Source organism: Henckelia pumila, chromosome 2, assembly GCF_033568475.1.
Source record: "Henckelia pumila isolate YLH828 chromosome 2, ASM3356847v2, whole genome shotgun sequence".
Taxonomy (NCBI): Eukaryota; Viridiplantae; Streptophyta; class Magnoliopsida; order Lamiales; family Gesneriaceae; genus Henckelia; species Henckelia pumila.
Genome location: NC_133121.1, coordinates 155,420,313 through 155,492,401, shown reverse-complemented (window position 1 = coordinate 155,492,401; position 72,089 = coordinate 155,420,313). Strand labels below are relative to the sequence as shown.

General features: G+C 35.0%; 2 protein-coding genes across 3 annotated transcripts; both read right to left on the bottom strand.

The window, feature by feature from the left end:
• Nucleotides 1-28,965: 28,965 nt before the first annotated feature.
• LOC140878750 (uncharacterized) lies at nucleotides 28,966-31,082 on the bottom strand. Its single transcript, XM_073282368.1, has 5 exons — nucleotides 30,933-31,082; nucleotides 30,627-30,696; nucleotides 30,402-30,539; nucleotides 29,364-29,909; nucleotides 28,966-29,201 (listed from the first exon to the last, which is right to left on the bottom strand). The coding sequence occupies exons 1-5, from the start codon at nucleotides 31,080-31,082 to the stop codon at nucleotides 28,966-28,968; spliced, it is 1,140 nt and encodes a 379-aa protein (XP_073138469.1).
• An 864-nt stretch (nucleotides 31,083-31,946) lies between these two features.
• Nucleotides 31,947-33,159, bottom strand: LOC140877067 (uncharacterized). Of its 2 annotated transcripts, XM_073280557.1 has the most exons (4): nucleotides 32,870-33,159; nucleotides 32,669-32,791; nucleotides 32,223-32,484; nucleotides 31,947-32,073 (listed from the first exon to the last, which is right to left on the bottom strand). In XM_073280557.1, exons 1-4 carry the CDS (start codon nucleotides 33,134-33,136, stop codon nucleotides 32,057-32,059), a joined length of 669 nt encoding a protein of 222 aa, XP_073136658.1. In that variant the 5' UTR covers nucleotides 33,137-33,159; the 3' UTR covers nucleotides 31,947-32,056. The 2 variants fall into 2 exon arrangements, with proteins under 2 accessions (XP_073136658.1, XP_073136657.1); XM_073280556.1 differs by having other exon boundaries at nucleotides 32,669-33,159.
• Nucleotides 33,160-72,089: the final 38,930 nt, after the last annotated feature.

Here is a 72,089-nt window from a genome sequence, read left to right as displayed (position 1 = left end):
CGATCACAATGTCATGAAATTGACCTAGGACTAGCCCAAGACATGACCAGACCAGGGTTACTACCTCCCCTTCCCCAGAATAGTAACCCCCTGCTCAATGAAAACAACACCCAACTTACTTCTAACTCAATGTTTCAACCCCATAACCCTTTTTCCTTAACTCTACTCCATAACAATCCACAAAACACATTTATTAACATCACTTAGGACTTATCCCAGGCACTTAGGCAGCCCTCAACCGCACTCCCACTCCACAATTAAAAAATGTCAAAATCATGCACCAAATGTGTCTTGATTCTTGACCAATCATTGAAACCAATTGCAAAACAACACAATGCACTAATCAACCTCAAAAACAGCCCAATAATCATGTACAATTCGAATTTTAAGCATGCAACTACTGAATTTTTGACATTACTCATTTGCATTCAAAACACTTCACGCCCTCAATCATAAATTATCATGCAACTTCTTTAAAAGCTATGGCAACTAAATTTCAAAATTTCCCCAAGAACCCTACTGAAATTTTGTTAAAAATTCGACCCTTCAAGCATATAATAACAAGCATTTCGAAAAATCACAAGAGAATAAGAGCAAGAACATAAATAGCTTGAATGAAAGCCCAAAAATTGCATATACTTGCCTATCCTTTGCAATTGCTCAAAAACGAAATTAAAGGGGAAAGAGGGCTGGAGCCTTGGACCAAACACAAGCTACACTTCCCTGGGAGGTGCTCCGGCAGCGGCGGCTGGAGCTGCAACAAGGAGGCGCGGCCAAAAGGGGAAGATGAGAGGAAAGGGGGAGAGGGGTCGGCTATCTTGGAATGAGAGGGCTAGGGTTTGGCTAAATGTTTTATTTGTATTTAAAAGGTGTGTGTGTGTGTGAGGTGTACAAGTGTGTATATGTATAGGTGTAAGCATGAAAAAAGTAGGTGTGTGTGTGCTTTTAAAAGTACATCTCTATAGTACAACTCTTACATACTAACTTACACTAATAAAATTCCTAAGTTTAAAAACCCCTAATCAAAAAATATTAAATTGGGTTTTACTAATTTGGGTTTATGAAAATTCTAACTTTTGAAAAAGTTAAAGAATAAGCCCAATATTGCAATACTTAAAAAAAAAATTCTGATACCCGGAAATTCCTAACTTTTGAACTCTCATCTAATTTTCCTGCTACCTCCCTCCTAAACTTTTAAAATAGCAATCTTGGAATTTACCGCCAAAAATCCGCCATTGCCAAGCGCCGGTACCGGAAGTCACTATCTCAGAAATTTCATTAATAAAGAACTTAAAATATTTGAGCACTTAAACTTTAAAGGAAACTTAAACAATTAATTCCAAGCAATTAAAATCATAATTATTGAAAATGAATTTAGGCACTATCTTAGGAAATAAAAATCAACACTTTAAATATTTTGATGTCACTGCAATAAATGGAATATTTAAATAACAGCAGAGCGATTAAAATAATTTAAACAAATAGACGAACATTTAAAATTAATTTAAATAAATACTCAAGCAGTATAAAAACCTTTAACATGATTTGTACAGATAAAAGAATTTAACTAAATAAGCTAGACATTTAAGATCATTTAAATAAGCAAGCTTATACCTTTAAAATATTTAAAATAAATAAGTTGCACAATAAAATCATTTGAATAAATAAATGATATTCTATTAACACATAATTCAAATAAAGAATTTAAATCAATTAAATTTAAAAAAATAATAATCATAATATTATATTTAATTTAATATATGCGAATTAGTAGATTGAATTTTAGGTACTACAATTCCTTCCCCCCTTAAATGGAATTTCGTCCTCGAAATTCAGGATTTACTAACTAGGTCCAGATACATTAGACCCAGTTGGCACTAACTTTTCTTACCGAGCACCCACATGAGTTGACGCTAAATAGCTTACGATGTACACTCTGATACTTATTAGTGTCTATATCATAAAGAATCGGACTAATTCTTACTGCAATACATATTCTTAATTCTTATTTGTTCCCAAATGATTGCTTCCTAAGAGAGATTTCAAATCACTGCTCTCATGTGTCTTTAAAAGTTTTAATTCGTCACCTAAAGTCCTAAAATATCTTATACCTGCCTTGGTTCGATAACCTTAAATCCTGGATCGCAAATTCTAAGCATTAAAGTTCTGTACACCCAATAAAAATTTTATGTCGATCTTTACCATAAATTAGAAGCTTTATAACCACGAAACTATGCTTAATGTCTATTCACCAGTTAAACTTAACTCATATAATCCAGAACTTGAACTCTTGAGAGATCCGCAAGTTCCCAGAATACTTAGAAACTAAACACTAAACTTTTCTAAATAGGATAACTAAGGGACTATACAATTCTACCTCATTATACCTCGAAATAAGATATGAATCTGACCCATATTTCCCCAACATCGATACAGGAAACCCATCATGTATCACTAACAACTCTGTGCCAGCTCGAATGATAAAACAAATTACCTATCTCCTCAACAATTGCATAAGGACCGACAAATTGAGTTAATTTTCTTATATACCCAAGTCAATAGTACAGTCGAACAATGATACCTTTAAAAACAACCTAACAACTATTTTAAAATTCTAAAGGTCTATGCCACTTATTAACAATGATTTGCTTAATGCTCTTGGACTATGCTCAATCCCTTATTAGTTACTACATCCCACAACGCCTCTATGGATGATTAAAATTCTCTTAAGCAATGAGTCTAGTTCAGCTAACCTTTAAGTGGAACAAATGACTCTCCTCAACTTAGGATTGATTGATCCATTTCTCTAAATAAATCTAAATTAATCCTTGATAAGAAAATATAATCATATAATCCATTGTCGCTCAGCTCCAAGATGTTATCCAATAATATAAAGAATCCAAATAGGCAACTACACAGATCCCAATTATCAATTCACCAATTTATACTTTCGTCTCTTAGGCATTCTTGATTCTACTGAAAGTTTAATTCTTAGTTAAAATCTTCCAAAGGATTAATCCACATTTTTTATCCCATACGCAACGACTAGGAGATCCATATTTACACCTCAAGTCAAATTATACCACGAGTTATTATCCACTTATTGGATTAGATAGCCTCTAAGTACCAAACAATTCTTACATATCGCCTGAAGACATTTCTCAAATCCCTAGTTCAATTCGACAGCAAGTTCAAAAATCCAAAATTCCCAAATTATTATATCTACAAGATGAATTTATATTTCAAGAACTTAGTACCCAATTAGGCACCTTGAAGAGTTTGTAACCCGATCGTATATGCTTCCTCAGTATTTCCCTAGTACCTTATTATTTCACCGGTAATTAAATCTATAGCTTATCCGGTAAACCGCTTGAATATTCTATTCGTCATTTTGTTCCCATAGTTGGTGCCATAGTCCTACCGGTTGACATTCACAAAACCTTAGAATGCTAATATAAAGTACCCAAAAGTCTCTAGGGACAACTCTATTTCCTATCTTGCAACTGTTCACCCATTCAACTTACCAAAAATAATTTGTTTACTCTTAACGATCATATTTAAAATTAAAACAACCCATTCAAATAATTTACTACCTAGCAACCTACTCACTAGAACTAGATACAATTGATAGTCGCCACTCCTAGGATCACAACAGAAAACTTAGGATTTTATCTAGTATGAATACTAAATTCCAACAGTCTAAACGCTTACTAAGCGGCTACGAGCCAATTCGCTACACAAGAATTTATAATAATAATTGAAATTATGATCCACCCAAATCCTCATCATGATGGATCATGAAAGGAAACAGACATACAAGTAATGTTGCTTAATGTGAAATGAAATGATGCCAACATTACAAACAGAACGAGCTGAAAATGAAAATCTAGATAAGTGGAAACAACCAAATCATAATTAAATTCTAGGGATGGGTGAATAATAATGGAGACTCCAAGAATAATGAATATGAGCCAACAAGATATAAATCTCGTGATCATTCATCCATGAGCAATGAAATCATGCTCAAACAATCAAAGCATGATTAAGAGCAATCGATGTGACTTCAGTCGAGAGAAGTCCACACAAGTCAACAATCAGGGGAAACAACGGTCCCAAGACATATTCGAATGTCAACCACAAAATAAGTAGATCACTGAAAATAAGGACAAAATGAATCTCACTCACATCAACAGGTGACTCTAGAACCGAAGAAAAAATTTCAAGAAGTGTGAGATAAGAATAAATTCTTATTAAAAGTTCAACCTATGTCAAAGTAGCAAAATATAACATTGACTGATGGCATACAAATCCATAAATGAACAAAGGATGTGCAAAGAAATTTCGAATACTCAAAAGTATTCGTTTCAATGGATATGAACACAAAAGATGAAAAAGGAATTAATGATCGGAATAATAGTTCATATAGTTGAAAGGCTCATAGTAACCGACTCACTATTTCCAAAATCATATTTGTCCATATAACAAAAGAAAAACTCAAACTATCCATAATAATATAAACAAAGTATATACCTCAAGTCTTCACACCAGTTCGATTCACAACTTAACTGACAAAACATACATCTATAAATTTCTAAGCAAACTATACACTTAGTTTATCCGACTAAATTCCATCCATAAGAGAATAAATTACTACAAGGACACATCAATTAATATTTCCTAATGCGCAAGTTTAATGTTTTCAACCAACTCCTGCAATCTCATCAAGAATTGTTAACACTACCTAATAACTCAAACAATTCTCTTGTACTGTCCAAAACAGGAAGGAATATTGGTACACCAACTCCGTTTAAATTGAAGTCGCATGCTAAAAAAAATAAACATTTGAATGCCACACTTTAAAACTACTAAAAGAATTTTTTTTAAACAAAATTAAACACTGAAATTACACATTTAAAGGATTTAAACATCTATTTTGAAAATATTCTTAAAAATATGACATCAAAACATTTAAAACAATAAATCAATTACGACTACCATATAAAATTCATTAAAACTTACAAACCTTGAGGCGAGATCCCTTGAGTTTCGGCAACAGTCAGTAGGCTCAGCCCAAACCAAGACCGTGCTCTGATACCAACTGAAACGACCCTAACCTCTATACTTAAATAAATAATAAAATAAATACGGATTTTTTAAAAAATTTTCCATGACTTGTTTGTAAGTAGGTAAAACTTCCCTGTCACAGCCAGCAATCCAAACAAATGAAATAATTGCGGAAAAAAGATAACCACTACGATAATCATAACTTCGAAAGTAAAAGCAACCCCACACGGTTGCGAAAAAGAGCGATAACAATTTCAGGACTTAAAAATTTAAGCATAGGGAAAACACATCCTGGCTATTACCAAAAGTACATAAGTTTAAACTCTTTATTACAATCATAAACTAGTGCGGAAACATGAAATAGCAACTGTCGTAGGGTCTCGCTCCATTGGAGACCTCCCCTCAAGGACCCTACCCCTCGGTCCCTACGAAATCTTCCTCACCTGACAAACAAACAAGCATAGTGATTCTAATGACCCAGCAAGTATAAACAGTGATATAACAAGGGTTTTAAAATACTCCAAGCAATACTCAAACTACTATACATAATACACTTTGAAACTTAAACTGTAAACATGCGTGAAATAAGGGAAATGAGACAACATGCAAGTATGAACTCACGCCAACTCACGCTATGAAACTTTTGAACTTTCTTGACTTAACTGGAACGCATGCATATCAACAACTGAATAAATTGAGACGAGTCGACTGATACTTGAAACTTTAACTTTTGTTTTTGCTTTAGAACTTAGATCCTCGAATTGTGACTCAAGTTTCGATCATGATCATGGTTGCAGTGTACCATGCCGGTAAGACACCGAGATTTCTCGATCCCGATGCGATTTTCCCCTTTACTTTCCTTTTTGGTAGGGGAGCCGAGATGAACCCGACCGCTTACTACACGTCTCCTTTGGTAGGGGAGCTGGGATGTCTCCCAACCACTTACTACACGTCTATGGCAAGTGGGTGAGGCATCCCTCAACCCACATTGCCCTGTCCAGTCACGATCAACTCACTTTGTTCAAAAATATTTTTTTTCCTTCCTTGACTCGACTCAAAATACTTAGCATGCAAAAACTTGTAACGACTTCCTTTGAAAATATTGTTTGGCTAAAAGACGAAACTCACGCACACGAATATGCAAGTTAAGAAATGGAACTCAACTCAAAAATATGGGTGCAAGGTGGGTGAGTGGCTGCCCCTAAGTTAAAAGCCCAACTATTCTTTACTTTCCTCAACCTTGCCTTAAACCGAGCAACCAAAACATAAAACCCTTAACCCTATCATCCCTTAGCCAAATTTGACACCGCTCGAACCGAAACTCTCCAAACACTACAAAATAACCATATGACCTGTTTTCAACCTCAATTGACAGCCTATACAACCTGAACAAAAACCCAATCTGGACAGCCCACTTTTGCCCTCAAAATTCTGCACCGACACCTTAACTTCAAAAATCCATAACTTGATGAAATCTTACCCGAAACAAGCCCATTTTATACCGACGCGACCACAACGTCATGAACTTGACCTAGGACTAGCTCAAGACACGACCAGACAAGGGTTACTACCTCCCCTTCCCTAGAATATTAACCCCCTGCTTAATGAAAACAACACCCAACTTACTTCTAACTCAATGTTTCAACCCCATAACCATTTTTCCTTAACTCTACTCCATACCAATCCACAAAACACATTTATTAACATCACTTAGGACTTATCCCAAGCACTTAGGCAGCCCTCAACCCCACTCCCACTCCACAATTAAAAAATGTCAAAATCATGCACCAAATGTGTCTTGATTCTTGACCAATCATTGAAACCAATTGCCAAACAACACAATGCACTAATCAACCCTCAAATACAGCCCAATAATCATGTACAATTCGAATTTTAAGCATGCAACTACTGAATTTTCGAAATTACTCATTTGCATTCAAAACACTTCATGCCCTCAATCATAAATCATCATGCAACTTCTTTAAAAGCTATGGCAACTAAATTTCGAAATTTCCCCAAGAACCCTACTGAAATTTTGTTAAAAATTCGACCCTTCAAGCATATAATAACAAGCATTTCGAAAAATCACAAGAGAATAAGAGCAAGAACATAAATAGCTTGAATGAAAGCCCAAAAATTGCATATACTTGCCTATCCTTTGCAATTGCTCAAAAACAAAATTAAAGGGGAAAGAGGGCTGGAGCCTTGGACCAAACACAAGCTACACTTCCTTGGGATGTGCTCCGGCAGCGGCGGCTGGAGCTGCAACATGGAGGGGCGGCCGAAAGGGGAAGATGAGAGGAAAGGGGGAGAGGGGTCGGCTATCTTGGAATGAGAGGGCTAGGGTTTGGCTAAATGTTTTATTTGTATTTAAAAGGTGTGTGTGTGTGAGGTGTACAAGTGTGTATATGTATAGGTGTAAGCATGAAAAAGTAGGTGTGTGTGTGCTTTTAAAAGTACAACTCTATAGTACATCTCTTACCTACTAACTTACACTAATAAAATTCCTAAGTTTAAAAACCCCTAATCAAAAAATATTAAATTGGGTTTTACTAATCCGGGTTTATGAAAATTCTAACTTTTAAAAAAGTTAAAGAATAAGCCCAATATTGCAATAATTAAAAAAAAAGATTTCTGATACCCGAAAATTCCTAACTTTTGAACTCTCATCTAATTTTCCTCCTACCTCCCTCCTAAACTTTTAAAATAGAAAATCTTGGAATTTATCGCCAAAAATCCGCCATTGCCAAGCGCCGGTACCGGAAGTCACTGTCTCAGAAATTTCATTAATAAAGAACTTAAAATATATGAGCATTTAAACTTTATAGGAAACTTAAACAATTAATTCCAAGAAATTAAAATCATAATTATTGAAAATGAATGTAGGCACTATCTTAGGAATTAAAAATCAACACTTTAAATATTTTGATGTCACTGCAATAAATGGAATATTTAAATAACAGCAGAGCGATTAAAATAATTTAAACAACTAGACAAACGTTTAAAATTAAATTAAATAAATACACAAGCAGTATAAAAACCTTTAAAATGATTTAGACAGATAAAAGAATTTAACTAAATAAGCTAGACATTTAAAATCATTTAAATTAGCAAGCTTATACCTTTAAAATATTTAAAATAAATAAGTTGCACAATAAAATCATTTGAATAAATAAATGTTATTCTATTAACACATAATTCAAATAAAAAATTTAAATCAATTAAACTTAAAAAAATAATAATCATAATATTATATTTAATTTAATATATGTGAATTAGTAGATTGGATTTTAGGTACTATAGGTGGGGCTCCGGCCACTGGTAGCCGGAGCTGGGCGGCCGATGGATGGGAAGAGGGGCTGCCGCGTGGGTAGTGTAGGAGAGCTAGGGTTTTGGATTCTTGGTCAGTTTGGGTAGGGGCTCGGGCAGGGGGTCCGGGTTGGGTCAGGAGATTATATGGGTCAAGTTAGGTGGGTCAGGGTCCGATTTATTTTATTTCGGGATCGGGTAATTTAATTATTTTATTAATTGCTTAATTTAAGGATTAATGGGCTTTGTTAGTTTTATTGCTTAATTGGTCTTAAATATATAATTTGAGTGAGCCCATTATTTTTTATGGGCCTAGTGATCCATGAGAATTATTGGGCCAAGTTACGTTGGGCTAAGTGATTACTGGGCCAGACTAGGTGTTAATGGGCTAGATTAAGTGATAATGGACTAGATTAAGTTGATGGGCCAACTTTAAGTTGATGGATCAGTCTAAGTTGTTATTGAACAAGTCTAGAAATTTATGGGTTTAAGTTAATGGGTCAGCAGCTGAAACAAGTCCTTGGAAAATAGATGGTCCGTAAATATATATTAAATTCATGCATGTATTTTTATATATATTAGTATGATTTTTATGAAAATTAATTAAATATATATTTACGGGAAAATTTTCATGAAAATGATGAAATAATGATGATTTTTAAGTTCATGCATCATTCAAGTATTTTAACGTAAAGTTTAAGGGCATGTAAATAAAATAATTTTTAAGGAAGTTGAAGTGAGTGGGGCAAGTGATGTGGTTGGAGGCTGGGATACCTGGGCCCGGTGAACTCCCTGTTAATGTTATAATGAGATTATGGATCCAGCGGTAAGGGCTGGTGAAGTGGCAGTAAAGAGGTGGAGCCCCCACGTACGTTGGTTATTATGATTGACCAATCGTTAATTTTAAGGCCTCCATCATGGATACAACCTATAATGTTTCAAGAATTTATGACATGTAATATTATGATATGTATTAAGAATGATGATTATGATGATGAATGATGATAATGTTCACGATTCAGCAGAATGTTAATGTTTTAAGATCATGCATGTATAAGATATATTCATGATATTTTATATGATATGTGCTTGCATGTGGTTTCATGTTGATATTACTGGATAGGATGTGTTGAGCCTCTGGGCTCACTAGATTTAAATAATGCAGGTGAGCATGAGTCCGTTGATGATGATGTGGTCCCTACTGGCAGTGAGAACGTATGAGTATCTAAGCAGCTAGTACACCTGTGGCCATCCCATGTCTAATTTTACTGTTTTTATGGAATTTTTAAACAGTATTTACTTTCCGCATATGCTTAGAAATTTTTATTGTTTTTATGATTTGAGGATTTTGATGTATTCATGGGTTTTGAATGATTTATTTACGTATGGAGTTTGCATGCAAACAATTTTTACTTAGTATTATATTAAGTATAGGTACATATATGTATGGGCATATATGTATTATCTATATTCTTAAGCAAAGTATTTTAATTTTTTTTCAGTAGTAAGTTAGGGTCGTTTCAAGTTTTCTTAGATCAGATGATTAAGTTTGGATTTTGCTAAGAAAGTTGTCAAGTGATGATATGTTTCATCAGTGCAAATAAAAGATTATATTAAGTACTGTGGACTGTGAGAACTATTAACTAGACGAAAAGGAAGCGCGACCCTTTACCAGCATTACTTTGGAAACCTTTCGTGTTTCAGGGGGAGAATGTGTTTGGGGGAGGCTACCTTAGTCTATTGATTTTGCAACAGTCACAGGAGGATTTTTGACAGTCGGATTATTTTGCAAAGAATGGGTTGATATCAGATTTAATATCAAAGGAATTAGTATCATTATCGTCTGACTTCGTCAGAGATACAGTTTGAGATTTTCTGTTGTCAGAATATTCTGAGAAATAATATTCCTCGACGAGTGATCATTCTGAACAGATAGGTTTTGTATTTGTTATTAGGATCTATTTGGATAAATAGATCTAATATGTGGACGGATTCTTACCAGTGATCATTTAGATTATCGTCTGACTTCTTCAAAGATATGGAATGAAGTATTCTTGTGTTTAATTGTCCAAGGTGATTTTTATTCTTTGATTAGAATTAATCCAAGATTCAGTATGCGGTTTAATGTTTATTCCTAATTGGTCAGAAACAACTTTAATAATAAATCCAGATTGGTGCGGAATTTGTGACAGTGACTACTATTGGTTGTCTTCTGACATCATCAAAGATAAGGTAAGTGAGCTCAGTGTGGGAATTATGTTGTTCCAAATGTTTTGGGTTCAGATAATTCTCGTTAAATAGAATCAAAGAGATCATAATTGTTGATCAACAGGGTGAGGTTCTAATGAGTTGAGAATTAGTAATTGATTAACTATATTGATTAATCATTTTGGGCTAAGTGTGAGCTACAATTGATCAAGTGTGATTGATGCGATCGTTCAATTTAATGAGTATTGATTTGAATTATTGTGACTAGAAAGTATTTGAGACAGTTCTGTAAGCTTGTATGCTTAAAGAACTTAGTATGTGAGATACATTTAGAATTCCTCAGTTGTTTGGGAATTTCTAGAAATGAGTTAGTTCAGCTTTTGAGTTTTCTTCTGTTAAGATAAATTGTTAAGAAGTAGAACTTGTGATTTTTGGCAACCAATCAAATCGTACTTCTGAAATTATTTGTGGAAGATACAGATGTGTAACCCAGTAATGGGGGATGTGGAATGTTCCTTTTGTATAAAGGACAACTGGCTTTGATGTGTTGCTTGATGATTAGAAATTGTTAATTCAGTTTTCAGAGAACTGAACTGAGCAGTTGTTTCAGATTGATCTTAGAATTTCAGTAGGGAAACTGATAAGGAGAATATTGTACTCAGGTATTTTCTACAATAGTCATGGAATTTTATTCATAAGATTTTGATCTAGCAGGATAGAATCAAGTGATTAGTTATGGGAAAAGGATTGTAGCTGAGACCTATAGTTTTCGGGTCTAGCAGGAATATTGTCACTGATTTTTCCCGGGATATCTTTTAGATGTGCTAGATTATTGTTGTGATTGGATAAATATAGTCGATTTGAGCAGGGTTATAAGACTTTGAAATTAACAAGTGACTCAATTTGTGCTTCTCAAGACCAGATAGTCAGGATTTGATAAAGTTTTATTTTTGACAGTGAGATGATAATCAAACATCATTTGATTAGACATTTTGGTAATGTTACTTCAAGTTGTACGCTGGGAGACATATGTAATTATTCAATCCAAATTAGTAGTACCATTAATGATATTAATCAACTTGAGTGTTTAGCAAGTTGAAAATTGGTCCTCAAGTATAAATCGGAGTGTTTCTGGAGGACAAGTATTGTGGAAAACGACGTTACAATACAGGAGAGTGGCAGAGACTTGGACATTCTTTCATTAGTGGTATCCCTTCGTATATAAGGATTTAACCTTTGACGATAAGATAAATTTTGATTTCTATCCTTTGGTAATTATGGAATTGGAGTTGTTGGCATGGCTTGCCAATATTTTTTAGACAACGTCAATCGTGATTTCTTCACTGGGATTACAGAGATAAATGTCAGTTAGGGGTGGTTTTTCGGTATAACATATAAAAAATATTGGTATGAAAAAAATTCATACCGATACCGATATCGAAATTCCAAAATTTTGGTATGTAAAAAATACATACTGATACCGTATAGATACCAAAAAAAATTCAATATACCAAAAAAATGTGTATATATCGAAAAATTTTCCGTACTATATCCCGAAAAGTTGATATTTTGGTTTGGTATCCCAGCCCTATGTCAGATTAGATAAGTGGTACGATGGAATTGTATCGAGTTTATCTACTTAATGGGATCAGTTGTTGGTAGAGCAACAATTTGCTCGAGGATATTCGTGCAAACTAGTGTTAATTTTCCCAAGTATGAGGGAATTGATAATGAGTAGTTTAAAGAACTACCAGCTTTATCTAAACATGTTTCTTAGAGTCAATGTCTTACCCTAGTTATGTGAGAATGAATTAGATAACAGAGGAATCTCGAATAGAATGATAACAACTATTGTGATAACCGACAGTGATTTGAGATCTCTTAAGATTTTAGAAAAAATCACTTAGTGATTTTTTAGTGATATTTTGAGAGATTATTGTGGATTTTCAGATTTTGCTGGTTAGTTCGACGTAAATTTCTGTATGATTTATGGGAATTCAGGAATGAATCAAGTCTTGAGTATCTGCTAAATAATGGAATTAGTAGATTGTCATTTGAATTTAACAAAAGGAGTAGAAGATTCAATGATTGAATTTTGTGGCCTAGCCGTCAATGTTTGTAATTCTTAGGAAAAATGATAGATCTGGTAACAATTTTTGGAATACAGTTGGGTAATGATAGATAGATTGTATTCGGTTCTGATAACATATTAAGGTGGAATATATTATTAAAAAAGAGATCATTCTTTTAAATCTAGTTTGGTGGTAACACCGAGGCAATAAGGAGATTATTTGGAAGTCAAAGAGCTATAAGAAGCAGAGCATTTGAATTTTTTTTGAATTTTTCTTTCGGAATGACAAAATTGTATCTTGTAAAATGTTCAGATTTGATAAAAGGATGTTGTTTTTTGGGTTTGCATACTTAAGATTTATTTCGAGGACAAAATCTCTTAAGTGAAGGTGATAGTTGTGTTTGTGTTGCATATGTTAATGTCATTTTTTTGTTGTTTTGCATTCAATTACGTGTTTTAATTATGTATTTTGTCATATTGCATATTCTGTGTTTGCATGATGTGTTTCCCGATTTTGTGGTTAGGTTGTGTTTTTTGGCGGATACATGGACGGAACTTTGGAGCAATGGAAATGCTGGAATAATTCTGAAGAAAAGTGCTCGATCGATCTGCGATATTTAACCGATCGAGCGGAGTATGTCAATGTGAAGACAGTAGGCTATGGAAATCTTGACTGATCGATCTGCAAGATCCTGCCGATCGAGCGACTGCCGTATTTTGAAAACATTAGGATGCCATATTTTTACTCGCTCGATCGGCAGACTTTAACCGATCGAGCGAGTGTCGCTATTCGGGAAAAGAATTGTTAATTTTGAAAACTCTTTTATTTTGGACTTTAGCTTTTATTAGGTTTTTTATTCCGTTTTTCAGGGAGATTTATCAGACTTTTGCATCTCTCTTTGGCGGCTAGGTTTTGTATTCCAACTTTCATCAAAATTTCTTCTTTTTCTTTTGAATTTTTCTTGAGTTTTTCATGAATCGTTGTAGCTAAACTTTAATACTTGGTTGAGGAAGACAAACCCTTGATTTTGTTTATTCATGAGATTTGATTTTCATGCTTTAATCCTTATTGAGTATCAATAGTTGATCAGTTTTATTTCATGCATGTATGTGAATTTTTTGTATTGGCCAACTTAGGATTTCGTTATACTAACTATAACTAAATTAGAATTCAAATCCGTAAGTGTTTGAACCATCTAATTTGCGAAGCAACTACGTTTAATATTTTCTGCTGCTGAATTTGTTAAATCTTAGGAACAACTCTTGACTAGGCTAAATACAATCGCTGGTATTTGTGTTGTCTAGGTTCATCAGTTTTATTCGTTTAAATGCTACCTTAGATTTAAATCTAGATCGCTGGTATTTGAGTTGATTTATTGGTAAGGGTTAATCTAGAACGTTGATGTCTAATTAACTAAGATTAAGGTAAAACATGAATTTGATTTTCAATGATGAATATTTGATAGGATTAATTATTCTTAGGAATCGATGATTGAATGAATAAATATCAAGGGTGTAGTCGACCGATACCAGGCTTGTTTCTTATTGATTTCTTCAGTTAAATTGCAATCTTGCATGATAGTGATAATATTTCTTTTTAATTGATTAAATTTTCAGTAGTTAATTCCAAAACTAAAAAAAAAAAACCCCTTTATTTTATTTAGAACACATTAAATTTTCCTTTTCTCGTGGGAACGATCCCTACTCACACTACTATATATTTTTTGATATCTGATTGAGTTGGGTAATTTGGGCGTGACGCGACTTAGTGCTACCAAATTTTGGCGTCGTTGTAGTGGAACAGTGTTATTTTATTGTGTTCTTTTTTGTTTTGTTTTTTTTTTTAATTTTCTCACTCTGGTTTTCTTTTCTTTGTTTCTAGTTCTCTCTGTTGTTCATGCTTTCAGGTGACTCTTCTGACGAAGAATTCCCCTACGACCCAGAGATCGAAAGGACTTTGCACAGGCGAATGAGAGAATTCCGTAGGCAACAGGAAGAGGACTGAACTCAAACAGAAATTCCGGAAGAAGAAATGGCTTCTAATGCTAATGTGAGTCGTAGAAAATTGGGCACTCCTGATCCCAATGAACAACCTTTATTCATTACTTTTCCTACTTTAGAAAATAATGCAACTTTTGAGCTTAAATCTGGTTTGATTCACTTATTACCTTCTTTTCATGGTCTTGCAGGTGAGGACCCTAATAAACACTTGATGGAATTCCATGTGGTTTGCACAAGTATGAAACCCCATGGACTGACAGAGGAGCAAATTCAACTGAGGGCCTTTCCTTTCTCTTTGAAGAGTGCTGCTAAGGATTGGCTATACTATTTACCCTCTGGTTCTATCACGACTTGGAAGGAGATGAAAAGAATTTTTCTGGAAAAATAATTCTCAGCCTCTAGAGCCGCGAACATTCGGAAAAAAATCTATGGAATCAAGCAATACTTAGGGGAATCACTGCATGAATAATGGGCGGTTCAAAAAGATGTGTGCTAGCTGTCCGCAACATCAGATAAGTGAAAATAAATTGATTCAATTTTTCTATGAAGGTTTGTTACATCATGACAGGAGTATGCTAGACGCAGCCAGTGGAGGAGTTTTTGTGGATAAAACTCCGGTACAAGCAAGGAATCTGATAGAGAATATGGCTGTCAATTCTAAAAAATTTGGCACCATCAGGAATGATCATGTACCAAAGAAGAACAGTGAGGTAAATGTCTCTTCCCTTGAGCAAAAATTAATTGAATTGACGTCTCTTGTGCGTCAGATAGCTGTAGGGAATGGACAGACTGCAAAGGCACGTGGTATCTACGCTACAATGGGACACGCCACTGATATGTGTTCTACACTTCAAGAGGAATGAGTCGAACATGTTAATGATACTGGCGGATATCCTTGACCACCACAGCGGAAATATGATACATATTCCAACACATACAATCCTGGTTGGAAGGATCATCCAAATCTGAGATACGGGAACCCTCAGGAAAATCATCCTGGACCGCAAGCACCACCACACAATCAAGAGTATAGGCCACCATATCCTCCACAACAGCAGCGTCCACAGATTCCAGCGTCAGGTGAGTTTCTTGAAAACATAGTTAAGGATCTTGCAACTAATACTTTGTCTTTCCAACAGGAAACCCGATCAAGCATCCAGAACTTGATCACCCAAATGGGGCAGCTCTCCACTGCAATCAACAAGTTAGAAGCACAACATTCCAATGTTTTACCATCACAAACAATTCCGAACCCAAGAGAAAACGCCAGTGCAATTACTCTAAGGAATGGGAAGGAGTTGAAGATCAAGGAGAAAGAAGTTGATGCTCCACCCAAGGAGAAGATACAAGAAGAACCGAAGGCGAATGATGGAGAAGCATCCAAGGAAGAAGCGCCAAGAGGTAAGTTTCCATCCCTTTCTGAATATAAGCTTGTTGCCCTTTTTCCATTAGCACTTAAGAAGTCTAGAAAAGATGAAGGGATAAAGGAACTTTATGAGACTTTTCGTAGATGTGAGGTGAATATTCCGTTGCTAGATGCTATTAAGCAGGTACCTCGATACGCAAAGTTTTTGAAAGAACTGTGCACAGCAAAGAGGAAACACACACTGAAGGGTTGCCAGAAAGTGGAGCTAGGTGAGAATTTATCAGTTGTGATCCAACAAAAATTGCCCGCAAAATGCAAGGATCCAGGTATGTTTTCTATCCCATGCACTATAGGGAATGTTAGACTTGAAAAGGCCATGTTAGATCTAGGAGCATTAATCAATTTTATGCCATATTCTATTTATGTGTCCTTGAAACTTGGTCCATTGAATAAAACTGGAATTGTTATTCAGTTAGCTGATAGGTCTAATGCATACCCTAGTGTAATAATGGAAGATGTGTTAGTGCAAGTAAATAACTTGGCATTTCCTGCAGATTTTTATGTGCTCGACATGGAAACGGTGATCACAATAGTCATATTCTGTTAGGCAGACCATTCTTGAAAACTTCCATGACTACAGTTGATGTTCACAGTGGCACACTCACAATGGAATTCGATGGAGAAATTGTGAAGTTTAATATTTATGATGCCATGAGATTTCCTAACAGTGATGATTGTGTATATTCTGTTGATATTGTGCATTACTTGGCACAATATTATTATGAGCATGCAGTAAAAGATGAGCTAGAGGTGGCTATTGTTGCACCCATTCAACAGGATGTTGGAGTTGGTTTCAGTGAAGAAGTGAAAGAGATTGACAAAATTCTGAACAGTTCTCCTGAGCTACCTCAGTCAGGTAATGTCTCTTATTTATCTTTACCAATCTCTAATACTTGGCACCTTTCATCTGTTTTGCAGGCACCAGTGGTCAAACTGAAGATGCTTCCCAAACATCTTAAGTATGTTTTACTTGGAGAAGAATAAACATTACCAGTCATCATCTCCAATAGTTTGGAAGCCGAACAAGAGAAATAATTAATAAAAATTCTAAAGGAGCACAAGACTGCTATTGGGTGGACCATAGAAGACATCAAGGGAATTAGCCCTTCTACATGCATGCACATGATTTTGATGGAGGAAGGAGCGAATCCCTCATATCAGCTGCAAAGAAAGTTAAACCCACCTATAATGGAGGTGGTGAAGACTGAAATTCTGAAACTTATTGATGTTGGAGTCATCTACCCGATTTTTGAGAGTCAATGGGTCAACCCAGTCCAAGTGGTACCCAAGAAAACCGGGATAACTGTGGTGAAGAACAAGGATGACGAATTGGTTCCCACCCAAACTCAAAATGGGTGGAGGGTTTGTATAGATTATAGAAAATTAAATGCCGGAACCCGAAAGAACCACTTCCCTTTACCCTTTATTGATCAAATGATTGAACGTTTAGCATGTCATCCTTATTATTATTTTCTTGATGGCTATTCTGGTTATTTTCATATTTCTATTGCGCCAGAAGATCAAGAGAAGACGTCGTTTACTTGCCCGTTTGGCACCTTTGCATATCGACGGATGTCCTTTGGACTTTGCAATGCACTGGCCACATTCCAACGGTGTATGGTTAGTATTTTTTCTGATTTCATTGAGCATATCTTAGAAGTTTTTATGGATGATTTCACTTATATGGTGATTCATTCGAAAACTATCTGTCTAACCTTACTATTGTCCTTAAGAGGTGTGTCGAAACCAACCTAGTCCTAAATTCTGAAAAGTGTCATTTTATGGTTGAGCAAGGTGTTGTGTTGGGTCATGTCTTCTCATCTAAGGGAATTGAGGAAGACAAAGCTAAAATTGATATTATTCAGTCTCTCCCTTATCCCACATGTGTGCGGGAAGTGCATTATTTTCTTGGCCATGCAGGTTTCTACAGGAGATACATTCAGTATTTTGCCAAGATCGCATCCCCCATGTGCAAACTGTTGGAAAAAGATGTCCCGTTTGAGTTTGATGAACCGTGCAGAAAGTCTTTTGACAAACTCAAGGACTCATTGACATCTGCACCAATAATCCAATCTCCGGACTGGAGCAAACCATTTGAGATCATGTGTGATGCCAGCGACTATGCTGTAGGCGCGGTTTTGGGCCAAAAATTTGGGAAAGCATCGCATGCTATCTACTATGCTTCGCGTATCCTGAACGATGCCCAACAGGATTATTCTACCACTGAAAAGGAGCTATTGGATGTTGTTTTTGCATTAGAAAAATTTCGCTCTTATTTACTTGGTGCTAAAGTTATTGTTTTTTTTGACCATGTAGCTCTTCGCTTTCTGATGGTGAAGAAGGAGGCAAAACCAAGACTAATAAGATGGATACTACTCTTGAGCGAATTCGATGTGGAAATCAAGGACAAAAGAGGAACCGAGAATTGAGTCGCAGACCACTTGAGCCGTCTAGTTCATATCGATGAGGAGCTGAGCTTGCGAGAAGAATTTCCTTATGAGAAATTATTTTCAGCAAGCACAGAATTACCCTGGTACGCAAATATTGTCAATTATTTAGTTACTAAAGGGTTTCCTTTAGAATTTTTAAAGGCGCAAAAGGACAAAGTGAGAAGTGATGCTAAGTATTTTGTGTGGGATGATCCATACTTGTGGAAATACTGCGCTGATCAAGTCATACGACGATGTGTACCTGCAAGCGAGGTAATCCCTATTCTCACATTTTGTCATTCTTATGCGTGTGGTGGCCATTTTGGAGCAAAAAGGACAACAAGAAAGGTGTTGGATTGCGGATTTTTCTGGCCATCCTTATTTCGAGACGCTTAAGTTTTTTGTAAGTCGTGCGCTCAATGTCAGAAGAAAGGTAATATATCCAAACGTAAGGAGATGCCCCAACAACCAATTTTAGTTTGTGAAATCTTTGATGTTTGGGGCATCGACTTCATGGGACCTTTTCCAAGTTCATATGGATATATATATATATTACTTGCTGTTGACTATGTCTCAAAATGGGTGGAAGAAAAGGCCACCCGTACTGATGATTCTAAAGTTGTTGCAGAGTTTAACAAGCACAATATTTTCTCTAGGTTTGGGATTCCACGAGCCATCATCAGTGATAGATGAACGTACTTCTGCCACCGAACTGTGGCTAGTTTGCTTAAAAGTACCATGTGACGCACAGGTTCTCCACTGCATATCATCCACAATCCAATGGTCAAGCTGAGGTTTGGAATAGAGAGATCAAGTCCATCCTAGAAAATACCGTGAATCCTACAAGAAAAGACTGGAGCTTGTGCTTCGATGAAGCTTTGTGGGCTTACAGAACCGCGTTCAAGATGCCAATTGGAATGTCCCCATATCGGCTGATATTTGGAAAACCATGCCATCTGCTCTTAGAATTGGAGCATAGAGCCTATTGGACTATCAAAAACTTTAACATGCAGATGGATGAGAGTGGAGAGCATCGGAAGTTGCAGTTACAAGAATTAGAGGAGATACGCAATGATGCATATGCCAGTTCAAATATTTACAAAGACAAGACAAAGGCCTTCCACGACAAGATGATTTCTAGACGAGAATTCGAAGTCGGTCAGAAAGTTTTTCTCTATCACTCACGACTTCGGTTATTTCCAAGTAAGTTGCGCTCACATTGAATGGTCCGTTTGTTGTCACTAATGTCTTTCCCCATGGTGTAGTCGAAATTCAGAGCTTGGACACATCCAAAATATTCAAGGTGAATGGTCACCGACTTAAACACTACTATGAAGGATTCCAAGCGAATGTAGGAGGAGACGAGCATGATATCACTCTAGATGCTCCACCAAATGTCGAGTGAATTGTAGCATGCAGTCGAGCTATAGACTGGCTGTAAATTTAGCGCTGACTGGGAGGCAACCCAGTGTTTTTCGTTTTTTTTTCCTTATCCTTCTTTTTATTTTACTAGATTTTATTTTTCGTTAAATTAGAAAAAAACAAAAATATTTTGAATTTTTTTTAGGCCCGCTCGATCGGTCAATCTTTACCGATCGAGCGGGATATTTTTTTGCATAGGCAGTAAGTTCGTTTTTTGCTCGCTCGATCGGTCAATCTTTACCGATCGAGCGAGACGCTCTTTTGGCAAAACAGTTAGTATGGGATTTTTGTCTCGCTCGATCGGTCACATCTTACCGATCGAGCGAGAGCACTTATATTGCGGACAGTAAGTTGGGTTTTTTGTTGTCGCTCGATCGGTCACATCTTACCGATCAAGTGACACCCCTTTTACGCGATTTAAATCGTGATTCCCCTTCTCCCTTCTCTCATTCTCTCTTCTATTCTCTCAAATCCCTAAATCCCCAAATACCCTTCCTCTATATTTCTCTCATCTTCTTCATCTTAATCCGAAGGGAATCAATCGGGGGCAACACCACTACGCTCCGCTCATCTCTTCCGGGAATCTTCTCTACCATCCGGTCTTCTCCTTCTCTGGAAATTGCTCACGCCGTCACATCACGCTTTTGCCGCCTCAATCACTATCTGTCACCGCCCGGTAAACACAAGCGCCTCGACACCTCCATATCATCCATGCACCTCTACCGGACCTCATCTTCTTTGATCGGCCGCCACAGTTCTAGGAATCCACCGTAATTTTGGTTGCACGCCAAGTGTTCGAAGAATTTCCTCTAATATTATTTGTGACATATTTGTGCTTATACATGGGGCCTAAACGAGTTAGAGTCACCGGCGAGTCATCTTCTCAATGCGCGGCCACGACTCGTTCTTCCGCCAACCTCGCCGGGCACTTTGTCAATCAAGCGGCTCATGATCGCTACGATCACTCTAAGGTAAACCTCTCTCCCATTCCCGAGCATGGATTCATACTCGAATTTGGTGATAGTGAAGTCTTTTGATTTATTCAAGAACGTGGTTAGGATAAATTTTGCACGCAACATCCTCCCGCTGTCGTACCCATTGTCCGTGAATTTTATGCTAATGCAGCGGAGAGGACGGATAATAAGTTGTTTGTCCGGGGGAAATTGGTTTATTTTCTGCCCCAGGAGTTGAATTCTTTGTATGAGACGCCGGATGTCGATGATTCTCTTTATCAAAGCCTAAAACTCAACCCGGATTTGGAGTAATTGCTTGGCCAATTGGCCTATCCTGGAGCTGCATGGGTTGACCCTGTGTCTTCATTGAATTTTAAGGAGCGCTATTTGCATGTGGTTCCTGCCACATGGTATGATTTTTTGACTCGACGTCTGATGCCGATATTACATTCTAGCAAAGTCAGTCTTGAGCATGCTCTCGTCCTTTACGCTCTTGATATGGGGTGGCTAGTTAACGTGGGATTCGTAGTCCATAGCGAGATTCGCCAGTCGATTACTTCTACCGCTGTGGGTCTCTACTTTCCGATGGTCATCAATGCTTTGTGCATCCGTGCCAGGGTTTCAGTTCGTAATGACGAAGAATGGTTGCATCCTAAGCAACCAATAGACTCAGCCTCCTCGTCGCTCTCAAGCTGATGCTATCCGTGAGCTTACCGCCTTCGCCCATCATCAAGATGCATATAATACTATGGCGGCTCACAACTCGCAAGCTGTGGATGATTTTTTGAGGAATCTCACTTGGAATTTTGGCCTTGACCCGACTGCCGTTCCTGCTACTCTCCCATACCCGCCACCCTTCCCATTCCAGTATGCCGATCCTGTTCCTCCGCCCGAGATTGAAGAGGAGGATGCCGCCGACCACTAGACCGGGGGAGTTTTGTTTTTCTTTTTTGCATTTCATTGTGTTTAGTTCTTTGTTGTGCCTTGTGTTTTGAGTCATTGAGGGAAATGCTTCATTTAAGTGGGGGGGGGGGGGGGGGGTGTGGGTGCATTCATTCTGTTGCATTTGTTTTGATATGTTATTGCATTTAGTTTATGATTTGTTGTGTCATTGTTTGTGTGTCGTATACATGAGTTGAGGATGAGATTTTAGCCTATGATGAGTAATTGAGAAAAAATGAAATTTTTTTACAAATTTGTGCTTTTGATCAGATTGAGAAACCGTAGGTTGATTGTTGAATATTCTTAAGCACACATGTTTAACCGGTGAAGTGTAGTGATGTATTAGATATTGTGAATGTCTGTTGGACAATTGCACGACATTAGGTGTTTGTGGAACTTGAGAGTTCTTGAGTCTCGATGATTTAGTTGATATAGCATAAACACTCTTGGGGGCACCTTTTTGAATTTTATTTTATGCATTGTTGATATATTGACTACATCCGGGTTGCGAACAAGATGTTTGAAATCCTATTCGTCTTGTTTGTGGCTAAGTATGCGGATTAAATGAGGTTAAATCTTGAAACAAAAAATGATAATAAATAAATAATACCAATTTCATCCGGGCTTGGAATGTGAATGAAATTCTATTCACTATTTCATAGCTAAGTTTGCGGGTTTCATGGGATAGAAGTTCCATTTGGGCTATATACGAGGGGATTGAAATTCGAATCCTATCTAGTTATAGCTACATATGCAGTTAAATTTTGGAATTTTATTCAAGAGGGTTGTGTTGTGTTGATGGATTGTTGAGAAGAGAGTTCTTGATTGTGAGACTTACACTGAATTGTTTTAGGTCGGCGAACAGTCTTGACACTTTGTCTTTTGATGTTGGATGTAACTGGGATAACATTTCACACACACACGTTCGCATTCGATTGAAGGTGTATCATTGATGATCGAGAGAACATGTGCACTTGTTTTTATGGGAAGACTTTTCTGAGGCTATATTGTGCATGCTCGTCCTTGCTTTTGTGTTTTTGTTTGTTCTGTTTCATTCTGTTTTTGCATGACTTACTCGAGGGCGAGTAAAGAATAAGTGTGAGGGAATTTTATAGTTGTGTTTGTGTTGCATATGTTAATGTTATTTTGTTGTTGTTTTGCATTCGTTTACGTGTTTTAATTATGTATTTTGTTCGTATTGCATATTCTATGTTTGCATGATGTGTTTCCCGGTTTTGTGGTTAGGTTGTGTGTTTTGGCGGATACATGGACGGAACTTTGGAGCAATGGAAATGCTGAAATTATTCTGAAGAAAAGTGCTCGATCGATCTGCGATATTTAACCGATCGAGCGGGGTATGTCAATGTGAAGACAGTAGGCTATGGAAATCTTGACCGATCGATTTGCAAGATCCTGCCGATCGAGCGGTTGCCGTATTTTGAAAACAGTAAGATGCCATATTTTTGCTCGCTCGATCGGCAGACTTTAACCGATCGAGCGAGCGTCGCTGTTCGGGAAAAGAATTGTTAATTTTGGAAATTTTTTTGTTTTGGACTCTAGCTTTTATTAGGTTTTTTATTCTGTTTTTCAGGGAGATTTATCAGACTTTTGCATCTCTCTTTGGCGGCTAGGTTTTGTATTCCAACTTTCATCAAGATTTCTTCTTTTTCTTTTGAATTTTTCTTGAGTTTTTCATGAATCGTTGTAGCTAAACTTTAATACTTGGTTGAGGAAGACAAGCCCTTGATTTTGTTTATTCATGAGATTCGATTTTCATGCTTTAATTCTTATTGAGTATCAATAGTTGATTTGTTTTATTTCATGCTTGTATGTGAATTTTTCGGATTGACCATCTTAGGATTTTGTTATACATACTATAGCTAAATTAGAATTCAAATCCGTAATTGTTTGAACTATCTAATTTGCGACGCAACTACGTTTAATATTTTCTGCCGTTGAATTTGTTAAAGAAACAACTCTTGACTAGGCTAAATACAATCGCTGGTATTTGTATTATCTAGGTTCATCAGTTTTATTCGTTTAAATGCTACCTTAGATTTAAATTTAGATCACTGGTATTTTGGTTGATTTATTGGTAAGGGTTAATCTAGAACGCTGGTGTCTAATTAACTAAGATTAAGGTAAAACAGGAATTTGTTTTTCAATAATGAATATTTGATAGGATTAATTATTCTTAGGAATCGATGATTGAATGAATAAATATCAAGGGTGTAGTCGACCGATACCAAAGCTTGTTTCTTATTGATTTCTTCAGTTAAATTGCAATCTTGCATGATAGTGATAATATTTCTTTTTAATTGCTTAAATTTGCAGTATTTAATTCCAAAACTAAAAAAACCCCCTTTATTTTATTTAGAACACATTAAATTTCCCTTTCCTCATGGGAACGATCCCTACTCACACTATTATATATTTTTGGTTATCTGATTGAGTTGGGTAATTTGGGCGTGACGCGACTTAGCTCTACCAGAAGGAGAATGTAGTAGCCAGGTCTCATTTTATAAGATTAATTTGGTTTAAAATTTTTAGAATTAATAAAACATGATTAAGATATTTTAATTATATCAAATGGACCAATAAATCGGACCCATAATGTACAAAAATAGTTAATGGGTTTATTTGGGCTCGGGTGGTTCGGAAGGTTCGAACCCAATGCTTGTGGATTTTGGAGGGTCCGGAGTGATCGAAAGGGGCGAAGGAGTTCGGAATCTACGACGAGTTCGGAGCATCCAAACGTGATCGGAGCTTCCGATCATATTTAGGTCATGCGTTGTTTGACGTGTCATTGACGACTATTAAAACTTAGTTACTAAAATTCATGAAAATCCTAAGAAAAATTCAAAAGAAAAGATAAATCTGAGAAGAATAAGAAGGAAAACCTAGCCGCCAAGAGTATTCTTTACCTTCAGCCGTCTAAAACTGATTACAAGATCCCTAAAATTCGAGATAATATATTATAATTAAGGCTAGAGTCCCCCACAAACAAGTTTCCTTTTAAGATAAAATTTCCCAAACTTTGCGTCTCGCTCGATCGGTATAAATTTGCAGATCGTGTGAGAAGTCCTCTGATCCACATCTTCTTCTTTTCTCCTTGTGCCCGCTCGATCAGTGAAAAGTTGCAGATCGAGCGGGAAATTCTCTGTGTTGCATTCACTTCTCTCTCGCTGATTGGTGAAAAGCTGCAGATCAAGCGAGCACAGTTCTGATCAAGTTATTTTTCATAAAGCCATTTCCTACACAATAAACCCGGGAGCATGTTATGTAGATATGATGCATGGAATAAGAACGAAACTTAACTAAAACATGAACAGACACATGAATGTATGTAAAACAACAGTAAAATGACAATAAAATATGCAAATAAAACACAACTATCAAATTCCCCCATACTTAATCCTAGCTCGCCCTTGAGCAAGATATGTAAAAACAAAATTCAAACATAAAAAAAACATAAGCAAGAACGAATCATGAACATCATAGCATCAAAGAAGTTCCAATATACAAAAAAAACTTACGAGTACTCTTGATTTTCCACAATAAACCTTGATTTAAGTGCAAACATGCGTGTGTGTCATGTTATTTCAGCTACATGCAACTTCAAAAGACATTGTTTTAAGACTGTTCGTCGACCTATGACACCTCAGTGTAAGTATCAACATTAAGAGCCCCTTCCTCCCAACAATCCTTAAACAAAACACATCTCTCTTGAGATTTAATTACGCACCTCCGGATTTTGCACCCGATTTTCTTAAGCCCCAATAATTACCTGCCAACTTAGCTATAACTAATATAGGATTAAAATTTCAATCCCCTCGTCTATAGTCCGGATGGAGCTACAATCCCATTGAACCCCGCAAACTTAGTTATGGAACAATGAAGAGAATTTCAATCACTTTTCAAGCCCGGATGGAATTGTTATTTTAAAAAATTTCAAAATTTCACCCCATTTAATCCGCATACTTAGCTATGAACAAGGTGATTAGGATTTCAATCCCTTATTCATAGCCCGGATGGAGTTAATTTCAGTTTCACAAAAATTTTCACAAAAATATTTTAATAGGTGCGCTCAAGATCGTACATGTCACGTTATCAAAATCATTGGGATTCAAAAACACTATGAGGCTCCATAAACACCTATTGCCGTGCAATGGTCCAACAGACACAAACATTATCCAATACATCGCTACACTTTACTGGTCTAACATGTGTGCTTAAAATATTCACTACTCAACCTACGGTTTCTCATATCCAATCAAGAGCAAAAAAGTTTTTCACAAAAACTTCATTTTATTCAACTTCATATCATCATCGGCTATCAATTCCCATCGTACTTATGCTCACAAGACAAACACTAACAAACTAACAGACTACATGCAAACGAAATATATGCATATGACTCAACAATATGAATGCAAAACAAAATGACAAACAATGAATGTACCCCCCACACTTATCTAAAGCATTGCCCTCAATGCTCTAGCAAAAACAACACAAACACATAACACAAGGAACATAATGAAAATGCAAATGCAAATGAAAAACAAAACTCCCCTGGGTCAAGTGTCGGCGTTCTCATCCTCCTGAACTTCGGGCGGAATGACTAGAGAAGCATATTGAAACTGGAACGGCGGTGGATATTGGGGTGTGGCAGGGAAAGATGAGGCATCAAGACCAAGATGAGTGGTCATCCCTCTGATCACAGCATACATAGCTTGGAGGTGGGCGGTAGTGGCAGCCATGTACTCATTTTGATAAAGAGCAAATGCCGTGAGATAGTTCACAGAATCAACAGTGGAGCATCGAGACGTATGAGAAAGGCGAGTGGGAGCATGGCTAGATGAGGCTCGAACACCCTCCGAAAAATGATTTGCCCGGAATGCTTTTTTAGCATCAACAGTGGATTTATCCACATGACGCATTGGTTGTAGCCACTTCTCGTCTCCTCGGGTTCGCACACCCGCATGGATACACAACTCTTAAATAATCTTCGAAAAGAAAAGGCCCAACAATGCAGAATATATCGGCCGCCGGATCTCGCTGTGGATGACTCGGCCCACATTAATCTCCTAATCCATATCAAGAGCATATAGAAGCAAAGCACGGTTGATAGTAACATCACTGGTATGCAAGATAGGCATCAATATTTTTGTCAGAAAGAAATACCAAGTAGCTGGTTCCACTCGTAAGTAGCGCTCGGGAAAAAAATAAAAATTGACAGGGTCATGCCAAGACACACCATCATAGCACAGTTGGGCCAACCTCGTGAAAATCCAGGTCCTCTTTGAGACTCTGATACAAACTATCATCTCATTCATTTTCATTAAACGAAACCAATTTGCCTCTAACATAGGCTTTCCCATCCTCCCTTTCCGTGGCATTTTCATAAAATTCATGTACAAGGGGTACAATAGCCGCTTTAGGTTTTTTACAAATTGTATCCAAACCACGGTTTTCAAGATCAATAGCAACCCAGATCTCACGAAAAGAAGTTCAATGCCTCATTCCGGAATAGGAAAGCGATGTAATTTGGCGTGATCATACCTGTCGCATGCCGCTTGATTAACAAATTTACCGGCAAGACCCATAGAAGAAGTAGGTGCCGCGGAATGTTGGGAAGAAGATCCCCTAGTAAGACGAGCTCGTTTCGATTCCATAGTAGCAGAGGTAGATAGGCCGAGTGAAGTGCAAGAACAGAGGTGATTTCTGGCTCTCGGAGAAGCAGGAGCAGTGGAACTCTGTGGCGTGCGTGACTCGAACAGGGCAGGAACAGGACTGATAAGGACTGCGGAAATCAGTAAGAACTTGGTGAGAACAAAGAACAATGATCGGCGATGGTGGTTTGATGCTCAGGGAAGGCTGCCGAACGGAGAGCAGGAACAGGGCAAGATTACAGCGACGGGAATCCGGAGGAAATCGGCGGAGAAGATGGTGAAGAGATAGAGTTAAGTAGCATCAACGATTCCCTGCGATTGAAGAAAAAAATTTGTGATATGATGATTTTTGGGGGTTAGGGCTTTAGGGGTTCACGAGAAGAGGAAAGAAAGAAGTGGGGAGGGAAATTAAGAACGAAGCAAATATATCGGTCCCAGATAAATTCTCGCTCGATCGGTAAAGAAATACCGCTCGAGCGAGACAAAAATGTTGTTAAAATCAGAAAAGGTTTCGCTCGATCGGTAAAAATTTACCGCTCGAGCGAAAAAGAAAAACCAAAAAAAATTGAATGCAAGAAAAGTTTTCGATCGATCTGTACAGAAGTACCGCTCGAGCGAGACAAAATTTATATCCCAATCCCAAATCCAAATAGATTTCCACTCGATCGGTAAAAAAGTACCGCTCGAGCAAAAATTCTTATTTTATAAAAATTTTCGGAAATAAGAAAAATAACCTATAAAATTTTAAACTCAGAAAAACAAACGAAAATAAGAATTAATATCTAAAATAAAGGAAATAACACTGAGTTGCCTCCCAGTAAGCGCTAAATTAACAGTCTATAGCTCGACTGTATGCTTCGGTATACTCAAAGTCTTGTGGGTCTTTGAGTTCCAGTTCATGCACATCCTCCACTTCTTTTTCTTGGACTCTATCATAATAATGTTTCAGTCTGTGTCTATTCACCTTGAATATCTTTGAAGTTTCCACGCTCTGAATTTCAACTGCACCATGGGAAAAGACATTAGTAACAACAAACGGACCAATCCATCGTGAACGCAACTTACCTGGGAATAACCGAAGGCGTGAGTGATAAAGAAGAACTTTCTGACCAACTTCGAATTCCTGTCTAGAGATCATATTATCATGGAATGCCTTCATTTTCTCTTTGAAAATCTTTGAACTCGCATATGCTTCATTGAGTATTTCTTCTAATTCTTGCAACTGTAGCTTCCTATGCTCCCCACTCACATTCATCTGCATATTGAAGTTCTTGATTGCCCAATAGGCTCTGTGCTCCAATTCTACTGGAAGATGGTAAGGTTTCCCAAAAATAAATCGGTATGGTGACATGTCAATCGGTGTTTTGTATGCACTTTTGTGGGCCCATAATGCATCATCGAGTCTCTAACTCCAGTCTTTCCTCGTCGGATTCACTATCTTCTCCAAAATAGACTTGATTTCTCTATTTTACACTTCAGCTTGACCATTGGATTGCAGGTGATATGCATTAGAGACCTTGTGTTTGACATGATATTTATTCAATAAACTTGCCACAGTCCGGTTGCAAAAGTGAGTTCCTCTATCGCTTATGATTGCTCTTGGAATCCCGAATCTAGAGAAAATATGATGCTTGATAAAATTTGCAACCACTTTTGAATCGTCAGTACGGGTGGCTTTAGCTTTCACCCACTTCAAGACATAATCTACAGCAATTAATATGTAAATATATCCAAAAGAACTAGGAAAAGGTCCCATGAATTCGTTGCCCCATACATAAAAAAATTCGCAAACGAGAATGGGGTGTTGAGGCATCTTCTTACGTTGGGATATATTAAATGTCTTTTGACATTGAGCGCACGACTTACAGAAAAAGTAAGCATCTCGAAATAGGGATGACCAGAATAATCCACAGTCTAGTACTTTCCTTGTCGTTCTTTTGGCTCCAAAGTGACTGCCACAAGCGTAAGAATGACAAAACATGAGGATAGAAATCACCTCGCCTTCAGACACACATCTTCTTATAACTTGATCAGCGCAATGTTTCCACGGGTAAGGGTCATCCCACACATAGTACTTAGCATTACTTTTGACTTTATCTTTTTGTGCCTTAGAAAAATCAGAGGGAAACCCATGAATAACTAAATAATTGACAATATGTGCGTACAAGGGTAATACCGTGCTCCCAGAAAATAGTTTCTCATCAGGAAATTCATCTTTCAAGCACAGTTCATCATCAATGTGGACTAAAAGGCTCAAGTGATCTGCCACTTTATTCTCTATTCCTCTCTTATCCTTGATCTCCAAATCAAATTTTCTTAGGAGCAGTATCCATCGTATTAACCTTTGTTTAGCCTCTTTTTTCGCCATCAGAAAGCGAAGAGCTGCATGATCATAATAAACAACAACTTTATCTTTAAGTAAATAAGATCTAAACTTTTATAAAGCAAAAACCACAGCTAAAAGCTCCTTTTCAGTCGTTGAATAATTTCGCTGGGCATCGTTCAGAATGCGTGAGGCATAAATGATGGCATGCAATGCTTTCCCAACTCGTTGTCCCAATACTACTCCTACTGCGTAGTCGCTAGAATCACACATAATTACGAATGGTTCACTCCATTCAGGTGGTTGGATGACACGTTCAGTGGTCAGTGAGTCTTTCAATTTGTCAAAAGCATTTTTTCATGCATCATCAAACTCAAAAGTGACGTCTTTTTGCAATAGCTTGCACATGGGTGATGCGATTTTTGCAAAATCCTGAATATATCTCCTATAAAAACCTTCATGTCCAAGAAAAGAACGCACTTTCTGCACACAAGTGGGATAAGTTAAAGACTGAATGATATCAATTTTTGCTTTATCTACCTCAATACCCTTAAAAGAGACCACATGACCCAAAACGATACCTTTCCCAACCATAAAATGACATTTTTCAGAATTCAATACAAGATTTGTTTCGACACACCGTTTTAGGACAAGGACAAGGTTAGACAAGCACTTCTCAAATGAATCACCATAGACAGTAAAATCATCCATGAAAACCTCTAATATGTGATCAATAAAATCAAAGAATATGCTAACCATACACCGCTAAAATGTGGCTGGTGCGTTGCAGAGTCCAAAGGGCATACGCCGAGAAGCAAAGGTGCCAAATGGGCAGATGAATGTTGTATTTTCCTGATCCTCCGGTGAAATTGCAATCTGAAAATATCCAGAATATCCATCAAGAAAACAATAGTAAGAATGACAAGCTAATCTTTCAAGCATCTGATTAATAAAAGGTAAAGGAAATAGTCCTCTCGGGTTTCAGCATTCAATTTCCTATAATCAATACAAACCCTCCACCCATTTTGAATTCGGGCGGGAACCAATTCGGCATTCTTGTTCTTCACTACTGTAATTCATGTCTTCTTGGGAACCACTTGGACAGGGCTAACCCACTTGCTGTCGGAGATAGGATAAATCATTCCAACTTCAAGAAATTTGAGGATTTCTTCCTTTACCACCTCCATCATGAGTGGATTCAATTTCCTTTGCGGCTGACGCGTGGGGTTAGCTCCTTCTTCCATCAAATCCTGTGCATACATGTGGAGGGACTAATTTCTTTGATGTCTGCAATAGTCCATCCTATAGCAGTCTTGTGCTCTTTCAAAACCTGTATGAGTTGCTATTCTTGTTCGTTTTCCATGTTGCTCGAGATGATAACTGGTAATGTTTTCCCTTCTCCTAGGAAACATATTTGAGATGCTTGGGTAAAGTTTTCAACTCAATTACTGGTGCCTGTAAAACAGGTGGAAGACGCCGAGTATTAGGGATTGGTAAAGAGATATAGGAAAGATTACCTGATTAAAGTAGCTCAGGGGTATGATTTAGAGTGAACACGATTTCTTTCAATCTCAAATTAACACACACTTCATCGCTTTCTTCCAAAATGGGTGCTACAATAGCCACCTCTAACTCATCTTTTCCTGCAAGCTCAAAATTTTCTTGTGCCAAGTAATCCACAATATCAACAGAGTATACACAGTCGTCACCATTAGGAAATTTCATGGCATCATAGATATTGAATTTAACAACCTCACCATCAAATTCCATAGTAAGTGTGCCACTGTGAACATCAATTTTAGTCATCGATGTTTTCAAAAATGGTCTTACTAACAGAATATGACTATTATGATCACCTTTTTTCATGTCAAGTACATAAAAATCAGCAGGGAATACCAGGTTATTAACTTGCACTAACACATCTTCAACTACTCCCCTAGAATATGCATTAGACCTATCAGCCAATTGTATAAAAATTCCAATTTTATTCAAAGAACCAAGTTTCAAAGATGCATAAATAGAATACGACATGACATTGATTGATGCTCCAAGGTCTAACATGGCCTTTTCAAGTCTAACATTTCCTATCGTACATGGAATATAGAACATACCTGGATCTTTGAATTTTGCAGGTAATTTTATTTGTATCACAGCAGACACATTCTCTCCCAACTCCACCTTTTGACACCCTTTCAACGTTTGTTTCCTTTTGGCAATGCACAATTCCTTCAAAAACTTAGCATAGCGAGGTACCTGCTTAATATCATTTAACAATGGAATGTTTACCTCACATATACAAAAAGTGTCATAGATTTCCTTGATTCCCTAATCTTTTCTAGACTCTTTCAATGCTAAGGGAAAAGGGGCTATAGGTTTATACTCAGAGAGAAGAGTAAACTTACCTTTTTGCGTGTCTCCTTGAGTTAGTTCATTGTCATCCATCTTCATCTCTTCATTCTGTTCATCCTTTGATGACAGATTAACTATATTTTCTTTGACTTCCAACTCCTTTCCATTCCTTAGAGTGATTGCGCTTGCATTATCCCTTGGGTTCGGGACTGTTTGAGATGGAAAAGTGCTAGAATGTTGTGCTTCCAACTTGTTGATTACAGTTGCGAGCTGTCCCACTTGGGTGTTCAAGTTTTGGATACTTGCTCGAGTTTCCTGTTGAAAATTCAGAGTATTAGTTGCAAGATACTTAACTATATTTTCTAGAAACTCACTAGGCGCTGGAATTTGGGGACGCTGCTGTTGTGGAGGATACGGTGGCCTGTAAGCTTGATTATTCGATTGTGCATGAGGTCCAGGTTGATTCACTAGATTGTACGTGTTGGAATAAGGATCATACTTCCACTATGGTGGTCCATGAAATCCTCCAGTAGCATTTACTTGTTCGACCGATTCCTCTTGAAGTGTGGGACACATCAGTTGCATGTCCCATTGCAGCGCAGATTCCACATGCCTTTGCAGTCTGTTTATTCCCTACAGTCATTTGATGCACAAGAGATGTCAGTTCAATCAATTGTTGCTCAAGGGAAGAAACATTTACCTTGTTATTCCTTCTGGGTGCAGGATCACTTCTGTTAGTGCCAAATTGCTGAGAATTGACAGCCATGTTCTCGATTAAGTTCCTAGCATCTCGGGGTGTTTTGTCCACAAAGACTCCTCCACTGGCTGCATCCACCATGCTCCTGTCATGAGGCAACAAACCTTCATAGAAATATTGAATCAAGAGGTTTTCACTTATCTGATTTTGCGGACAGCTAGCACAAAGATTTTTGAATCGCTCCCAATACTCATGAAGTGACTCCCCCATATGTTGCTTGATGTCGTAGATCTCTTTTCTAATATTCGCTACTCTAGAAGCTGGGAAATACTTCTCCAAAAAGATTCTCTTCATCTCTGTCCAGGTTGCGATAGAGCCAGGAGGTAGATAGTATAGCCAATCCTTTGCATCATTCTTCAAAGAAAAAGGAAAAGCTCTCAATTGAATCTGTTCTTCTGTTACTTTATGTGGTTTATGCTTGTGCATACCACGTGGAAATTTATCAGATCTTTGTGGGGATCCTTACCTGTAAGATTATGAAAAGAAGGCAAGAAGTGTATTCGCCCAGATTTTAACTTGAAAGTAGCATTAGCTTTTAAAGTAGGGAAAGTAATGCATAAGGGCTGCTGATTAAGATCGGGGGGTTCCAAGATGTCTCAAGATTAGATTTGAGTTTGCAGTTATTTCTTATCTAGGATCTTCAAGTGGAATCTCTTCTTCTTCAAGTCTCCTTCGAGCTTCTCTTTGCCGTTGGTGAAAAGTTCTGTCTATCTCAGGATCGTAGGATAATTCTTCTTGAAACGACCCTAACCTCTAAACTAATTAAATAGTAAAAAAAATACGGATTTATAAAAATTTTGCCATGACTTGTTTGAAAGTAAACAAAACCACCCTGACCCACAAAGCAATTCTAACATAAAGAAATAAACGTCCGATAAAAATCCAAATTTGCGATAATCATAAAAATTCAAGCACAGGGAAAACACATCCTGGCTAATGCTGAAAGTTCTCAAAATAACACTCTTTATTTCAAAACAGAGTCTTATGCGGAAACATAAAAGTAGCAATGGTCATAGGGCCTTGCACCACCGGCGACCTCAACCCCGAGGATCCTGCCCCTCGATCCCTAGATACTCCTCCTCACCTGAGGATCAAACAAGCATAGTGAGTCTAATGACTCAGCAAGTATAAACAGTGTAATAACAAGGGTTTGAAAATACCTGCAGTAATACTCAAAGTACTGTACATAATATACTTTGCAACTTAAACTGAAAATATGCATGATAAAGAGAATGAGACAACCCGTAAATAATGAACTCACGCCAACTCACGCTATGAGACTTTTGATCTTTCCTAACTTAACATGAAACTGAACTTGAAACTGAAACACGATACTTTCATAAACTTTCCTTAAACTTTACTTTCTTTTCTGAGAACTTAGTTCATTGATTGTGACACTTTCTTTAATATTTTGATCGATCATGGCTGCAGTGCACTATGCCGGCAAGGAAGTCAAGATTTCTCTCAACCCCTCATTGCCCCTCTATGGTAAGGAAACCGAGATTTCTCCCAGCCCCTCCTTACACGTCTGATTTGGTAAGGAAACCAAGATTTCTCCCGGCCCCTCCTTACACGTCTGATTGGTAAGAAAACCAAGATTTCTCCCGGCCACTCCTTACACGTCTGGGTGGTAGGAAAACCAAGATTTCTCCCGGCCCCTCCCTACACGTCTAAGTCACAAATCAATTCACTTTCTTTTAATACTTTTCTTTCGAGACGAGAACTCATGCACACGAATATGAAACTTTAGGGAATGAAACCCAACTAAAAAATATGGATGTTAGGTGGGTCAGTGGCTGCCCTTAGGTGAACTATCCAAACTTTAAGTCTAATTCTTACAAACAAGGCATAACCCTAGCAATCAAACCGAAAAGCCCATAACTCAATCTTACCTTACCCGAATTCGACCCCGCTCGAACCGACACTCTCCATACACTACAAACAACCCTTAGAACCAGATTGTATCCTCATTTGATAGCCTATGCAACTTGAACACAAACCCAATCCGGACAGCCCACTTTTGCTCACAAAATTCTGCACCGACACCTAAACTTCAAAAATCCATAACTTATTGAAATCTTATCCGAAACGAGCCCATTTTATATCGACGCGACCACAACATCCTGAACTTTACCAAGGACTAGCCATAACCCTGCCCAGACCTCGGCCAAAACCTCCCCTACCCCGAAATCAGACTGCTCTGCCCAAGACAAATTTCACCCTACACACCTCTACCTTGAGAGAACACCCCCAAGACTTATTCTCTTACCTTCCCTTGCTTCCAAACCACCAACCTACTCAAAACCAACCTAATGACCTCTCTTGGGACTTAAAACAAACACATAGGCAGCCCTTCACCACACTTCAACACCACAATTCAAAAATATCAAGATTATGCATCAAAAAGCCTCCAATTCATGAGTAATCGATCAAGACCAATTGTCAAACAATAAATTACAATTATACACCTCAAAACAGGCCTCAAATGATGCAAAATTCGAAATTAAAATAGCATGTACCTCTGAATTTTCGAAAAATAACAATTGTAACCCAGACCCTACATGCCTTCCATCATAAATCATCATGTAACTCTATAAAGTCTAAAGCAACTTCAAATTTCGAAAATCACAAGGAACCCTACTGAAAATAATGTAAAATTTGAATCCTACAACTCCAAAATACAAGGCATTTCGAATTTAAACAAAGGATTAGCATAGAAACATAAATAGCTTGCTAGAATGCCCAAAGAAGTGTTTATACTTGCCTTCTTGATTTTTACCCAACCAAAAAATGAAAATGAAGGAGGAGAAGGGCTGGACTTCGAACTAAGGGCAAGATACACCTCCCTTGGAGGTCTTCCAGTGACGATAGCGGCGGTGGAGGGCGGCAGTGGCAGCTAGGGATTGAGGGAGGAGGAGCCGAAGGGTTTGGAGAGGAAATGGGAGGGGTGGGCGGCTACTTGGAGAAAAAGGGGCTAGGGTTTGTGTTATGTTTTGTTTTAGGTTTAAAATGTTGAGTGTGTAGTGTGTACATGTGTGTGTATGCATAGGTGTAAGTAATTAAAAGTAGGTGTGTGTGCGCTTTTAAAAGTACAACTTATAGTATAACTTTGTAGTACAACTTTTCCTACTACTTACACTAATAAAATTCCTAAGTTTAAAAACTTCTAATCAAAAGTATTAAATTGGGTTTTTACTAATCCGAATTTATGAAAATTCTAATTTTTGAAAAAAAGTCAAAGGATAAACCCAATATTGTAATACTAAGGAAAATGATTTCTGATACCCGAAAATTGTTAACCTTTGAATTCCCTCCTAAATTTTCCTCTCACCTCCCTATTAAACTTTTAAAGATAGAAATTCTTGGAATTTTACCGCCTAAATCCACCATCGCCAAACGCCGGAACCGGGAGTTACTGTCTCAAAAATTTTAATAATAAAGAACTTAAAATATTTGAGCACTTAAACTTTAAAGGAAAATTAAGCAATTAAAATCAAGCAATTAAAATCATAATTATTAAAAAAGAATTTTAGACACTATCTTAGGAATTAAAATCAAAACTTTAAATATTTTAATGTCACGGTAATAAATGGAGTATTTTATATAATAGCAGAGCGATTAAAATAATTTAAACAACCAGACGAACGTTTAAAATTAATTTAAATAAATACACAAGCGGTATAAAAACATTTAAAACGACTTGGATAGTTAAAAGTATTTAAAATAAATACGCTAGACAATTAAAATAATTTAAAATAACTAACCGCTAAACTTAAGTTATTTAAAATAAATAAGTTGGGCAATCAAAAGTATTTTAAATAAATAAGATAAATAGTTAAAATTATTTAAATGAATAAACTAAACAATTAAAATCATTTAAATATGCAAGCTTAAACCTTTAAAATATTTAAAGCAATTTAAATTGCGCAATAAAATTATTTGGACAGATAAACTTAAACAATTAAAAACATTAATTAAATAGTTAGTAAAATAAAATCATTTGAATAAATATTAAAAATATTTATTAACACATAATTCACATAAAGAATTTAAATCAATTAAACTTAAAAATAATAATCCCAATATTTATTAAATTAATTCATGCGATTTAGTAGATTGAATTCTAGGCGTCACACCTCTTCTGAAGATTCACCTGAAAACATGAACGACCAGAGAAGTACTAACAGAAAAGAAAGAAAGAAAAAATTAGTATAAAACAAAATAACTAGAACACAAATAATTTAAACACCGTCCCCGAAAATGGCGCCAAAATTTGGTAGCGCTTAGTCGTATCGCGCCAAAATTACCTAACTCAACTCAGATAAATAAAATGTAGTAGAGATAGTAGGGATCGTTCCCACAAGAAAAGTTAATTTAATTGCGTTCTTAAAATTACTGAAAATAAATAAAAAGGGGTTTTGGATTTTCAATTTAACTACTAATAATTAAAAACAAATTAAACTAAATTTTATTAACTAGCATGAAATATTAGGATTTGAACGAAGAAATCAATTAAAAAACAAACCTTGGTATAGGTAGACTACACCCTTAAAGTTATTCACTCGATCATTGATTCTCTAAAAATAATTAATTCTCATTGAATATTCATCATTGTAATTTTAATTCTCATCTCACCTTAATTTTAGTTAATTAGACACAAGAGTTCTAAATTAACCCTTACCAATAAATCAATCAAGATACAAGCGATCAAGATTTAAATCTAAGGCAACATTCAAACTAGTAAAATTGATGAAGCTAAACAATACAAAAACAAGCAGTCGTATTTAATCTAGTCAATTGTTGTTCCTACGAATTAACAAATTCACAAGCGAAAATTATTAATCATAGTTGCTTCACAAATTAGAGGGATAAAACAATTACGGATTTGATATCTAATTTAGATCTAGATTGTATGATAAAATCATAGTATGATCAAGCCAATAATCTCACATACAAGCATAAAATAAATCCCAAACAACTTTTGATATTCAAATATAAGTCAAACGATGAAAATTCGAATCTCTCAAAATAAATAAGCTTCAAGGGGTTTGTATTCCTAAACCAAGAATTAAAACTTAGCTACTAAAATTCATGAAAATCCTAAAAAAAATTCAAAATAAAAGATAAATCTGAGAAGAATAAGAAGGAAAACCTAGCCGACAAGAGTATTCTCCACCTTCAGCCGTCTAAAACTGATTACAAGATCCCTAAAATTTGAGATAATATATTATAATTAAGGCTAGAGTCCTCCACAAGCAAGTTTTCTTTATAGATAAAATTTCCCGAACTTTGCGTTTCGCTCGATCGGTATAAAGTTGCAGATCGAGCGAGAGTCCTTTGATCCACATCTTTTTCTTTTCTCCTTGTGCCCGCTCGATCAGTGAAAAGTTGCAGATCGAGATGGACATTCTTTGCCTCCCATTCAATTCTCTCTCGCTCGATTGGTGAAAAGCTGGAGATCGAGCGAGCACAGTTCTGATCAAGATCTTTTTCATAAAGTCATATCCTACACAATAAACCCGGGAGCATGTTATGTGGATATGATGCATGAAATAAGAACGAAACCGGGAGTAAGTATTGAATTGAAATGTGTGTATGCTCCTAGTATGATACTGAAATGTGAAATGGTGTGTTGAAAAAAGAAAATAAAAAGAAGAAAAAGGTAGAAAAGAAAAGAGATTGAAAAAATTGAAAATTGTTGAAAAGAAAGAAAAGAAAAATATGAAATTCAAGTGAAATCAATGGTCTGACGAAGTGAAAGGAGATTGAAAATGAAGAAGGAGATGAAAAAAAATGATTGATCTTAACTTGCTCCCTTATTTGAACTGTTATCCTTCGTTTGTAGTCGTGAGCCAGGCCTAACATTATAAGCTTATTAAGTCTTTTTGACCGAGTCACAGTCGCCCAATATACTAGTAGAGAAGGGTTGCGAGAATTTATCCTTTGGACTGTCGAGAAACATTTTCTGAGTATGAAATTTTAATCAAAACACGCACACATATTTCTTTGCATTAAATCTATTGCGAGTGTTTTTGATTGATTCTAACCTAACTTTGAACCATTATTACCTGAAAAGACCTCATGATCTATGAATGTGTGAATTGGACTTGGATAAAGGTGTTTTGAAACGTGAGTTGTGGAGATTTTGAGTGTACAAGGTTAACCAGTTACATGATTTCATTTCTAATGTTTAATGGGTTAGATGAGATTGGATTTACTTATTTTTCAAAGAAATTCTGAGGCCAGTTGATGCATACTATTTCATGACTTTGTATTGTTAGTGATTGTTTTTGATTTGGAATGTGAGTTGTTGAGTGAGTAAGTTTTGAGTTGTTTTGTTCTAGACGAACAAAAGGTCAAGTTTGGGGGAATTTAATAAGTGCATTTTATGCACTTAAATTATCTATGATTTTAATTGTGCTTTGTTGTGTTTTGAGCGGATTTATGCGTTTTAGATGTTGTTTGTGTGCATGCAGGATTATTTGCAAATTGTAGAAGAAAATATAAAATGAGCAGAAAAGGAATTGACAGAACCAAAACATGAGATAATTGCAGAAGTAAAATAGGGCAGCTGCGTTAAGGAAAGGAAGTCTGCGCTGTTGCTGGGAATTGTGAAGAATGAAGAAAGCGCATCTGCGTGAAAGGAGGAGCAGTTGCGCCAAAGTCCAGATATTTGAAAATTGAAGATACGCTTCTGCGCATCAAGGCACTCATCTGCGCAATAGTTAAAGAAATCCAAGAAGTGCGCTTATGCGCATGAACTCATGTAGCCACGCAATAGAGGAAGAATATGAACCATTTTTCAAGCTGCTGCGTGAAATCTCATGCATCTGCGGCTGTGCATAATTAGGGAAAAAAATCAGAGCTTGGAAATTTGAAAACTCTAGATTCTTGGGCTTCATCGATGGGCTTTCAAGCAACATATAAAAGGAGAATTTTAGGAAGAGATTAGGAGACAGCCGTCGCACAACATATCAGAAAAATCAGAGCTTGAACGTGAGATTGATGGAAAAACTTTGAAGAGGAAATCTGGGCAAAACGTGAAGAGCTTCAAGAACAAAGACGAAGATTGATCGACCAGACACGACATCAAATATTCGGATTTTTTATTCTTATTCTGAACTTTTTATTATTGAATTGATGTCTGGATTTTTTATTATGAATGGTGTTTTCAATATTTCGACCATGAACTAAATTTTTGTAGTCTAGAGGTTGATGTAGCCTGGTGTAGACACTTCTACAACTTTTTATTTTTTATTGCATTGAATTCTACTAGATTAATTATTTTTTCTAGTATTAATTGTCTTTTAAATTTACTGGTCATAGATTTAATTGTTATATTTATTTGAAATCATTGCTCGGGATAGGGGATTTTAAATAGGACATTAGAAATTACACTGTAATTATTTATATAGTTCGGGAGAATATATAACCTTAACAGAGCTTTTTGAAAGAACATAGTTTTTCATATATAATTTATCTTAGATTTTTAATAGGGATATTGAAATCGAATCTTAATTGATACAATTTATTTGTTTTTCGGGAGAGGGAAATAATATAAGTAATTGTTCTTAGCTATTAATTGAATATAATTCACGAAAATAATTTAATTAGGAGTATTTTTTGTTGAAACCAGGTGAAATCAAAACCTCTTTACCATTTTCTCTCATTGATTTAATATTTGTATCTGTGTGCTCGGTTTGCTAAAATTGATAAAAATTTTTGAATTTATTTAAGTTGAAAACCAAAATTCTCTTATTTAATTTTTTAGATAAAGTTTAGACTATTTTAATTACAAGTACTGAATATTTTCGCATTACTCCTCGTGGGAATGATACTTTACTTATCATATATTAAAAATTGACAACCGTGCACTTGAGAGCATAAAATTACGCAACATTTATCCAAGTATATTGATTTATCATCTTTAATTATGCATGCTTCATCATCCCATCTACGAATTAAGTAGTTCCTAATTAAAAGTAGTATTTTCTCAATTTGATGTTGTGGGCCAATAATAGAGCGCATATAATTACTAGTGCCAAGAGGTTGCATGAAAAAGGAGCAGCCTCTGGCAGGTCTCTAGACGAAGAGGAACATTGAACTGTTCCCACATCGGTACGAGAGAGATTCCAAGACTTCTTAAGTATGAGACTAATTGAGAAGAACTTAAAATATGTTATTTGAATTACTAATATCAACAAGGTGTATCTTCTTCTAGAGAGCTTATCATATAAGAACTCTAAAGTAAGCGTGCTTCTGTTGGAAAATTTCCTAGGGTGCGTGTGAGTGTATCATAAGCATGCTAGAAAGGTTTGTTCTGTGAGAATAATCTTCTAATTAGAGGCATCACGCTCAAGAGATCTAACCTCACAATTTTCACAACCTACTCTATGATCTAGCTCTAGTTAAAGTTATTCATAATGATATTCATGTACAATTTGTGTCCAATTTCATTTTTTCATGGACTATCATGATTCACAACTTCAAATAGAACAATAAATAGTTTGTAGACAATTATTAGTAGTTTTCATGTTGCGTGATGTGAAACAGATGGATGCTCAATTTGATTTTCAATGTAATAGTGTAAGGAGACGAATTTGGTTTAAGAAGAACCACACTAGTTGATTATATCGGAAATCTAAATATTTTATTTAACAAAAGCATCCAAGTATCAAGGTTCATTCAAAAGGGACGACAATTTAATTTCATTATCCAATGATCACTAGGAAGATTATCTTTTTTCCTCTCCTATAGTAATGTTTTGAAGGACAAGAAAATCACCTTTTATTTTTCTTATGTGTTGAGGAAATTAATTCGGATTGTTCTTACCTGGAAACATTTATGCCACGGGGGACAAAGTAAAGGGGTGGTTTTTTCGATCGAAGAGAAATTTTAGTTTCAGTTCTTAGAATGTCATACACAACCAAGCGTATGTGTGAATCCATTTTTGTTGTGTTGTCGAAATTGATCAATTAAATATAATTATCGTAAAATTGAATTAGATTAATTCTTTGTTTGTTATTAAAAAGTAATTTTAAACAATTTTTTGTTGGATTTAAGCTTAATGAATTGGGATTAAGCAAAGAGAGACTAGGAAAAAGGAAGTCGGGAGATAAGAAAAAAAATTAGGTGGAAGGGCACCAATTATAGGCGCCCCTGCGCTAAGGATGATGCCTGTGTTTGTGTGCCCCTGCACCTGGGATACTGCTTGGTCTACTGCCCAAGCATTTAGGAGGCGCGGGGGCATCTTTGGTCATATTTCATGAATAGTTGTGAAGTGTTTCGAGATTTTTGCATCCAAATGGTATCCTTATTGGTTCTCGCCAATTATTTTGAACCAAGAGACACCCCATATGTTTGAAAGGACATGTTTCTTCAGAAAAACACAATAAATATGATAATCAAACAAATTCTAAAATACTTTTCAGATTCTATTTTTTTAACATTGTGCATATATATTGTTAATCATTTTCCTTATTATAAAAAGATAGTATTACATAATTTTTTATATGAGAAACTTGTGGTTTATTGTTCAGTAATCACAAGATAGTTGTTGTACCTTGGGAGAAGAGTGCCAAATACCAAAGCACCAACTAGTTGTTGTATCTTGGGAGAAGAGTGCAGGACATAATTTTCTGAAGAAAATCGTGTCCAACACGAGCATCAACTAGCCATATTCAAATCCTTCCATAGACACATTTAAGTCACATTTCCTACCAACAAGCTTGAGAGGATTACGGGAATTTGAAAATGGCTTCTACATCAACAACTAATTTTTTCGAAACACGTGGAGAAAAAAAAAGAAAAATTTACTGGCATAGATTTCAAGCAACTGCAACATAAGATTCTATTCTATCTCAAAACCTTGAGTTTGGAAAGTTTCCATAAGGAAGATCCTCCTAGAATTTCTGAAGACGTATTTAACCCTCGTAGAAGGGCACTTATTGATGCATGGAATCAAAACGACTTCCTATGCAAAACAACATACTCAATGGACTTGACAATACATTGTACAATGTGTATTGTCAATTGAAAACCAAAAAAGAAATATGGGAGATGCTTGAAAAAAAGTACAAAGTAGAGGATGCTGGTATTAAAAAGTTAATTGTGGGACGGGACCTCTTTTTGGATTTCAAGATGGTATACTCTAAATCCGTAGTGAGTCAAGTGCAGGAAATATAAGTACTACTGCACGAGATTCATGTGGAGGGGATGATTCTAAGTGACTCCTTTCAAGTTGCTGCGCTGATTGAGAAACTCCCTCCTTTGTGCACGTGGAAGGATTTCAATAACTATTTGAAGAAAAAAAGAAGAAGATGGCCTGGAATATCTGATTTAAGGATTGAAGAGGACAACCGGAACATCGAGAACAAAAAAATAAGTTTTTAGCGAAAGTGAACATAGTGGAATCAAATGACAATAGACAAAGAAGAGGAATTTTATGTCTGGAAAATAACCACAAAGGCAACAACCAAGTTACATGAATTTTAAATAAAACTGCTACCACCGAGTAAAACCATGCCACAAGGCAAAAGATTGTAGTGTCTAAAGAAAGGAAAGGAACAAGCCAACGTGGTTCAAGAAAGGTCAGTAACATTTAATCCGTCTGATTTGGATTTAACTGCGGTTTTTTTAACCAATATGGTGGAAAACCCAAATGAATTCTGGGTTGATTTAGGTTCTATCCATCACATATGTTCCGATAAAGATATTGTCTCCACATACACTAAAACTTCTGGGAGAAAGTTGTTTATGGGAAACTCTGAGACATCGGACATATTGGGGGTTGGAAAATTCGTCTTGAAGATGATGTGTGGAGTAGAGGTGACTCTCGTTCAAGTGCTACATGTTCCTGAAATAAGGAAGAATATGGTATCAGGGTCATCACTGGTAAAACATGGGTTTAGGCTGGTATTTGAATCAAACAAGTTTTTACTGACCAAGAATGATCATTTTTTTGGAAAGGGGTATCTCTAAGGGAGACTCTTCAAGCTGAAGTAATAGCAGTCCGTCGCGAAATTGATAGTAATAAAACATAGATTCTATTTACTTGCTTGAGTGTTCTGATTTATGGCATGTTTTTTTAAGACACGTAAATTATAATACTCTGCGGCGTTTAATGAATCTGAAATTATTGCCTAAATATGGTGTTGATCCAATACGTAAGTGTGATATATGTGTTGAAGCGAAAATTACCAACCCGTCATTACCTTCTATTGAAATGTGTATGAATCCTACATAGTTAATTCACACCGACTAAGTGATTTAAAATTTGTGCAAATGAGAGGAGGGAAAAAGTAATTTTTGACGTTTATAGATAATTGCACAAGATATGGTTATGTATATCTTTTAGAAGTAAAGACGAAGCACTCGAAGCGTTCAAAAGTTATGAAACCGAGAAAGGTTGAGAATGAACTTGGTGAAAAAGAAAGAATGTACTATGTGATAGAAACGGTGAATACGAAGCACCATTTGATGAGTTTTGCACTTAATAGGGCATTGGTCATCAAACTAGTTCCCCATATTCACCTCAAGAAAACGGAGTTGCCGAACAAAAAAAATGGAATTTAAAAGAAATGATTAACGCCATGTTAATAAGTTTGGTCTTACCTAAAACCTTTGGGGGTAAAAATTTCATCGGCTAACTATATTCTGAACAAAATGCCTCACAATAAAGTGATAAAACACCATATGAATTGTGGAAAGGTCACAAACATTCTTACAAATACATCAAAGTGTGGGGGTGCTTAGCAAATGTCGAAATACCTAAGATAAAATAAGTCAAGATTAGCCCAAATATGGTTGAAAGCATATTAATTGAATACGATCTTAATAGTAGTGTCTACATATTTATTGTGTACAAATCTGAATTTTTTGGAATGAGCAAGGGAATGACTATTGAATCAAGAAATGTAGTTTTCTTTGAAAACATATTTCCTTGAAAAGAGAGAAATCAAGAAACTAATATCCAAATAACAGTAGAAATGTCAAATGAAATTTCTTCTCAAGGAGATGAACTAAATACTAATAGAGGATTAATTGAATTGACGAATAAAGAATCTCTCAAGGAGAAGATTATGAAAATAATGATCCTAGTTCTAGTAAAAGAACTAGAGAAATAAAGAATGATGGTTCTGCACAAAAATAAGAACCTAGATGACGTAAAAGTACTGCTCGAATCTTGAAGTCTTTTGGTGCAGACTTTCTTACATATATGTTGGAAAATGAACCAAAAAATATACAAGAAGCATTGTCTAGCCCTGAAGCATCATAATGGAAAGAAGCCATAAATACTGAAATGAAATCCATTTTGCAAAACCATACTTGGTAGTTGGTGGATCTTCCGCCAAGTACCAAGCCATTGGGATGCAAATTGATCTGAAAATAAAATATAAAGTTGATGGAACTATAGAAAAATATAAGGCGATATTGGTGGCTAAAGGTTATATACAAAAAGAAGACCTTGAATTTTTTGATACGTATTCACTAGTCTTAAAAATAACTTCTATTCGTGTACTCATTGCAATTGCAGCATTGCACAATTTTGAGATACATCAAATAGATATCAAAACTAGGGATGACAATGGGATGGGACGGGGACGGTGATGCCTTCTCCATCCCCGTCCCTGAATACAAAACTCGTCCCCATCCCTGCCCCATTCCCTGTTGTTTTTAATCGGAGATTCCCCATCCCCATACCCGCATGGACTTAATCTTCATCTCGTCCCCATACCCGAATATATATAAATATATATATTTTTAGTTTTATTTTTATATATATTATTAGTAAATTTTATTGTAAAATACAAAAAAAAAATTGGTGTAAAAAATTTTGATTATAAAATTAAAATTTAACATTAATCACAATATCGTGAATTAAAAATATTCCTGTCAATCAAAATTATTTTTTAAGTGAATGAAAATTGTTCTTTTAAAATAATACTAACTAATAAATAATATTATTTTTAATTTTAATATTTAGTATAATTTATATATTATTCAAAGATTTAATAAAATTTTATAAATAAAAAATATTTATACTTTATTAATGTATCGTTAGTGATTGATTTAGTACAAAATATTCATAGAAATGAATATTTATAAAATCAATAATGATATTGTTCAAAACAGTATGATTGAAGAATATGATATTCCAGATAATTTAGAATTATTGAATAAATGGACTATTCCTAAAGTAGAACCTAAATTGGTTTATAAATTAGGAACTTTTGAACGATTAGTTTTAAAACAAGTAGTCAAAATACTGAAGAATATATTCCTCTCCATGAAAATGAGATGGTAATTGGTTTGTTAAACAAAAAAGATATTTTACCTTTTCAAAAAACTCATAAGTTTTTACATATTGGTTTAGTGCAAATTGCTTTTAAACCTCTAACTTTAGAAGGCCTACCTGAAAGCTTTTTAGCAGCTTTACGAGATGGTAGAAATTTGAACTGAAAACAATCCCTTATGGGAATTATTCAGTCTAGTCTGGCTCATGGACCAGTTTATTTTAATGTTTATCCTAATATTTCTTTATCTTTATCTGATATAAATATTCTTGATGCTTTAACATTAAATGTTAAAATTCATGGTTATAATTATATTCCTGGAACAGAAGTTATATGTATATGTTATAGAATATATTTTAAACCTTTATTTACTTTAAATCCAATGTGTAAAAGAGTAGATAAAGATTTGAATGAAACAATTCTTATAGAAACTAATTTTATTAGATCTAAGATCACTACTCGTAGATCTATAAAATGAAAATAAATTATATTTCCTGAAAATTGGATAATTGAACAAATTGTTCATAGAAATCCTATTATAAATAGTGATTTACAAAATATAACTCAGAATAATGAAGGATATGTAGAAATACAGTTTTATAATGAACAAAAAAGATTATTGCCTTCTTCTGCTAGATCTCTTTCTAGAACTAGATCCATGTATTCGCATATTTCTTCTTTAGATTACATGATTGATATACCACAATCATCCAGAGCATCTACTTATCAAATAAGAGAAGATAGTGGATCTCAGTCCTCTAAAGAGGATGTTGTTGATGAATTAATAATCAACATGAATAATATTGTTCATGGTATTCATAATGTTCAAACATTAGAGAAACTGATACAATATCATAAATGAATTTTATATGATTTTTATGGATAGTACAACAAAAATTGATTTTTCTAAAGGATCTTCTGTTAGGCAAAAGATTAATTCTGAATTTTATCTTCCAAAATGGAATCTTTTCAGAAAATTGTATTTCCAGAGTTTTTCTGAAAAAGAATATGATATAATAAGATATGAATTCTATTTTTTTTGTGAAAAGAATAATAAATTAATTCCTTTTGTTCGTTGGTTTATAAGAACTTATGTGATAATTTATATCAATGTTATTGAAAGAAATTATAAACTTTCTTCTGGTTCTATACAAAAATCCTTGTATCCTCCCCAGTAATCTTTTTAAATTGAAAAAAATAATAAAATTTTAAATTTTACTTCTTTTTCCAAACTATTTGAAAATAAGACTTTACAGGTTACTGTTAAACATATTAACCAAATTTTGGAAAAAAAAAAATTACACTAATCTGTATTTAAATATTTTAGGAGAAGAAATTATTTCTTTACACAATAGAATTGAAATGATTATTTCTGTTATAAATCAAATAAAACCAGATGTTCATATACAACAAAAAGAATAGACTAATATTTTCTCCATAGCTTCTTCTTCTTTTCAGCCACCTCCTGAAATAAAATATTTTAAATTAAAATCTTCTATGTCTGAATTAGAAAAATTTATACAAGAAAAATTTAAAAATTTTAATGTTTCTACTTTAGATGGAAATATGGATGATAATTCTTCTATTTCGGACAATGAGATTAATAAACTTAAATGGGCTTATAGACCTACTCATAATAAATATTATTATAGTATACCTACTCCTATGGACGTTCTTAATGAAGAACAAGAATATATTATTTCTAATAATTAATGGCAAGAGTATATATGAATGGAATATTGATGGTTTTGCGGAGAAGCATATTTATAATATTGCTCATCAAATGCTTATGTATAGTACTGTTTGTAAGAATAATGGTAATACTGACAAAAATATTGCTAAAATTCTTACAATAGGTTTTACTGGCCAACTTAAAGGTTGGTGGGATAACTATTTATCTCAATCTCAGAGAGATGAAATTTTTGGAACTATTAAAATTGAGAATAATATTCCAACTGAACATGCAGTTTATACTTTAATTATGACTATGATTGAACATTTTACAAGTAGATTTACTGATAATAGTGAGAATATTCGTATTTTGCTTAGAAATTTACGTTGCAAAACTCTCACTGATTTTAGATGGTATAAAGATACTTTTCTTTCAAGAATATATGAATTACTTGACTGTAATACTAGTCAATGGAAAGCCATTTATTGATGATCTTCCAGGTTTATTTGCTGAAAGAATTAGAAAAATTTTAAGAAAAGATAATTTGTCTATTCCTTATGATAGTTATACTATGAAAAACTAATTAGAACTTGTGTCCAAGAAGGTCTAGCTCTTTGCAATGAATTAAAGCTAGATAAGCAAATAAAAAGACAAAATTTGTTAGAAAAAATACAACTTGGTAAATTTTGTGACCAATTTGGTATTGATATGCCTAAGGATAAGAAAAAATTACATGAGCTTGGTAAATCTAATAGATGTAACAGATTTTATAAAAGACGTCGTCCCTTATCTGAAAACAAAAAATATTTGAAAGAAAAAAAGAAAAGGGATGCGTAGGCAGAAACTGACATATCCTAAGAAAAAAATATAATTTTTTTTTTCATAAATGTGGCAAAGAAGGTCATTATGCTAATAAGTGTTGGACCAAAGAAAAGATTAAAAATCTTGATATAGATGATAATATTAAAGAAAAATTATTTAATATCTTTCTAACTTCTGATTCTGATAATAGTTCGGAACAAGAATCTTATAGTTCTGAGGATATTAATGCCTTAGAAAATGATGCGATTATCCCAGATTCTGATACTGAGGATTGCAATGATTGTATTCAAGGACAAGTATGTACTAAGAAAGATAATGATAATGATGAGTTTTATAAACTTATGTCTCAATTTGAGGATATTAATATTAATTTTCTTGATCCAATAATAATATTTTAGAATTTCTTAAAATGATTAAAGATTCTAGTTTAAGATCGAGTATCATTGATCAAATGGATGGAAATCCATCTACTAGTAATAAGACAGATAGTTTTATTAATCACACTTACATTATGACAGAAGTCAAAAAACTTCTTAAACAGAAGTATGAAAACCAGAATCCCGTGACTATTCAGGATTTAGTTCATGAGATTAATAATCTCAAGAAAGAAATAAAAATTTTACAAAGTGATAATTTAGTTCTTCATAAATGTATCAATAATATTGATAAAGGAAAAGAAAAAATTAAATGATCAAGGAAATACTGATAATGATTATGAGCAAGAAGATTATTTTAAAAAATATATCTTTCTTTGAGGACAATCATCTTTTTGTGTTAAGTATGATTATATCTCAAAAATGGTATACTAATATTACCTTTTTAATTGATAATTCTTATAAGAGAAATTTTATTGCTATGATTGATAGTGGTGTTGATTTAAATGTTATACAAGAGGGTCTTATTCCCACAAAATATTTTCATAAGACCAGACATTCTTTATCTCATGCAGGAGGAGAACCTCAAGATATAAATTATAAATTATCTAAAGCTTATATTTGCAAGGAAAAAAATTGTATTGCAACAAGATTTTTATTAGCTAAAAATATTTCTAGCCAACTTATACTTGGTCTTCCTTTTATTTATAAAATTTATCCTTTAACTCGTGTAGATGAAAAAAGAATTACAGGTACCTTTGAAGGAAAACCTATTTCTTTTCAGTTCATAACAAAACCTATTAATAGGGTCTTAAATGAATTACAAGATAAAATTGATAGAAAAATCTTTCATATAAATTCTTTGAAAGAGGAAGTAAATTCCATGACTATTGAGGAAAAACTTAAGAATTCCAAATTAATGGAAAAAATTCAATTTGTTCAGAACAAATTTTCTCTAGAAATCTATAATGATCACCCAAATGATTTTTGGGATAGAAAGAAACATATTGTTTCTCTTCCTTATGAGGATACTTTTGATGAAAAAATTATTCCTACCAAGGCTCGTCCTTGTCAGATGAATTCTGAATATTTATAATTATGCAAGAATGAGATAAAATATTTATTAGATAAGAAGTTAATATCTCCCTCTCAATCTCCTTGGTCTTGTACTGCTTTTTATGTTAATAAACATTCAGAAAAATAAAGAAGAGTTCCCAGGTTAGTAATAAACTACAAACCTCTTAATAAAGTTTTGAAATGGATTAGGAATCCTATTCCTAACAAAAAAGATTTATTAGATAGACTTTTTAGTGCTTTAATATTTTCAAAATTTGATTTAAAATTAGGATATTGGCAGATTCAAATAAAAGAATCTGATAGATATAAAACTGCTTTTAATCTTCCAATAGGACATTACGAATGTACAGTGATGTCGTTTGGTCTGAAGAATGCCCCTTCAGAATTTCAACAAATTATGAATAATATTTTTTATCCTCTTAGTAATTTTATTATTGTTTATATTGATGATATTTTAGTCTTTTCTAAAGATATTGAATCTCATTTTAAACACTTGGAAATATTTAGAAAAGTGGTTATTCAAAATGGTTTGGTTATATCAAAACCAAAAATGTCTTTATTTTAGACTAATATTAGATTTATTGGTCATATGATAGAAATGGTAGTATTATTCCTATATAAAGAAGTATAGAATTTGGTTCTAAATTTTCTGATGAAATAACTGATAAAACTCAGTTACAAAGATTTTTAAGAAGTATTAATTATATATCTTCCTATATTAAAAATCTCACCAATGATTTTGATATTTTATATGATAGACTTAAAAAGAATCCCTCTCCTTGGACTATAGAACATACTGAGGCTGTTAGAAAAATTAAAGAGAAGGTTAAAAATCTTCCTTATCTTATGCTGGCTATTCCCCAATGGGAAAAAAATTATTGAAACAGATGCTTCTGATATAGGTTTTGGAGGAATTCTTAAACTAGTTAATCCTGATACAAAACAAGAATATCTTGTTAGATTTTATTCTGGAAAATGGAATGATGCTCAAAAGAATTATGCTACAATAACTAAAGAAATTCTTGTTGTTGTTAGATGTGTTTTAAAATTTCAAGATGATTTATATAATCAAAAATTTATTATTAAAACAGATTGTAGATCTGCTAAATTTATGTTTCAAAAAGATTTTAAGTATGATGTTTCTAAGCAAATGTTTGCTAGATGGAAAGCTCATTTAGCGCCATTTTATTTTGAGATTATATATATATATAAAAGGTGAAGATAATAATTTTCCTGATTTCTTAACACGAGAATACTTGTCATGATTACAGGTATGAGTAATCCGGGTAGAGGAAATCATTCCTATTATAGAGGAAAAGGTGGAAGAGGATTATCGCCTCAAATAATTGCTCAGCATGGTAACAGGAAGCTTATAGCTCAAAATCTTGCAAGTTCATCTCGAAGTAATACTCCAGACAAGAATAATCCATTATATGATGAGTTTCAAGAATTTTTGAAACAGAAAAAAGAAAAAGAAGGTAATATTCCGGATTCTTCGGCATCATATGCCAACATTATGAAAGAAGATGAAATTGACTCTCAATATATTGAGAATATCAAGAGATAATTCTTCTTATAGAAGAAAAAATATTCAATGGATGGAGACTCCGTGGAATATCATGAAAAGGTATTTATCTAACACATCATATGTGACTGAGTCTTATAAGCCAAGAGGATTTTATGAATATCCGCTTTTATCTACACAAACTGTAGAAATCACTCAATTTTCAGGTAATACCCAAACACAAGGAATTTATAATTTCTCTAAATTTATCATCAAAAATATCATATCCATTGAAGAATGGGGAATTTCTCCATTAGTTGAAAAAGAATTTTATTCTCCATATCATAAATCAAATTTCAAATTTAACTATTGGGATTATATTGAAAGTTTTCAAAAAACTTTATTTTATGAAAATAAAAAGAGAAAGCATTCCTGGTTTTTAAAAGTTTGAGAAAATTCTTTTCATTATCCAATTCCTAATTGGTTTCTAGATTGGTGGAAAATGTTTGGCACCTCTGTAAAAATTTTGCCTGATATCTTTAAAGGATTAATGGAAGGATGGATAAATTGTTCCCCCCAAGTTCAAAAATCCTCTGTACATGTCATAGAGGGAAAAAAATACTTGTTTATTTTTTTTTTATTGAATTTGGAATTCCTTGGATTTGGAAATGAAAACCTTAATCTGATTATACTAATAGAGGTATTCCTTGTTTATGGCGAATCAACCTAACAAAATTCTGGGAAAATATGATGAGAAATGACCCAGAAACGGGAAAAATTTATGGTGAAGAAACCATAAAATCCAGAGAAAAAAATTAAATCTTATAAGCAAGACATGAAAGAAAAAGAGACTCTTAGTCCATTCAAAATCATTACCCAAAAATATTCTGAGATATCAAGAAGAAATGATTGATTTATACATAGAAGAAATGAAGAAAGACATATGTAAAAATTTCTCATATTCAGATTCAAAATCAGACACATCAATGGCCTCATACTCAAGTGATGTCAGATTTCATAAACAAATGATGCAAGATGCTCAAGATCCAGAAGAGGATATTATAGAATTTTCTATTGATAAAGTATTTAATACTTTGAAAGAATCTCTTAAGGATAATATCAAAAAGAGTTGATAAGGAAAATGGAAGAACAACATGAGAAGATTTGTCCCAGATGTTTCTGCTATATTCAGTGGAAAAAGAACTTTGATCAAATTATCATTGAAGGTCACAATAAGTGACAAAAAAGTTTTGAAGAAAATTATTCATATTTACAAAGGAAGAGGATTGTTAAAGACACCAAAAAATTAATTCAACACCACAATGCTAAATTTCAGCTTTGTATGAGGAAATATCCAAATACAACGAGTTGCATTCAACAAAATCTTCCCAAAGATATGGTGTAAAGATCAAGGAAGAGAATTCCAAGGACTTTTGTCATAACTCCACTACAGGTTAAAGTCTTTATTTTGGTGGTCACAGAACCAAACATCCAAAGATGTCATTGTCTACTTTTATAAAGTAGTATTATTATGTTTCACTTTGATAAAGTTGTATTATTGTGTTTGCACTATGTATTTTTAGTTTTTTAAGTCCGGGGTTTCATGTTCGGATTTTTTTCTTTAAATAGGTTTATTCTTGGAATAAGAGGCAGGACTTGAACAACATTCCAGCTATACTTTCTTTATTTCTTTCCTCATTGTAAAAAAGTGTTTCTTGAAGAAATAATATTACTAATGAATTCCTTTGTAAGTTTTCTTTAAAATTTTTGTTTTGTTATTTTAATTTTGCATATTTTTGAATCTAGCTTGTATGGTAGGCTAAACTATTTTTGTACTAAATCATGACCTGAAAATATAATTATTTATAACTTGGTTCTTATGTTGTTTATGGATTCATAAAACATAAATCAAGTTATTATGGGTAAAATTAGTAGGTAAAATTACAGGTCCAAATATTTGATAAAAAGTTCTCTTTCAGCTCTTTAGCCGTTTGAGCCGTGGTTTGGCATTTAGGAAATTTTGAGCGATTTTCTGAGAATTGATATTAAAATATTTGATAATATGATACCATTCTGAAACCAGGAAAAAATAGAGATATAATTACTATGGGATATTACAAATCAGTATAGGATATTACAAAATCATACATAGGATATTATCAAATAGTTTATTATCAGTTCTCAAAAAATCTCTCAAAATTGCCTAAATGCCAAACCACGGCTCAAACGGCTAAAGAGCTGAAAGAGAACTTTTTATAAAATATTTGGACCTGTGATTTCACCTAATGATTTTACCCATAATAACTTGATTTATATTTTATGAATCCATAAACAATAATAACCAAGTTATAAATAATTATATTGTCAGGTCATGATTTAGTACAAAAATAGTTTATCCTGACATTCAGGCTAGATTCACAAATATGTAAAATTAAAATAACAAAACAAAAATTTTAAAGGGAACAAGAAAACTTACAAAGAAAACCAGTAGTAATATTATTTATTCAAGAAAAACTTTTTTACAATGAGGAAAGAATGAAAGAAAGAAAGTATAACTGGAATGTTGTTCAAGTCCAGCTTCTTATTCCAAGACTAAACCTATTTAAAGAAAAAAATCCGAACATGAAACCCCGGACTTCAAAAACTAAAAATACATAGTGCAAACACAATAATACAACTTTATCAAAGTGAAACATAATAATATTACTTTATAAAAGTATACAATGACATCTTTGGATGTTTGGAGAATTTCTGTGGCCACCAAAGTAAAGACTTTAACCTGTAGTGGAGTTATGACAAAAGTCCTTGGAATTCTCTTCCTTGATCTTTACACCATATCTTTGGAAATATTTTGCTTAATGCAACTCGTTGTATTTGGATATTTCGTCATACAAAGATGAAATTTAGCATTGTGTTGTTGAAGCAAGTTTTTGGTGTCTTTAAAAATCCTCTTCTTTTGTAAATATGAATAATTTTCTTCAAAAGTTTTTGTCGCTTATTGTGAACTTCAATGATAATTTGATCAAATTTCTTTTTCCACTGAATATACCAGAAACATCTGGGACAAATCTTCTCATGTTTCTCTACCATTTTCCTTATCAACTCTTTTTGATATTATCCTTAAGAGATTCTTTTAAAGTATTAAATACTTTATCAATAGAGAATTTTGTAATATCCTCTTCAGGATCTTGAGCATCTTGCATCATTTGTTTATGAAATCTGACATCACTTGAGTCTGAGGCCATTGACGTGTCTGATTTTGAATCTGAATATGAGAAATTTTTACATATGTCTTTCTTCATTTCTTCTATGTATAGCTCAATCATTTTTTCCTGAGAATATATCTCAGAATATTTTTGGATAATGATTTTGAATGGACTAGGATTCTCTTTTTCTTTCATTTCTTGCTTATAAGCTTTAATTTATTTCTCTATGGATTTTATGGTTTCATCACCATAAATTTTTCCCGTTTCTGGGTCATTTCCCATCATCTTTTCCCATAATTTTGTTAGGCTGATTTGCCATAAACAAGGAATACCTCTATTAGTATAAACAGATTGAGGTTTCCATTTTCAAATCCAAGGAATTCCAAATTCAATAAAAAAAAATAAACAAGTATTTATTTCCATCTATGACATGTACAGAGGATTTTTGTATTTGGGGGGAACAATTTATCTATTCTTCCATTAATCCTTTAAGGATATCAGGAAATTTTTTTGCAGAGGCGCCATACATTTTCCACCAAGCTAGAACCAATTAGGAATTGGATAATGAAAAGAATTTTCACAAACTTTTAAAAACTAGGAATGCTTTCTCTTTTTATTTTCATAAAATAAAGTTTTTTGAAAACTTTCAATAAAATCCCAATAGTTAAATTTGAAATATGATTTATGATTTGGAGAATAAAATTCTTTTTCAACTAATGGAGAAATTCCCCATTCTTCAATGGATATGATATTTTTAATGATAAATTTAGAGAAATTATAAATTTCTTGTGTTTGGGTATTACCTGAAAAATGAGTGATTTCTACAGTTTGTGTAGATAAAAGAAGATTTTCATAAAATCCTCTTGGCTTATAAGACCCATTCACATATGATGTGTTAGATAAATACCTTTCCATGATATTCCACGGAGTCTCCATCCATTGAATATCTTTTTCTTCTATAAGAAGAATTATCCCTTGATATTCATTCTCAATATATTGAGAGTCACTTTCATCTTCTTTCATAATGTTGGAATATGATGCCGAAGATTCCGTAATATTACCTTCTTTTTCTTTTTTATGTTTCAAAAATTCTTGAAACTCATCATATAATGGATAATTCTTGTCTGGAGTATTACTTCCAGATGAACTTGCAAGATTTTGATCTATAAGCTTCCTGTTACCATGCTGAGAAATTATTTGAGACGATAATCCTCTTCCACCTCTTCCTCTATAAGAGGAATGATTTCCTCTACCCGGATTACTCATACCTATAATCATGACAAGTATTCTCATGTTAAGAAATCAGGAAAATTATTATCTTCACCTTTTTTTATATATATTGTGACGACCCGGTTCTTAATCTCTCAAATCAGAATATTAATCCAAGATTCATGAATTAAAGCCAAGCATCAAAGGCCAAAAAATATTTTTTTTTAAAATGACCTGCGCGCGCGCGGGGATCACCTCTTGCGCGTGCGCGGTTCAAAGGGACAGCAACCCCATGGCTTGGCCTGCGCGCGCGCGAGTAGGGGCTCGCCCGTGCGCAATTCAATCGACCAGAAAAAAATAAAAAGGGCCTCAGCTGCTGTCCAAGCTTCTATGTTCAGAGCAGATTTTTAACACAAGGTGATGTTGTTATTTGTTCAGATTGGATAGCTTGAAGAGACCGTAAAAACCATACTTGAAAGGTAAAAGTTGACTTCTATTTGAATGAGATTAAAACTCGATATGGTTTATATCGAGTTCCCAAAACCACATGCGTGTTTGATTATTTGCTCTTATGTGAATTGTTGAATGAGTCTATGATGTTAATGAATGCTATATTTATGTTATATGTTGCATTCATCTTGTGAGACTTATTCCTTGATTTTGAAATGAACTGAAGCGTTCGATTATACGATTTGAGGAATTATATATGTATGGCCTGGGTGGTTGAGATAGCCTAGCGTCTGATTTACATGTATAGCGGCTTCAAAGTCTAGAGAAGTAAGATAAGCAGCCCCACCTCGATCGGGAATGTCGGTGGTTCAGTTACGATATCTTCTTCTCGGGATCCCAACCGATGAAATGAGAAATTTCTTGAGAGAATCCTATTTTAAATCATGCATTGTATTTTACTTTATATCATGAGTTTGATATATAACTTGATTAGCATGTTTGTTGCTTTTACTGGGAAATATGTTTCTCACCGGAGTTATCTGGCTGTTGTCGTATTTGTATGTGTGCATGACAACAGGTGGTTCAGGAACAGGGCAAAGACGGGCTTGACGAATCGAGACTTGAAATATTAGAGTGATGATCCGGTGTAGATGTCAAGTTGCTGTCACTTTATGTTAAGAACAAGAGTTTGAGTTGTTTAGTTTCTAGACTTGCACTTTTATCTAGAGTGTATGCTATTCTAGATGTATAACATTTGATCTTGTTGTATTACTCTTGCCTTGAGATGTTGAAGTTTATGTTGTTGTCTTGATAATGGCTCTTTTATCTTGATTTATGCTTAATGGACTTGGTAAAGCTGGTAAGATTCTGGGAAGCTTTAATTGAAGAACGAAGACAGAGATCGATAAATCGGACATGGCGTCGACGACAGATTTGTTTACTTAATTTTATTTATTTAATTCTGAATTCATGTCTGGATTTTTGAACATGTTTTGTTTTATTCAGAATTTTATTATGAACTAATTTTTTTGAGTCTAGAGGTCGGATGGAACCTGGTGTAGACGCTTTTATGAATTTTTGAATTTATTAAATTGAGTTTCTTCTAGATTAATTGTTTTTTTCTAGAATTGATTGTCTTTTGAATTATCTGATCAATACTTGATTTGTAATATTTATTTGAAATCTGGCACTCGGGAGATGAGATTTTGAATAGGACCAATAGAAAATACACTGTTAATTATTTATATTGCTCGGGAGAGTGTATAATTTTAACAGAGCTTTTGAAAAAGAACATTGCTTTGAATTGATCATTGCAAGTAGATTCTTAATATGGATATTGGAATTGAATTGTAGTTGATATATTTTATTCGGCACTCGGGAGAGGGAATAATACACTTAAGTGTTCTTGGCTATTAATTGATTGAAATTTATGAAGATTAATTAATTAGGATTGATTGTTGTTGAAACCAGGTGAAATCTATACCTCTAGACCATTTTTCTCTGATTGATATTTATCTGAAGGTTGTGTGCGTGCTTGCTAAGAACTTATTAATTATTTTTCTGCAAAATTCTGAGATTTTTTAGTCTCGTTACCAATTAGTCTAGATTTTAATTTAGAGTTTTATTTATTTTATTTTAAGTTACTAATTGATTTCTTCTTATTTTTAATTGCAGTTCATGCGACGATCTCAAAGTGCGAATTATTTACTGTTTGATCCGAAGATCAAGCGCACTGCACGTGCTTTGAGAATAATTAGAAGAGAAGAAATTGACAGAATGGCTGAACAGAATGCACAAGATGCTCCCTTGGTGCCAATTAGAGATCACTTCCGGCCGACGATCCGGGCTCACTATTCTGGAATCGCTCGAGGGACCATTAACGCCAACAATTTTGAATTGAAGCCGGATTTGATCAACATGGTTCAACAGAACCAGTTTAATGGGAGTGCAACTACCGATCCTCATCTACACCTGCGGACTTTCTTGGAAATAACAGATACAGTAAAAATTAATGGTGTTCCTGAGGATATTATTCGTTTACGCTTGTTTTCTTTTTCTCTCAGGGATTAGGCCAGGAGTTGGTTGCAATCACTGCCGCTAGGAAACATAACTACATGGGAGGGGATGACAGAAAATTTTTTTGCAAAATATTTTCCACCTGCCAAATCCACCCAACTGAAGATTGAGATCAGCACATTCAGGAAGATGGATTTTGAACAGCTCTACGAGGCATGGGAAAGGTATAAAGAATTATTAAGACATTGTACTAACCACAATTTTGCAGATTGAGAGCAGATCAAGTGGTTTTACAATGGACTGAATGCGCCTACAAGGATGAATGTGGATTCTGCAGTTGGAGGCACCATTTTTTCTAAATACCATGTACAGGCCTATAATATGTTGGAGCAGATGACAATCAATAGTTTTCACTGGCCATCTGAGCGTATGGGAATCAAGAAGCCAGCTGGAGTGTATGCAGTGGATACTCTAACATCTATCACTGCCCAATTATCTGCAGTGACTACACAGGTAGCTGCTTTAAATAAGGTGAATGTTGCAGATACAACTAGAGTTGAAGGATCACATGCCCCAGAGGAAGTTAATTATATCAATCCTAATGGCTACCAAGGATATGGAGGCTATAGAAGTAATCCTGTTCCCAATACTTATCACCCTAGTTTGCGGGATAATGAAAATTTTTCATATGCTAACAATATTAATAAGGGTGATGGTAAGTTGTCTTTGGAGGATGTGGTTAGTACCTTTGTGCAGGAATCTGGTAAGAGGATGGCGAGAACTGAGTCTCGCCTTGACAGCTTGGAGACACATGTGGTAAATATGGGTGCCATGATGAAGTCTATGTAGACTAGCATTGGGCAGTTGGCAAACACGCTGAAGGATAACAACAGAGGCCAGTTTCCGATAAACACTGAGGTAAATCCAAAGGAGCAGTGTAATGTCATAGAGTTGAGGAATGGGAAAGAAGTTGGAGTCCAGGAACATGCAGCTGATGTAGAGAAAGAGAAGGAAGTTGAAGAGACGAAGCCTGAACTTGAAGAGAGACCGATGTATAAGCCTCCACTCCCATATCCTCATAGGTTCAAGAAGAAAGCTTTAGATGAGCAGTTCTCCAAATTTTTGGAGATTTTCAAGAAAATTCATATCAACATCCCTTGGCTGATGCTTTGGAGCAAATGCCGAACTACTCAAAATTCATCAAGGAGGTGATGTCCAAGAAACGGAGGCTGCTAGAGAACGAGGTGGTGAATCTAATTGAAGAGTGCAGTGTCGTGCTTCAAAAGAAGATGCCACAAAAGATGAAAAATCCAGGGAGTTTTACTATTCGTTGTTCTATTGGTGGTTCTCATTTTACTACTGCACTTTGTGATTTAGGGGCCAGTATTAATTTAATGCTATTATCTATTTACAGGGTCTTGGAGTTGGGAGAGATGAAATCGACCATGATTTCATTGCAGTTGGAGGGTAGGAGCATTACATACCCACTTGGAATTGTTGAAGATGTTCTAGTCAAAGTGGATAAATTCATCTTCCAGTGGATTTTATGATCTTGGACATTGAAGTGGATCATGGTGCTCCACTGATTTTTGGGAGACCATTTTTAGCTACGGCGGATGCCAAAATTGATGTGAAGAAGGGTGAATTGTCAATGGGTGTGGAGTACGAACGAGTGTTTTCAATTTATTCACGAAAGCACCTAATCCACCCATCGAAGAATTATGCTTAACTGAACCGGTTGTGAAGTTGGAGAGCTGTCAAAGAGTTGATTTTGCGGTTGATTAATCAAAGGAGAATGCGCCAAGTTTACCAACAAAAAAGGCCACGAAAAAAGAGTGAAATTTAAAATGCGGTTCGTGGAATTTATTTGGCGATTGAAAGAGAAGGGAAAGACTTAACACCGATGAAAGTCGGGCTGACGAATCTAAACCAAGCGCTTTTTCGGAGGCAACCCAAAATTTTTGTGTTATTTTATTTTTATTTAATTTTATTTTTTATTCAATTTATGATTTAATTTTTCATTTTTTGTTCATTAGTTTTTTTTTTACACTAATGAGATTTTTGGAAGCTTAATTTTTCAATATTTTTGAATTTTTTTCAGGATTTTGGAATTTTGGCAGCAGTTTATGCGCGCTCGCGCAATCCTGGAGAGCGCCCGCCCTGGATTGTGAACTCACTTCCGAGACTTATGCACGCCCGCTTATAACCTATCCCGCGCCCGTGCACACGCTTCGCTTCACTGATGCAAGAAGCATCCCATCTGCGCAGACACTAGCGCAATCGCGCTTCCCTTCTGCGCAACATCTTGAGCAAACGAGCTCTCCAAGTGCGCAACTTCTTGCGCAATCGCGCTTCGCCAACTGCACCTCCTCCTTGCGCAAACAATCCTCAACAGCGCTTCCTGTAGAGCAAATGCGCTACTTATAATCTCCTCCATGTGCAAACAATTTCCTAGCTGCTCTCACTCATGCGCGAACGATTCCCCAACAACACTAATTACTTGCGCAAATGCGCTCCTCTTCACCTGCTCACCACCATGCACAAACAAGGCTCCTCAATTGCGCAGCAATAAGAGCAATCGCGCGTTCCTCCTATCCCATCAACATGCGCTGACATACTAACTCAGCTGCTAACCCCATGCGCCAACAGCTCAGCCACCGTGCACTAACGGGCATCACATCTGCACCAGCTCATGCGCTATCGTGTTATTGACGTGAACCTCTAAGAGTGATACCGCATCCTAAAGTGCACCTATCCTAGTACTACGCATCCCTGAACCCAGCAACTTAAAGCCCACAATCCTCGCATGACATCAAACCAAGCTTACACCATGCGAGATCGAAAATTTGAAGCTCGCCATGCCTCACATTCTTCCTTCTTCTCCTATATGTTAAGTGTTGTATCTTGCTTGATTTGGGGTTTACTTTTGTGTCTTATCGTGTGCTTGTATTATTTTCAGGTTAATTTGGATGTTCATAGGGTGCTTATCCACCTCTTCTATGTTGCGGTTGCAGTTGCGAATTATTTTTCATGAAGATGAAGTTGATAACATCGAGTACTGATGCTCGGTGTCAAGGTACGTGTCCCTTGTTCTTTTTCTTGTTTTTAATCATTAGAGACAATGTTTATACTAAGTTTGGGGGGGGGGGGGGTGAATAAGTGTTTGATTTAGTTGTTTGGTGGTTAGTTTATTAGTTGAGTTATTGTGTGCTTTATAGTTAAAATTTTTGTTTGAGATTAGTTTTTGTGTTGAAATGAGTAGAAAAGAAGTCAAAAAAGAATTGGATGCATGGTCAATGATGAAAAGTTTTTGTGCTATAACTGAAATCCATGACTGTCTACCTATCTAACAAATATTTTTGAGAAAATGGAACCAATTAGATGAACAATTTCTTATATACTCTGTGATTAATACTTGAATCTGATTTTTGAAACATATAGACATAGAGATGATTGAGGCATTGTTTGGATTTTTGGGCCTAATTTTCATTGAAATAATTTATTCTTAGTTGTCCATTTGAGCCTACACGTATATGAGTACAATGAGGTACAAAAAAATGATGAATTTGTTGAAAAATCATCGTTTAGTGCTGATGATTATTTTTCTGCTCTGATTGAAATTTGTATGATTTAATTATGGATTGAGACTTGTCTAGAACTAGTTCGGACACTCTTCGAGGCAAAATACGGGAAAAACTGTGATTATGAATGATTTAGGAAATTTTTCTGATATCGTTTGAGCCTTTCAAGCTACCCATTAATTCTTGATATCCCTAGTACCTTGTTTGAACCTTATTGAAAATCGAATGGCATGCGTGTAAACGTGTGATAAACCCCCATTCGTCATCATTTCGAGGTCCTACATTGACTACTTGAATAGCCTAAACACTAATTCCTACATTTAAGGGAGTAATTTGAATACTAAAATTTTATGTGCTCCTAGTTGATATTTGTGAATATGGAATGGTGTGGTGGAAGAATTGAAGAGAAAAAGGTAGTAGAAAAAAAAATTGTGTGAATGAAAAAGTTGTGAAAAAAATGTTGGTGAAAGAAAATGATGAGAAAAGAGGGAAAAGATGAAACATCAATAGATTGAAGATGTGTGAAATTGTGAATGAAAAATGAGTTGAAGTTATATTGAGGATAAATGTAAATTACTCCTTATTTTGAATTCTTATTCCTTTGTTTGAAGCCATGAGCCAGAACTAACATTATAAGCTGATTAAGTCCTATTGACCGAGTCTCAGTTGCCCAATATACTAGTGGAGAAGAGTTGCGAGAATTTAGCCTATGGACTGTTGATTGATACTTTTAATGATTATGAATGTTGATCTAAACATGGACACACTATTATTCTTTGCATTTACCTAATTGTAAGTGTTTTTTATTAATATCCTATATTTGATCATTTGCTACCTTGAAAAGTCCTCATGATCTATGAATGTGTGAATTGAACTTGGATAAGGGTGTTTTGAAACGTGAGTTGCGGAGATTGTAAGTTTATGAGGTTATTTGGTTATGATTAAAATGTTCAAGTGTTAGTAGGTTGGATGAGATAGGATTTGAATTTTTGAAATTATTTTTGAGGTCATTGCTCCATAATATTTCTTGGCTATTCTTGTTGGTTTTAGTGATTTGAGTTTTGGAAAATATTATTTTGATAGTTTTGCTCGGGACTAGCAAAATTCTAAGTTTGGGGGTATTTGATAAGTATATTTTATACACATAATTTAGTTATGAGTTTTATTGTTAAATGTTTATTTTGAGCAGATTTATGTGGGTGTTTTATTATTTTTGTGGTTTTAGGAAATTATTGAAGTGTTATGGAAAAGAAGAAGAAAATAAGAATTGAGAAGAGAAAAGAAAAGAATAAAATGAAGAAAATAAAAGAACAGGAAAAGAAATGACAAAAGACTTAATGGGCTTTCACATTGGGCTTTATTTTTTTGCGCTTAGTTAAGCGCTAAAGAATCGTGAAGAGTACAAACGCGCAAGAATTCTGCGAGAGAGAAGATTACAAGTCAGAGGGTTATGCGCGCCCTCCTAGGATTTTGGAGTGGCCGCGCGTGATTGAGATATCTCGGCATTTTAATTATTGCGGGAAGGAAAGTTTTTATTTTCTTGGGCTTTTGAGTGGGCTTTTTCATGCGATATAAAAGAGATTTCTTAGAGGGAGATTGAAGAGAGCCGCACAACACACAATATGCATATCAGAGAACAGAGATTTGAACGTGAGATTTTTGAGAGATTTCTGGGAAGCTTTAATTGAAGAACGAAGATGGAGATCGATAGACCGGACACGGCGTCGATGACAGATTTGTTTACTTACTTTTATTTATTTAATTCTGAATTCATGTCTGGATTTTTGAACATGTTTTGTTTTATTCAGAATTTTATTATGAACTAATTTTTTAGAGTCTAGAGGTCGGATGGAACCTGGTGTAGACGCTTTCATGAATTTTTGATTTTATTGAATTGAGTTTCTTCTAGATTAATTGTTTTTTTCTAGAATTGATTGTCTTTTCAATTATCTGATCAATAATTGATTTGTAATATTTATTTGAAATCTGGCACTCGGGAGAGGAGATTTTGAAAAGAACCAATAGAAAATACTCTGTTAATTATTTATATTGCTCGGGAGAGTGTATAATTGTAACAGAGATTTTGAAAAAGAACATTGTTTTGAATTGATCACTACAAGTAGATTCTTAATAGGGATATTGGAATTGAATTGTAGTTGATATATTTTATTCGGCACTCGGGAGAGGAAATAATACACTTAAGTGTTCTTGGCTATTAATTGATTGAAATTCATGAAGATTAATTAATTAGGATTGATTGTTGTTGAAACCAGGTGAAATCTATACCTCTAGACCATTTTTCTCCAATTGATATTTATCTGAAGGTTGTGTGCGTGCTTGTTAAGAACTTATTAATTATTTTTCTGCAAAATTCTGAGATTTTGATTTTCTAGATAAAGTTTAGACTATTTTAATTACAAGCACTTAATATTTTCATTTTACTCTCTGTGAGATCGATACTTGATTTATCACTTTATTAAAACTTGGCACTCGTACGCTTGCGAGCAATTTTCACAACAGAACACATCTTAGTTTCATAAGTGTTTCTTCGGGATGACCCGTTCTCACACTTACATAGTGGTCCCCTTATAAGATTATACTACCATACTTTGATTTTTCCGAGCAAGGAACCATTAAAATTTCGAAACTTAACCTCACTACATTGTTAGGTTACAATACTCTTTGTCCTAGGAATGAGTTGTAAAAACTCCTGAGTTTTACTCAAGTTCTCATAGTTTAGGTGTCCCATTGAACAATGATCTTGGGATCTTCAATCTACAAGGTTGGGTGTCCATTATGAAAACTTAATTTTCTAGGTTTTAACCCCATTTCTCTTGAAAGACTTTACATTTGATCTCTATTTAATATTTTTTAAAACGGATCTGCCAAGTTATCCTTTGTTTTAATATAATCAATAGTTATAACTCCATTAGAGATCAATCGTCTCACAGTATTATGTATTCGGTAAATATGTCGAGATTTCCCATTATACATGTTGTTATGTGTAGTAGCTCGATTTCTAATTAAGTTAATGAACTGTCTAAACATGAGTAATTGTTTCCTAATGGGATTTAAGGAGTTGAAAATCGGATTCGGAATGATCGGAAATGGTTCCAAGGACTTCAATCTATTTGACAGTTTGGAAGCAACGTTGTACTTCGAGGAAGAGGGTGAGTTTGGAAGATCCAAACTCAAGATTGGAAGGTCCGATCGCGTTAGGATAAGAAAGTATGGGCTTTATAATTGGTGATTTTACTATAGATAGATCAAAAGCTCCAAACCCTAGTTTGGAAGGTCCAAACTCCATTGACAGCAATGTGTTGTCCAATCAAAGACACACTTTTGGTGGATAGAGATCAGAAGCTCCGATAGAGAAATCGAAATTTTCGAATTCCGATCGGAAGGTCCTATCATGGGATCGGAAAATCCAATCGTCATCTATAAATAGGGAGAATGTACTAGCTCGATTTTTAATTAATTTAAACAATTGTCTAAACATGATTAAGGGTTTTTTAATGGGGTTTAAGGAGTTGAAAATCGGATTCGGAATGATCATAAATGGTTCCAAGGACTTCAAGTTATTGGTGAGTTCGGAAGCTCCGAAGAGCAGTTCATAAGCACCGAACCAGTTCGGAAGCAACGGTGTACTTTGGAGGCAGAGGGTGAGTTCGGAAGCTCCGAACTCAAGATCGAAAGGTCTGATAACCTTTGGATAAGAAAATTTGGGGGCTTTCTGATTAGTGATTTGATGAGAGATAGATCGGAATCTCTGAACCTAATTTGGAAGGTCCGAACTCCGTCGGCAGCAGTGTGTTGTCCAATCATGGACACGCATTCGGTGGATAGATATCTGAAGCTCCGATAGAGAGATCGAAAGCTCTAAAGTCCAATCGTCGTCTATAAATAGGGGCTCGAGGCATCCATTACTTCACATCATTCTCACTTCTCTCTCTCGACTTCTAGCTTGATTCTAGCGGTTTTAGACCTCAATTCGGATGTCGTACTAAATCAAGGTGCTACCTAGATTGTAGCGAAGTTGTGCCTAGGTTTTGAGGCCATAGAATCAAAGGGCTAACGATAGATGCAGGTATAAGTCTAGGCTCTGATTAGTTGTTGTGAGTAGCTATTAGTCTAGTTAAAGTTTTTAGTAGGAAATAAGTGATATAGTGATTATCTTCTTATAGGCTTGGACTAGATAGCCAATGTTGCTATGTTTCTTGAGTTGGTTGATAGAGGTACGAATTTATTATCTGAGATATCCTAGTTGAGTATGCATGTTTTATGTTTGTATGGTTGATATGACATTGCTTATATACATTTATTATGTCAAGATTATTATGCTACATGCATTATCATATTGAGTTTGTTTCTTCATATTACCAGTAAAAGGGTGGTTGCTCAGCCCCGATTATTGTGTCGATGGATTCCATGAATTCAGATCCGGTTACTTATATCCACGTATTTTCTTATGGTATAGGAGTCACCTCTTGATGCGACGGCCCAACGTGCTAAATACCATGGAGCCATTTGTTAGCATGTTTTTCCTACCGTGAAAGTTTTTTGGTACCCGTTCATTTGCATTAGCATTTATAACATGTGTATACTCATATTTTTGTACTGAGCGTTGTTAGCTCACGTCCTCGGTTTGTGGTTCTTGACACCCCATTCTATGTGGAAGGGCTTAGGTTGGACAGACCGGGAGAAAGCAATCGTTGAGCTACAACATGATTTGATTTGTACTGTACCAGGTTTCTATTAGCAATGTATGTTTGTTTTGATGACCTACAAGAGACTGCACTACCACCACTACTAAAAACATAGCCATTAATGGATTTAGGCTAAAATCCAATTTGCATCGTTGTATCTCTCAAGCACCACAGGATATCTTGTGTAATGCAATCGATACTCCAAAGTGTGTCTTAGATGTCTAAGCACCCTTGTCAAAGATTTCCATTGAACCTCATTTGGATTTCTCTTTAATCGACTAATCTTGTTTAATGCACAAGCAATATCTGGTCGAGTACAATTCATGATATACATGAGGTTTCCAATAATTCTGGATTATTATAATTGAAAAACTGCTTCACCATCATCTTACTCAAGTGGACGCTCATATCAAGAGGTGTCTTTGCAGGAGAACAATCATATGCATTGAAATTTTTGAAGACAATCTCAACATAATGAGACTGAGAAAGGAAGATTGCCTCTGAAGTCCTAGAGATTTTAATTCCTAGTATAACATCAGCGATGCCCAAATCCTTCTTATCAAAATGTTTTGTCAACAATTTTTAAGTCGCATTTGAAACATCTTGACTACTCTCCATTATAAGCATATCATCAACATATAGACATACCATCACTTAAAAATCTTTTGTGCCCCTAATGCACAAACATTTATCACACTTGTTAATCTTAAAACCATTTGACAACATAGCTTTGTCAAATTTTCATAGCTTTGTGACAGTAGTCTTTATGATATATGCTAAGTTTGTTGTTTCTTTGCTAATATCTGGTTATAAAACAATGAACTCTATTAAACCAATTAATTCGCCAATAAATTTAAATTGTGAAGTAACATAATACTACAAACTTTGACAAATACAAATTGTGGCAAAATTATAGAATATATTTACTTCAACATTTTTCCGTAACAATGATTTCGTTCGCATCAATTACTTCACCACAATACAAAACCTGTGAAGTTATAAAGACCATTTACTGAGGCAATCAATTTAAACTGTGAAATCGTATATCAACTATTACTTCGGCATTTTATGAAACCGACGAAGTAAAAGACTATATTTTACATTGGCATCGGTCCAATTCCGAACCGGTCTGCCTACTTGAACCGGCCAAAGACATCGCAAATTTAATAGATAAGACTTTGGTTATAATGCGAAGTAAGAAGGTAGTCTATTACTTCGAATAATCTCTGAAATATATTAGAGAAATTATACTGGTGGCTTAAGCCCATATAACGACTCAATGAGGCGACAAACTTTACTTTCTTTACACCGAACTATGAATCCTTCTGTTTGATCCATATAGATATCTTCTTCTAACTCAACATTCAAGAATGCGGTTTTGATTAGATATGACAATTTTTCCCATGGGTTAGGAGACCCGCGAGGAAAAACCGAAATGGGGAGGGTATGGAGGAGCTATTTTGGGTATGGATTTGGGTTCAGGTATTTTTTTAAAATCCCCAACACATATTGGGCGGGTATGGAGATGTTATCTCCATCCCCGAACCCGTTCCAATAATAATAATAATAATAATAATAATAATAATAATAATAATAATAATAATAATAATAATAATAATAATAATAATAATATTGTATCGTTAGTGATTGATTTAGTACAAAATATTCATAGAAATTAATATCTCTAAAATCAATAATAATACTGTTCAAAACAGTATGATTGAAGAATATTGTAACGCCCGAAATTATTTAATTTTGATCCGAGAATATTTACTTTGGGAATGTTTGGAGTTTTGATTTAAATTCTAATATTCTTAAATTATTTAGGATTGAAATTGAATGGAATGAGAAATTGAGGACTGAATTGCAATTATTGAAGACTTGAGGGGCCTAAGTGCAATTATTGGAAATTTTATTGGACACTTGTTATTTTTCCTAGCATGCACGTGTGATTCAAGTCCATTTCCATCAGATTATCCAGAAAAGGAAAAGAAAGAAACCGAGAGCAAGAAACAAAGAACTTCCAAGTTTCATTCTTTATCTTCAAATCGCCGTATCTTTTGATCCGGTTATCCGAATTCGATTCCGAAAGATGTTCTGGAATCCTTGCAATGAGACATTCAAATTGATGTAAGTTTTCTCTTAGTTCATCAGGGTTTTGGAATTCAAAATTGACAGAGATCAGAAGTTGATATGAATTGATGTGTTGAACTTATATGTTGTGTTTTGTTGAAGTTGGGTTGAAGAATGGATTGTTGGATTAGTTCTTATGATTTCCCAGCTATTATTCGACTTATATTCTTGCTGATATGTTGAGTTTGAGTTGATATACAGCTGATATGAGTGTTAGAATGACTTAGTTGAGTTCGGGATTGCCGAATGATACCGATATGCCGTCGAAACTTTTGATTTGAAGTGTTTTGCTATCCTTTGCTTGAGCTGCTATTGAGCTGAGTATTAGCTGATGTTTTCTTGGTTGTTATGCTATGATTTCAGTTCATAAACAGGGCACATCAACTTGAGAATTCCGACTTCGAAACCGATAGAAGAAAGAACAAGGTTGGTAGTATTTTGTCTTGAAGTTTAGTTGAAGCTTGAGCAGATTTTGAGATTAGGCTTTTGGTTGATGTTGTACAGATTTTGACAAGCTAGAAGACACCTTAAACCTCATATTTGAAAGGTAAAAGTGGACTACTACTTGAATGGGATTATAACTCGAGATGGTTTGTATCGAGTTCCCTAAATCACATACTTGTTTGCTTAATTGCTTTTATATGCTCTTCTATGCTTTGTTGAATGAGTCTTTGATGTTAATGAATGTTTTTATGATGATATATGTTGCATTCATCTTGCAAGACTTATTCCTTGATTTTGAAATGAACGAAAACGTTCGAATAGACGATTTGAGGGATTATGTATGTATGGCCTGGGTGGTTGACGTTGCCTAGCGTCTGAAGTGCATATGTAGTGGCTTCAAAGTCTAGAGAAGCAAGATAAGTAGCCCCACCTCGATTGGGAGTGTTGGTGGATTAGCTATGATATCTTCTTCTCGGGATCCCAACCAATGAAATGAGAGATTTGTTAGAGAACCTTGTTTTAAAAACATGCATTGTATTTATGTATATATCATGAGTTTGATATATGTTTTATATGCATGTTTAGTTGCTTTTACTGGGAAATATATTTCTCACCGGAGTTATCCGGCTATTGTTGTGTTGTATGTGTCATGGCAATAGGCGGGAGTGAATCAGGGCAAAAGAGAACTTGAAGAAAAAGGGATGAGGAGAATAGCGTGATGATCCGAGTTTAGATGGTTTGTGTGAGCTGTCAATGATAGTGTTGAGTGTCAAAAACATGATCATGTTATAGCTACTTGTACCAAGACTTGTTGGTTAATAAGTTGTTGTCTTGTTGATGTATATAAGATTTGAGATGATGTGTAAATTCTTAAGACAACATGATGTAGCTTAATCTTTATTGTATAACAATGCTTCTTGCATGTTTTGTGAGACTTTATTATTATGATTGTAAGGCCTTGTTATGATCTAGTTCCATCAATTGTATAGCATGTTGGAATGCATGTTAGTTGTTGATTTTGATTAGATCATGTGTGAACTGAAGCTAGATGAAAAAAAATGAAGGAAAGGAATTCATTTGACAGCAATTTAGTTTCTGCTGTTTTTCTGGAAATGGGCTCGCTCGATCGGTGAAATGTCACGGATCGAGCGAGGCCATTGTTGCAGGAATAGAGGTGTGGGACCCCGATTCTAAACTCGAAATAATTAAACATAATCGAACACGGTAAGTCGCGGGAACAAATCAGAATTTTTTTTTTTTTTTTTTTTAAAGACATGCCTCGCACCCGCGCGAGCTATCGCCTCGCGCGTGCGCAGGAGAAAGGGCCAGTGGCCTCGAGGGAAGCTCGCGCCCGCGCGAGGAAGGGGCTCGCGCGCGTGCGGGCAAAAATACCCGAGCCACTCCAGGCAGCTCGCGCGCGCGCGAGGACAAGCCTCGCCCGCGCGCAGGCCAAACGGACAGAAAACAGGGGAACCTGGAGAAAAATCAAGCCAAACACGAATCAAATCAAATCCAAGCTCCAACATACAATACAACACGAAATCAGAACATACCACAAGTTCTAAATCCTTCCCGCAATACAAAACAAGCCGAGTTCTAAAATCAGAGTTCCAACGACTCAACAAAACTAATACAAGTTCAAAAGACTCGACCCTACGACGCGGAGTCTCACTTCTATCCATCTCACCCTAAGCTAACCAAGACGACTCGGTCCAGCTCCTGATCCTCCTGTTGCCAAGTTACACATACAAAACAAAGACAACAGCCGGAATAATCCGGTTAGAAATATAATTTCTAAGTAAAAGAGACAGACATGCAATATCAAATAAACACCTCGTATCAAAATCCACAAACATCAACAACTTCAAAGAAAAGGGATGTATGCATGACTTTAAAACTCGGGACTATCAAATCAGATAATCGAAATGTCAATCGATACTCGGTTGGGATCCCGGGGCTAAGTATTCAAAACAACTCACCGACACACCCATTCGGGGTGGATGTCGCTCAACTCAACCCCTAGACTTCAGAGCAACTATAAGAAGTATTCTGGTACTTAGAAAAACTCGAAATCTAAGCCCACTTCAATATAGCTCTCTAAATCGTCTAAATTCAAACGAATTGAATAATCGGCTCAATATGAATGCAAGTGTAACAAGATACTCAAACAAGTTCACACAAGCAAATAAACATGTAGTATGTGATTTTCGGGGCTCGAGAATCAATCGAACTCTAGTATTCAACCCCATTCAATTCAAAGTCATCTTTTACCTTTCGAGTCCGTCGAAGATTCAAATCTGAAAATAATAACGAACTCAAATAAATAATCAATCGAAACTCAAAACTTCATAACAAGGAAATTCAATCAATATACCGTCTTCAATTCTCGACACGACTCAACTTCCAAGTTCAATCCAATTCCAAGACTCCAATCCAATCTGAAAATGAAGAATATACGGATTCGGTAACAATCTACCAATTCAATCAAACCCAGAAGTCAAACCGAAACAAAACAACCAATAATCCAAACTCGATTCCGACGGCATAACGGCTATAATCGGTCAAACCAAAAATCTCCGATAACAACCAACAATCCCAAATCATCCAAAACAACTCCTCAATCAACAAAACAAATCAAAACCATCAAAATCCAACAAAATCTCACAACCCCATT

Excerpts from the sequence above, each read along its gene's own strand:
- LOC140878750 (XM_073282368.1), bottom strand. The coding sequence starts at position 31,082 with ATGTATGCACAGGATTTGATGGAAGAAGGAGCTAACCCCACGCGTCAG. Across the intron at positions 30,540-30,626 it reads TGGCACCTTTGCTTCTCGGC|AGGTTTTCATGGATGATTTT; the intron begins GTATGCCCTTTG and ends ATCACATATTAG. Across the intron at positions 29,910-30,401 it reads TCATTTTATGGTTGGGAAAG|ATAAAGTTGTTGTTTATTAT; the intron begins GTATCGTTTTGG and ends ATTTACTTAAAG.
- LOC140877067 (XM_073280556.1), bottom strand. The coding sequence starts at position 33,136 with ATGGGGGAGTCACTTCATGAGTATTGGGAGCGATTCAAAAATCTTTGT. Across the intron at positions 32,485-32,668 it reads CATGGACCACCATAGTGGAA|GAAACTCGAGCAAGTATCCA; the intron begins GTATGATCCTTA and ends AATTTTCAACAG.